Source organism: Xenia sp. Carnegie-2017, unplaced genomic scaffold (assembly GCF_021976095.1).
Source record: "Xenia sp. Carnegie-2017 unplaced genomic scaffold, XeniaSp_v1 HiC_scaffold_19, whole genome shotgun sequence".
Classification (NCBI taxonomy): domain Eukaryota; kingdom Metazoa; phylum Cnidaria; class Anthozoa; order Malacalcyonacea; family Xeniidae; genus Xenia; species Xenia sp. Carnegie-2017.
Genome location: NW_025813481.1, coordinates 129,571 through 201,659, shown reverse-complemented (window position 1 = coordinate 201,659; position 72,089 = coordinate 129,571). Strand labels below are relative to the sequence as shown.

Genomic DNA, 72,089 nt, shown 5'->3' with positions numbered 1-72,089 from the left:
TCAATGATTATTTCATGCACATTTCTTTCGCCATTATTTTCTGTTTTTCTTTTAAAAGTGGAAATGAAATAAAATTTGTGCTTTTTAGATTATATTTTCATTCAAAATAATTTTCAAAAATACAGTCCATATTCTAAAACAAATACTTCATATCGCTTTTCATTTTAACGATATCGAAGTTTATGTAATTTCCGCTTTCCAAACTGGTGATGTCACATAGCTTTACGAGAATTTGAAGTAGCAGGTATAATTGTTAATATTTTACATCAACTTAGAAGAGTTCCTTTTATTGTGATTAGTTAATAGTATTAAAAACTGTTTTAAAAAGTAGCTACACCGCCATTTTAAAAATACTGTTGAATGAAAAAATGAAAATATAATTTAAATAGTGAAATTTTCATGTCAAATGGACTTTCAATGGCATTTGTAAAAACCTTCAACAATAATATTCATATGAAAGAATGTTTTATGCAATGGTGTTTGAAATTAAATGAAGATATGATATTCGCACTTTGCTGGATCGCACTTTATTGTCCAGCAAAGTGCAAAGATCATATTTTCATTTAATTTCAAACACCGCAATGCATAAAACATTCTTTCATATGACATTCCTTTCACAAGAAAACATGAGCCCGACAAAATTGACCTGCTCGCCACTGTGCGACTTCATAGCTCAGTTGGTCACAGCACTGCACCGACACCGCAGAGGTAATGGGTTTGAATCCCGTTGAGACACCTGAATTTTTCAGGTTCATGAGACAATTGCTTAAATTGTCCAGCAAAATGCGAAGATCATATCATGATTTAATAATATTCATGTTAACGTTAATTTAATACATACGATTTAAAATAGTTCGCAAGATTTTAAGCTGAAGGAATGCTTATGGCTTTATCGATATGTTGGCCAACATTGGTGCAATCAACTAAGACTGCAACCAGAAATATTGAAAAAGATTGTCGATCAAAGAAGTATTTTTTCAAAACTTTTACGAATCTTCCTGTTTGAGTGCATGCGGCTGTCAGGTCAAACGATGAATGGAAAAACAAACCAGAACTTAAGAATTTTTCGTTTTCAATTAAGTTGACACGAGTCAATGAACATTTAATAGACATTTCATTCGCCGATTTATTTGTGTTTTTCTTTTTTAAAGCCATTATATTAAAACCTTCGCAGCTGAAGCCAAGCTCCTTGAAACTTTGTTAGCTTAAACAACATGCGTCATGTTTAAACCCATGTTCTACAATTTCTTTTTTGGCTGTGTCATTTTCTTGCTGACGCTATTTCAAAAGAGCTTCTTGGCAACACATAATTCCCAAAACAAAATGGATATAATTTGCAACAATTTTAGCTACTGTCAAATAAACTATCGGAAGTATAACTCCTACTCACTATTCAAACCAATTTTTTTACAAATCTCGAGCGTTGATGAATTATGCAACTTTTTTTAACTGTCCAGTTGTTTTTTATATATATCCTGTATAAATGTGTGAAGAATGTTGAAAATGACATTTGTCGTCATTTTTGGTTTTGATTTTACTCAACCTAGCCAATTTCATTGGAACAGAATTACACAGATGTGCACCTTAGTACAAACAGCTATTTGTCATGTAATTTGTTTGGCGAAATGGCAAAGAAAGACAGTTGATGTTAAAAATATTTTAAAGACCGCGACTTACACTTTAGCTTTTGAGTGAAATGATCTTTAAACGTTTCAAGACCATTTTCATCCCGAAATTTGTTCATTCATTTTGCTTTTACTTTCTCTCTTCTTTCTCCAAGTGGTTCCAAGCCAAATGTTTGAATCGTACTAGAACGTTCTGCATCGTTACTTAAGTTCAACATAATTCTAACAGCTCGCTATGAAGTTTTTCAAGTCGCTCTTTTTGTGTTTTAACTACGTAGACTGTTTCACACCAAACCTCACATCAATAGTCAAAGTGTAGAAACAAGCATATTATTTTGTTTGTTCACTAAAACTACACAAGTAAAATGATATTCTCCTTTTCAATTATGACATTGCAGTGCTACAAATTTCACTTCATCAGTTATGTTGAATATAAATGGATGTACCAATGAAAAATGCACTTTTTCATGAAAAAATAGAACAGACGTCAACACATACGAGGGACGAAAGACACATTATTAAACACGAGCTCAGTGTCAGGTCTGTTTCAAATGCCGCATTTTAAATGAGTCGTATGCATTTAAAACAAAACATAACGAGGAATTTGTTCTTATTTTCTTTTGTTTTAATTGCATTCGACGCATCTAAAATGCGACGTTTGAAATGAGCACGACTGTCTCGAATTAAAATGAAATAATTACCTGTGACGAAATGGCTGTGAAGACCAACACAATATGTTATAAAATCAAAGAATATATACTGAAGTGTTTTATGATCTGTCTCCATAAAATATTTTACAGCGATGAATGCCTTTCGAATGTCAAGTTTTCGAACGTTAGTGCACATCATCAACAACAGTCGTTCTAAGGATTCTACCAACCTGGACTATCTACATCCACAATCATGTAACGATACTACCGCGTTCAAACCATTTACCTTGCCAAAGAGTTTGCTATCATAAAAGAATATTAAAATTAAAACACGAGAGCGGAAACAGTTAAATGGTACATGTATATTAATTATTTACTTACCTCTAAAGCTTCTTTAAGTTGATACTCGACGGCTCTTTCTTTTGAATTTTTCTTGGAGGGATTTAAAACCTTGACAATAAGTTGATTTCCTTAAACATCAGTATGTATAACCAGGGAACACATAAAATCACAACAATTTTCTATAGTCAGGTCCACATGTATAGTTGTATAGTAATGCTTTAGACATTGTAGTTTTTTAATCTAAATCTGTTCAATAATCCATCGCCTAAAACGTACAAAACGTCTTGTAAAACACAAACGGCAGGCTTTAACTCGGCCTTAAAAGCAAGAGAACGATTTAACTGCCATCTGTTAGTATTGCATATATACGGCTATTTCCATAATTCAACGCTCAACCCTGTCGTATATATAGCCCTTAATGATTCCCTTGAACGCAGTTTTGAAGAATACATAAGGATAATTTTAAGTATAGATGATTACCAAATTAGCAATAAGGATGGCGCAAAATCATTTATTGATGGAGGGGTATTCATGTATGTATAATAGGCCGTATTATGTTCCCTTGGAATCCATTAGTTTCAAAGGATTACAAAATGCAAATATGAATATTAGCCTCCCTCTAAATTATCGATCATCCGCGGTCCATGGCATTGAACGTATCGTGTGTTCTTTGTTATGCAGTTTAAGGCAGAATGAGTTTGACTGGCTCTATACAAAAGAAGTTTGAAACAATGCAGCAATCGCAACGTACATCTACGCTATCAAAGGGAGTGGGGGAGAGGGGAGATTTGATTGTTTGTGTATCTATGTTAAAATATAATATAAGAGAAATCAGTTGTAGATACAGAATAAAATTATGAACACATCAACCACATCCAAGTATTATATAATCCTTGTTTAGCAATTGCAGATTTTAGCTTACTTCCAGCTTTAAGGGTCGTCTAATAAAGACAAAATACATGATTGAGATGGATTCTATAAATCTTTGAGGAAGCTCGGCTACAAAAATGGCGATTTATAAACCCACGTGATGGTTTTTGGCGACAGCGAGCAATTTTAAAGGAGAATGGATGAATTACAAGGAATTTACAGGTACAATAAAGCCTTAGTGGGACACATGTCATTAAACGATTAAAAGCAGTCTTGCCATAAATCACGGAACAGAAATCAAATTTCAAAGTTTGGGCAAGTCTCTCATTGAAATTTAAAGTTATCCACAATGGTATAAAAAACTGGCAGTTAATTAGTTGTAATAAAATCGTCTCATTTTGACATGTTAATATATGAATTTTCGTGTGTGGGGGAAATATATTACAAAGTAATTTTCGATCAGCTGTTACCTACATGCTATTTAGAAAATAAATAGAGAGAAGGACTTGTTACTGCGCGAGAGCTACATGTAGTTAAACTGACTTAACAAGAGCTATTCTGGTGTTTCTTCAGCTTAAATAACAGGAAGCAGGCGTACACGCAAGCATGAACTGAACAGTAAAATCAGTACATTTCAAAGATGATTAGCAACTTATCTCAAACATATAAGTTTGTGCAAAATCGCTGGTTGTATGCTTTTATATAAATACATACTTGGAAATATAACAACTACAAACACAACACTAGAGCGACGAACTTTGAAATATAATATTGTACTTTACTTCTTGAACTTAAAGTTCACATAAAGGTTGATATATAGAATGATGGATTTATGGTATGAAATTGAATTGAACCAATTTAAATTTTCTCTAGACATTTCACTGCAGAGGTTATTTATCTTCACAAAATAGAAATTATGAAACACAATATTTGAGATTCCTCATTAAATGGTATATGCTGTAGTTTAAAAACAATCATGTTAAAGCAATGAAGAATTAACATTAATGACTCCATTCATTATTCACTCCGATCGACCTTAAACTTTTCATTTTTGGTATATTTTGTAAAAAATACTTCCAGCATGACTTTTTTCGGACAAATTTTGCCTGAGTTTTCATTCTATTCAATGAAAAATGTAACCTCTCTCGATTAATAGGACTGTATGCTTTTTGAAGCAACACGTCTATCGAACATGTGAAGAGCAAGTCACAATAAACACACGCATAATTGCAAAGTCATAGCAGGAGTAGCAATAGTAATCACAAGCTCGATTTCTGCACCAAAATAGCACGAAAACTATTTCATTTGAAAATACATAAATCATCGACCATAAAATTCAACTCCTGCAAAACAGAAAACTTGAAAAAGCTCATTTGCGTGCAATTCCTGATGCAACCGGTCTTCTAACAACGTTTCAAGCTCTTGGAATCAACAATAACATCAAAATAATTTTAATACTCAAAACAATTAAGTACTTTCTCGTATAAGGGTTGAATAAAGAAATTATTTCATTGCTACAATCACAACAGATATCAAGTACACAAATTTCTCCAAAATATCAAATTGACGACATAGGATTTAATTTTTGACCAAAACTGAACGACATGAATTGCAATAACTCATTTATTACTTTCGTTTCAAAATCCCAAAAGAAAACTTTATAGAAGCCCCGTTGCGTGCTATTTGAAATAAACTGCTAAGCCAGGAAAAAAATCAGATTCCTAGTATCGTCAATGATTTCAAAATAGTTTTATGAAATAGATCAGTTGAAGATGAAGTAATAAATTCTTTCAATATCACAACTGATATCAAATATAGTTAAACGTGGTTCTACCTGAAGGTATTAATTGATGTTGTAGAGCCCAAAGCCAGGTCACAAATTAAGTCCCACAATGCAAATAATTCTTCATTCATAGATCACAGAATAGGATAGACTGGAAAAAAAAGGTGATACGCCATTTTTACATTTAAATTTGCAAGAAAATGCAGTATAAAAAATAACATGGTTTTGCTAATGGTTGAAAGTTACAATTTGAGATAAAATGTACATTTTGCCTGCTAAAAGATAAACTACAGGCTATATAGTGTACTTTTTTGGAAAAAATATGGAGGAAGTTATTAATTACTATCTATGAAACGGATATACTTCATCCGATGAATGATTTGCATTGCACTAAGTTAAAACAACTTCATCCAGAACAATAAAAATCGCTATTCGCTTGATGAATTTATGTAAAGCTCAAAGGTATAAGGCCATCCCATTTGTGATTGATCAAATTGTACGACGTTGACAAATAATAAAAAAATCATGGAGTATCTTTTTAAAAAAATAGCAAAATATAAACATTATCTTTCTTTCAATATTAAAGTTAGGTTCAGTTAGCCTCATAAAAAAAGGATAATGGCTGAATCGCATGTTTTAATAAACCTTGGTGGTTGTTTCTTACTTTGAAACAGACCACGCATATTTGGTAAAGAAATTTGAATTTTGCAACACGTCTGCTTCAATTGCTTTACGACGGACCAAGGATATAGTTTAAATATATTATTCTGTATAGATGCACAAAATGAATCTCTGAAAAAAAAATTGCCCTCTATAGAATGCATGGTTTGGAGTTAATTGACACATAACAAATTCAGTTTTAAGATTAATAGGCAATATTTTTCAGCAGTGCATTGTACGGGCACGCTCAAATTGTGTGCATTAAAACATTAACTTTCTCATCTGTTGCAATTAACAAACTAATATTAATCATCTTAATCATATTAATCGTCAACTACGCAAGAACGATCATTCTCTACCAATTCTACGAACTTCTTACAGTTATTATAATTCATTGTGGTTCAGTTACTGCAGGACGTAATCAAGGACGAGTACATTTGCCTAGATATCGGATCAGATACAGGTAAAATATACTTGCAAGTTCCTCAATAGCCTGAATTTTAGACGCTTGTAAATTCCTGATAGGTAATGGTAAGCGTCTCTTATTGGCGGCCGAATTCTTGTTTTCTCAGGTGATATTTCCCAATAAGATGGGGAAAGATTTTAATGTTAGCCAAATTTTAATCCATCGCTCACTTCAGCTAATGGGGAACGCATTAATTGCATTTATTGTAATGTGTTTAAAAATTTCGTGAATTACCTTCTGCTCAGAAACAATAAACACAGATAGACAAACGAGCTCCTAGCGTGGGTAACAATTTAACAATATTTTTTAATAAAATAACTGTTAAGCACACTTGCCATTAAACTTCGTTGTCCATATTTTACTACAAAAAAATTCTACCTCCAATTAGTAGCATTCCCTGTAAGGAATTTACAATCGTCAGCAAGAATGGTCCGGCTCTCAAGTGAACGAAAGTATATAATTAGATCAGTATGTCTTAATCAATACAATCGAATTATTTGCGTCACTCTTGTGGATGTTTTAACTCTTCAGCAGGCAAATTTTTTGTTCTCGTGTTTAAAATTGTTTTGTTTTTGCTGCCACATAACAACACTGCCTATAACAAGTAAATAAAGTCGACTATCAAACTGTATATTTTCCCATCAGTAATTCAAGACAACTGTTTTTACACAAAACAAAGGAAAAGTCGACATTAGGCTGCTTCAAGAAGTATGTCAATGGCTCTAGACAAGTTTCAAATCTCCTTTAACCAAGGAGAGCCACTGGCGGCAAACGTAGATAATTGGGGGGGCTATTTTCATATATTCGTATGTTATAATCCGTAAACACAATTGATTTCAATAGAAACTAATAAAGTAAAACATGCATTTATGAATATTAACACCCCCCCCCCAAAAAAAAAATTGTCAATGTTCCGCCGACCTTGAGGAGAACTTCAGATTTTTTCTGGAGATCATCAGATTCTTTTAAAATGTCAACAATCGATTGTGACAACTTCAAAGGTGGCGCACAAAAATTTGCAACATTTATGATTCACAATTTGAATGCATGACAGTTGATAACGATGGCGTGGTGTATATTCTTTCAGGTTATTGAAGAGAAACACTTGAAAATATCTATTGAAAGTTTTTTCAAAACATGGCAACTATATTGTCCAACAGTCTACTTTGTATTTCCTTAACACCAAATTTCGCACAAAATTTATTTATGGTTGCAACACAATATGAAAAGTTGTTGTTGCATTTGTTGAAGGTGACCAACGTAAATTCACTGTATGTGGATGTCTAAAATCCTACTCTGCACACCTTTCACAACTAATAATTTCTTTCATAGTGTTGTAGAAAATAATGCAATAGCAAATATTGTCAAAGTTGTCGCAAGCAATAGTGTGCCCAATAAGCAGTATTTACATTTTTCCACGATAATGTCAGCAATATTTATCAAAAGAAATAAAATTGCAAATGTAAAAAATTCTTAATACCATTAGATAGATTAGCATGAGATGAGTGAAAAAGTCTATTATACAGTTTACTTTTAGTGACTCGTTTATGAATCATCAATAACTATTTGCGACCATGATGTTGACACAGCATTTTAAGGTGTTTACTTAAACCATTGATCTGAAAAATTAGTACCTGGATAGAACTTCTACGTATGAAAACTGAAACGAGCTTAGATTTTACTCACCCGATTCTTGGGACCACTTTAATACAATATGGCGTAGAGTTGACTGAGCGATTGCGACGATGCTTCGTCCAAGATTATTGTACATGAATAGCAGCAGTTTTGAGAGTATCAATTGGTGTAGCATGAACAAAGCATCGTCGCAATCGTGTATAGCTATTTCTACATCATATTGTAATAGAGTGGTCCCAAGAATCGAGTGTGTAAATTCAAAACTGGCTTCAATTTTCATAGTGGTTTCATACGTAGAAGCTCTATACCGGTACTATTTTTTCAGATCAATGACTTATACCACAAGCAAATCCGCCAGCTTGCGCACCTTTATCGGCTGTCACCTAAATCTAGAAAGAAACTTCCAGAACAGCAGATTTTCCATCAATTTTCCCTTTTTTTATTGACATATAGTTAATGAAAAAATTTTGAACGAATCAGGTCGGAATGTCATATGAACAGCCCCAAAATCTGCAAAGTAATTGATGCTGTATATTCAATTGATTTCTGCGTGCATTTAGCAAACTTGGGCCAAGTTCAAACATCGAAATTTACGTGAACCGTAAGCATTTAAATCAAAAGATAATGAAGATGTTCATCTCATTTAATTTTGTTATTAATGCGACGGTGCATGTAAAGTTGGACGCTTGAAACAGGACTCAATGACGTAATTGGAGTTTGAGACGGAAGTGAGCTTTTGTCTCAAGACACAAATTAATATGTCAACACTTGATTGCATGATTGGCTCAGTTAAATGAATTTGCACATTTATTTGAGACAAATCCCGTTCGTCAAGGTTTACAATTTCAGTCAACATTAACTGATGAAGAAATATGAGTTCAAACACATCCGGAAAAGATTCTTCCAAAGAAGATATGCCAGAGGCGACAGCTACGGTTTCTGCAAGCAGTTTACGCTTTGAAACAGAGAATTACAGTGAATTCCGTTTCTCGTCATGCATTGTACCTACAGGTCAAGAACAATCAGCAGCATCCACAAGCCACACACCTTACCGTTATATTCAGTTTCTTAAAGAAATTATTGAGAATGCACCACGCAGACAGATAACTTTATCCAAAATCTACAAACTCATCAACGAAGAATTTTCTGTTTATGCAACTGCTGCACGCTGTTGGTATTCTCACGTTAAAGAAGTCTTAAGACACTTTGACTGTTTTGTTGAAATACATAGGATATCGAGGGATAAAGATAGCGAACGTTACTGGACAGTAGATCCGGAGTACCGTGAAAGTATCAGTTCCATCCACAGTGTTTCACAAGAAGCGGAGAATGCGCAACGGGTGCCATCTTATGAAAGACCAAATTGCAATAACATAGAACTAATACAGAAGGCAATCATGAGTTCACTACTTGAAAAAATGACATAGCATTAAATTTGTGAATTTGTGGATGATAACTTCCCTTACTTCATCGACTATCGAAGTGTTTGGCGTTTCGCGATAAACTTCATCTTATTACGCAGCGAAGAGTTTGTTACAATAGAATGAAAGCCAGGGTACTACAAACAGTTCTGTACCGTGTTCATCCGTCTCCATGCCTACACAACAATCTAAACCTTTTACATCCGTCTCCATGCCTACACAACAATCTAAACCTTTTACAAAGAATAGAGAAACATCAGATTACGAAGAAGACCCATTTTATACTAGATAGAGTTTCACGGTGGAAAAACTTCATGAAAATCTGTGACCTTAAACAGAAATAGAGAATACATAAAGATATTCGCACGACGATTTGTGATAAATCATTAAATCTTGATATTCAAGATATTACAAGAGTTTGATACAAAATAATGTGTAATATTTCGTCTTTATTCCAAAGACATTATCAGACTTATGGTTTACAATGCAGGCTGCGAAACATTTATATAGGTGCACAAAAGGAATCTCTTAAAAAAAATGGCCCTCTATAGAATGCATGGTTTGTAGTTAATTGACTCATAACAAATTCAGTTTTAAGGTTAATAGACAATATTTTTCAGCAGCACATTGTACGGGCACGCCAAACTTGTGTGCATTAAAACATTAACTTTCTCATCTGTTGCAATTAACTAACTAATATTAATGATCTCACTCCGCAAGTACGAAAATTCTCTACCAATTCAACAAACTTCTTACAGTTATTATAATTCATTGTTGGTCAGTTACTGCAGGACTTAATCAAGGATGAGCACAATTGCCGAGATATCGGATCAGATACAGATAAAATAAACTTGCAAGTTTCTCAATAGCCTGAATTGTAGACGCTGGTAAATTCCTGATAGGCAATGGTAAGCGTCTCTTATTGGCGGCTACTTTTTTCAAAACATGGTAAATATATTGTCCAACAGTTTACTTTACACTTCCTTAACACCAAATACGCACAAAATTTATTTATAGTCGCAACACAATATGAAAAATTGTTGTTGCAATTTTTGAAGGTGACCAACGTAATGTCACTGTATGTGGATGTCTAAAATCCTACTCTGCACACCTTTCACAACTAATAATTTCTTTTATAGTGTTGTAGAAAATAATGCAATAGAAAGTATTGTCAAAGTTGTCGCAAGCAATAGTGTGCCCAATAAGCAGATATCTACATTTTTCCACGATAATATCAGCAATCACTAGGTTAAATAGTTGGAATGTTATTAAACAAAAAGAATGATACCCTAGCGCTATAACCAACAACTACAAACAATAACGACCTTATCTAACAACATTTGAGAAATTAAACTTCCACTCCTCTTCCTTGTAAACCAGACAAGTCTACTCAAACGCAGAGAGCCTTATACGCTACAAGTCCTGGAATATGGAATTCGAGCTTTGTCCATATGAGCTGTTCAACATGCTTCCAAACAAAAATGAGCAGGAATATTCAGTTAATTAAAGTTAATTAATCTATGATAAACCGTTAATCTTTAACTCTGCTATACGGGTCACAAGCCCTGGACTTAAAGCCTATAAGGCTCTCTGCTTTTGAGTAGACTTGTCTGGTTTACAAGGAAGAGAAGAGAAGGCTCATTCTCAAATGTTGTTAGATAAGGTCGTTATTGTTTGTAGTTGTTGGTTGTGTGCTATCATTCTTTTGTTTAATGTCAGCAATATTTATCAAAAGAAAAAAATTGCAAATATAAAAAATTCTCAGTACCATTAGATAGATTAGCATGAGATGAGAAGTATATTATACAGTTTACTTTTACTCACTCGTTTATGAAACATCAATAAGTATTTGGTACCATGATGCTGATACAGCATTTTAGGGTGTTTACATAAACCATTGATCTGAAAAATTAGTACCTGGATAGAGCTTCTACGTATGAAAATTGAAACGAGTTTAAATTTTACCCACCCGATTCTTGGGACCACTCAAATACAATATGGCGTAGAGTTGACTGAGCGATTGCGACGATGCTTTGTCCAAGATTACTTGTACATCAATAGCAGCAGTTTTGAGAGTAACAATTCGTGTAGCATGAACGAAGCATCGTCGCAAACGCTCAGCTATTTCTACACCATATTGTAATTGAGTTGTCCCAAGAATCGAGTGTGTAAATTCAAAACTGGCTTCAATTTTCATAATGGCTTCATACGTAGAAGCTCTATCCAGGTACTATTTTTTCCAGATCAATTAATTATACCACAAGCAGATTTGCCAGCTTGCACACCTTTATCGGCTGTTACCTAAATCTGAAAAGAAATTTCCAGAACAGCAGATTTTCCATCACTTTTACCTTTCTTTAATAACATATAGTTGGTGAAATAATTTTGAACGAATCAGGTCGGACTGACTATATGGCAAAAATATTGAGCTTTTATAGGAAATATGTTCAAATCTTTCATACAAATTGTATGAACAAGAAATTTACTTGGGTTTTCTTGGTTTTCTGTTCATACACAATTCTTTTTTATCAAGTTTTTCTGTTCGTCAATGTAATGTTGTATACAGTTTTCAATTAAACACTCTTTCAAACTTGATTCGTTCAAAATACACATTTACTAAATACAAGTTACTGCAAAAGTTTTAAACGGGTGAATATGATTGCCAATCTGGTGTTCAGGAGATTTGTGTTAGGATTTAGGTGAAAGCCGGTAAACCTGGGTGAGTAAGTATGTCTGTCTGTGGTATAAGACAAGATATATCAGTATCATGATAAAAATGAATGACCGAATTAAAACGGTTTAATGTATTTTTTTACCAAACTGAAGTTAGTCTATGTAATTTCACTTATAATTTTCTGAATTTGCAAATTTTTGATTTTGACGATCACTTGATGACGTCATCGTTAATAAAAAGTAAAGTTCTTGCTTATTGTGCACACTTAATGCTTTGCTCCACATTTAATACACGCTTTTATATGATTCACTATGGCACCATGAAATTAAACTAAAGTTGTTGGATGTGTGCAGCGAAATTGTAATTTTGAGCACATTGGTCAACGGTCTAAGTACTTTTTGCTTCGTGTGTCCCTCGAATTGCTTATTGTTGAAGATGAAGGGTGATCAATATTGTGAAGCATGTGAAATTAACAACACAATATGAACGTTTTTGCTCTAGTATTTTTGTTTGTAATCAAACGTTGCTAACAACTTGACAAAATACGAGCAACAAGCACTCAAACCACTACACGACACGTGACTGGGGTCATGGACAAGACTTATTACTTCGACAAAATGGACACACTTGTTAAAGACAGACAAACGTTTAAAAAAAACAAACAAACCCAACAACATCACTACTACGCAAACTTAACAGCGAGATCTTCTCTTTGAAAAAGTCTAACAGCATATCTAAACGTACTTACTATTGACTTAGTTATTCTGTACCACGACCACCTAAACTTTACACACCACAAATACCCTTGCAACCAATTGTATCATTCTGTGGGTCGCCTACTTACGAACTTTCACAGTAGTAGACCGACATACTGAAACCACTTACCAGCAAATCAAAACACAAGCTATAATCTACTGTGCATCTACTTGTGTTTTGCACATTTTTCACGGTGTAATTACGGAAAAACTGCATTGCAGTTAACCAATAACAGTAAAGAAATATCTCAGGGTAAATTATTGATTGAGTTAAGCGCAGGCCACACTATTGTTGAAATGCAACGAATTTCGTGATGATGTGCTCGTTAACGAAAAAATAAGACAACGCGGCCGAATTCGTCGACGATGAGCATGCACACCGAAATCATGGGCGGAAATCACTTCTTCCTACGTTGATTTTTTGTCCATGAATGTTTTGACAAAATTGTCACAGTGTGGTACCAAAGGCTCGTCACGAATTCTCGTTAAAGAGCAACTCGTCACAAAATTCGTTGCACTTCAACGATAGTGTGGCCCGCGCTTTAAAAGGGCTTCAAAAACGTTATCATATTTTCATAAGTTGGTACGAACATGGAAAAAAAAACGTTCTTGAGCAATTCTTTATATTCTCTGATTTTGCAAAATCACAAAACCTTTAAAATGGAAAAAAATAATTTGCCTGAATGCAAAATTTCAAGTAAATGATTTATGACGCTTAAGTAACGGTTTAAGTTTTGAGCTTGAAGTTTTTATTCCTTTCATTTAACTGGGCTCATGTAAACAGCCCCTAAATCTGCAAAGGAATTGATGCTGTATATTCAATTGGTTTCTGCGTGCATTTAGCAAACTTGCGCCTTGTTCAAACATCGAAATTTACGTGATCCGTTAGCATTCAAAACAAAAGATAATGAGGAAATTCATTTCATTTTCTTTTGTTATTAATGCGTTTGGTGCATGTAAATTTCGACGTTTGAAATAGGACTCAGTGACGTAATTGGAGTTTGAGACGGAAGTGAGTTTTTGTCTCAAATCACAAGCCATGTCTATACTTGGTTGAATGATTGGCTCAGTTAAATAAATTTGCACATGTATTTGAGTAAATTCCGTCCGTCAAGGTTTACAATTTCATTCAACATTAACTGATGAAGAAATATGAGTTCAAATACATCCGGAAAAGACTCTTCCAAAGAAGATATGCCAGAGGCAACAGCTACGGTTTCTGCAAGCAGTTTACGCTTTGAAACAGAGAATTACAGTGAATTCCGTTTCTCGCCATGCATTGTACCAACAGATCAAGAACAATCAGCAGCATCCACAAGCCACACACCTTACTGCTATATTCAGTTTCTAAAAGAAATAATTGAGAATGCACCACACAAACAGATAACGTTATCCAAAATCTATAAATCTGTTTATTCAACTGTTCCACCGTGTTGGTATGCTCACGTTAAAGAGGTCTTAAGATACTTTGACTGTTTTGTTGAATTACATCGGATATCGAGAGATAAAGATAGCGAACGCTACTGGACAGTAGATCCGGAGTACCGTGAAAGTATCAGTTCCATCCACAGTGTTTCACAAGAAGCGGAGAATGCGCACCGTGTGATATCTTATGAAAGACCAAATTGCAATTACATTGTACTAATCCAGATGGCAATCATGAGTTCATCACGTAGTAAAATGACATGCCATCAAATTTATGAATATGTGGAGGACAACTTCCCTTACTTCATTGACTGTCGAATTGATTGGCGTATAGCGATTAACGTCGTCTTATCACGCAGCAAAGAGTTTGTTAAAATAGACCGGAAAGATAAAGTCAAATGGCATTTTTGGAAAATAAACCCGAGTTTAATTTATATCAGGGGCGAAACGTATGACAATTTTAATTTACCTAGGCCAAGGAGATTCATAAGAGGAAATGAAATAAGAGCGCCAGCTTCCATTGCACCGTCCGAGACAAACTTCCAGACATTTAATGAAGGAGCAATTAAAGTTAATCCGGTTTTTAACAAAGACATAGCTACTTCATCAGCCTCCACAAAATCAAATTCTTGCGCAAGAGCAACTCCCATTAAAGATATTCTTCCGACTTTATCGAATTCTTTATTAGCCTCTTCTCCCTCCATACCCTATATACAAAAACTAATTCCTTATATGTATGAAAGCCAGGATATAACAAACAGTTTTCTACAATTTTCATCCGTCTCTGTAGCTACACAACAATCTAAACCTTTTACAGCCCTTACATTTCGACCTACTACATGCATTCCTGAACTATATAAAAAGCCATCAGCAAAGAATAGAGAATCATCAGATGACGAAGAAGACACTTTTTACACAAGATAAAGTTTCACGATGGAAAAACCTCATGAAAATCGGTGACTTTAAACAGAAATAGAAAACACATTAAGACATGCGCACGACGACTTGTGAGAAATCCTAAAATCATATATTTGCACGTTAATTTTCCATAGGCTGATCTTCGCTCTTGCTTATTTGAAATAATTTTGTTTTTATAAAGTGTTGCTTTTCATTCTTAAAAAAGAACATTCTTCAAAACTAACCGTAATAGGTTGGTCCTTTAGTATAGTATTTTTATGCAAGTTCAATTCTGTGAGTATATACAATATTTATTAAAGTTACGATTGAACTTTTTTGTGACATAGACCTTGTAGAACACTTAAAAGCAAATGAAAGCATCCAGGTTACACGGAGCTACCATAAAACTATGAGAAATAGAAATAGTAAAAATTACTTTTAACGTGTTTGAGCCAATGGCGAAACTATCCCGTCCGTTTTAATCCTGCTCTATGCAAATTTATTTGTTTACTCTACTAAAACAATGAATTCATAAAGAAGTGAATATGGAATATTGTAAATTATACATTGTAAATTATACATTGCAAACTAGCTACATTTATCCTTACTACTTATGCAACACTTTTCATAAGAAGCATCTTAAATTATAATAAATATTTTAAATTCCCTGTTTTGGAAGTATAGATTTCATTAAAATTCGTCTTGCTAATTAAGATAGATTTTTAGGGAAAAAATGTTGCACAAAGCAATTGTCAATTCAAATGATAATCTTCAAGATGATAATACAATGTTAAAGCAATGATAATGGCTGTCTTCGTTTTAAATGTTTTTCTCTTTTATAAAGTAAGAAGGTTGCAAAATTGCTCAAAAAGATTTATCTGGTAATAAGTATTGAATCGTTTCCATTTGCCAAAATCTTTTAACGCTTCGCTGAATCCCAGCTACACGGGCTCATGTAATCAGTCCGTTAGCATCAGTTTAGCTTACTAATTATGTAGCTCTGTCTTAACAATTTACCATCCATAAGCCAATGACGTCTATATATGGTCTAATATTTCATATTATTACCTTGTACATTTGCACCACTCTACAAACTTATTCTTCTTCCAACAACAACTTAACACTTAATTTAATCGACCACCAGTAAAAACTAAAAGTGACAAAATTTCGGGCTACTGCTTCATCAAAAAAAGTTATCTTTCTAATGTACAAATGACAACGACCGCCATTATCATTTAATTTAACGATGTTCTAATACAGGTTACGGTTAACCTTGACAAATTTTTGAGAATACTCTATCATTCAGGTAATTTTCTTGTCCATCAAAAATGGATTTCAGTGAAGAAAATATTATATTTTTTCTTGTCAAGTAAAGACATGTATCTTTTTGTTCAATTTTTAATAACTTGCAGAATCAATTAAATATATTTAAGTGACAATCTTGTACACGGACGTAATAGCATTGCATTGGCAAAGCAAGTTAGATTTTGTACTATTGACTTTTTGCTCGTGCATAATAAAGAAAAAAATTTTCTTCAAGATTTAGTTACGATTTTTGAAAAACAAGATAATCAACTGTGAATCAGTAAACTTTCTATGGGATTATGTGAAAATAATGTTGTTTTTCTCTTTTTTGCAGAGCCTCACAAATCCTTTGATTATCCCATTAAAGGTGTACAAGAATATAGTAATGTCTTATGAAGAATGCAGAAACGATTTCAGTTTAATGAGAAGAAATATAAAATGCTCGTTCAGCAAGTAAATTTGACAATCTTTTTATCAAACAGCATCATCTTTCACAAATAATAATGCCGATTACCCAGTTTCTCTTATCTAACGATTTCAAACACATGTCTCCGTTAACGTTAACTATTTTATGAGAATACAATTTTGGCACGGCAATTTTATTGTTCTTAAAAAATATTTCAGTATATAAAACAATATCTTTTGTTTTCTTGATTGAATAAGTAATGACTTTTGCCCATTTAGCTACAGCATAAATTATTTTACTGTAACTCACAATCATATACGCGGACGTTATTGCTTTATGTTGGCAAAGATCAAAGGATTTTTTCTCCTGTTTCATAAGTTTACACAATTCAAAAGAGATTTTTCGTTAGTATTTAGTTCTAGATTTAAAAACATATAATTTACTGCAAATTAGTACAACGGTCATGCATCAATTGTAAATAGCTTCAATCTTTTGTTTTGTTGTATCTACTACCATCAACACCTTCCCGTAATAGTTCGATCATTATTTAAATGTTTTATAAGCAAAATGTGAACATTAGACTTACTAGTAGCAGTAACAGATTAAAAAGAAGAAATTGCAGTTCCATTAATGCCACACTTTTCTTTTAATTTAAGGCATACTGTCTGAACCTTGGACGTGCATTGACATATCAACAATGCATCGGAAAAAGTTTAAAACGATGGTGGAATATCGTAAATAACATCCAACAAGGGTTAAATATGTTAATGATGTACTTGTTCTTTTCTAGAAAGAGCATCCACTTGGCAAATGAAGTGATGAGCCCGTGTTTATCTTGTATTGAGAAAAGATGGTTATGGAAAAGCAGTAAAACGAATTAATCGAGATAGTTACACAGAGGAAGCTAAGCAAGAAAAATATGTTTTGAATGAATTTAATGCAAAGCATTCAAAACATATTGTGAATTATTAGTATTCCGAAAAAGAACCAAACGCTGAATATTTATATTTGGTAATAGACTTATGTGAAGAATGGTTGGGGAGTTTTGTGAAACCTTCTACTTTAGATGCAATTCAAATAGCGCTTTCAAAAGTCATAAACAACATCTTAAAATGTTTAGCAGATCTTCACAGTGGCTCAAACCTATTATTCATAGGGATTTAAGACTCTCAAACGTTCTTCGAGATGTACAAGGAAATTTTTTAATCGCTGACTTCGCTATAAGTCGAAGATTATTAAATAAAACTTCGACGTATGAGAGCCCACAGAGAGGAGCTAAAAATTAGATAGCTCCAGAATCATATGATGAAGTGAATGCATCGATTAACTCATCCCGCCATAAGAAACAGTCTGATCTTATGGTAGTTATTTGTTGTGGAATTTTAAATAGCATTGAATTTTGTATCTAACAAATAACTCGCTTTTTTAACGTTTCCCTATCAAACTCTGGTTGTGACTGTTATGATACCTTTTTTATTAAAAATGGAACGCAGGAATAGTGGCTTATTTTGTTGCGACAAATGGGAAGCATCGTTTTGGACGTGAACGGTTTTTATTAGACAACCTTTTGGAAGGGAACCCTCTTGGCTTGGACGAAATCAAGGATGCCACGCTCGAAGATCTTCTTCCGTGGATGTTTAAGCGACATCCTGAAGACAGACCATCAGCCAACGAAGCGTTGAAACACCCATATTTATTTTCAGATGATGAGAAGTTTGAAATGTTGTGTAAAGTTGGAAACCAGCATCCAATTAAGACAAATGATGCCCTTTCAAGTGTACTTTAACAATTGAATAGTGAACCCTGTAATTGGAAATGTCAAATAGATAGTGATGTCAATGATTATCTTTGCACATATGAGAAAAATGGGAAAATTAATAAGGTCCACTACAGATCTTCCTGGACGGAATGCTGAAGACTTATTCCAAATGTTGGCCAACATTGGTACGATAAACCAAGACTGCATCTTGAATTATTGAAAAATATTGGTGATCCAAAGGAATACTTTCTCAAAACTTTTACCAATCTTCTCGTTCGGATGCATGCCGGTGTCAGGTCGAATGATGTGATGAACAGTTGATTTTCTTTGTTATTGTTGTTGCAGATCGCGTCCATTTCTTGTGATTGACACTTTGGGATTATTACAGAAGGGAGAGTTGTTGTTAACATTATAGATTCGAGATGTTGTTGAAGTGTGAAGTAGTTTTCTTTAAGACGACTTCATTTTACAATGAAAGTTCAAAAATAAATCATTTAAACTAACAACAATTCCAAAATTATGTCCTCGAGAATAAAAATAACTATTTTATCGTTCAACGTGTATCATATGGCGCCCAACATGTGGCGGCTTTAACGGAAGAAAGTCACCCATATTCGTTTCTTACGAAAATTTCTACTGAGGAGAAGCAAAAACTGGAAAGGCTTCGTGCTAGAAGAAGAGGACATCGCGGAGTGTGTACTAAACTCGAGAAAGAGTCAGTTGAATTGTTATCACAGCCACCACATGATGATCTTGTGAATCATAGCGAAATCATCGCACAACATCTCCAAGGGAACCAAAAAATATTAGTGAACTCGATGAAGAGATACTGAACACGTGTGATGTTAATGACATACAAGGTGAAATCGAGGACTCGGCCGAAATTTCTGATAGAGTTATGAGTATAAAACGAAAAATTGAAAGGTATATTAAATGCGCTAAGAATGACAGAGACGTTGATACAAATGTCAACGATACCATATGGAACTCAAATTTGACGAACATGTCAAACCCTGGCCAAAACGAAAGTATCTAACGAAATTCTAACAAAAATTTGGCAAGTGTGACGGAAAACTATTGTTTAATCGAAGGTTCAAGTAATCAAGCGACGATCGAAATTGTAAACGAAGGAAAAGTAACGAGTGACAACAGTACGACGACTGTTCAATTTAAGTCAAATATGCCGAAGCTTCCTAAGCTGGAGCTTCCGAAATATGGTGGCAAGGTTACGGAGTGGAGTTCGTTTTGGGATCTGTATGATTCTGCGATTCACAGTAATCCAAACATTTCGCATGTAAAGAAATTCAACTATCTGAAATCGCTTCTCGAGGGAAGCGCAGCGAGGGCCATTAAAGGTCTAACACTAACTAATGCCAATTACGACTCTGCTGTAAAAATCTTGAACGATCGCTTCGGGAAAACCCAGAAAACCATAGCAGCTCACATGGATGAAATTTTAAAGATTCAATCTTGTGCCACCGGTAGAACTAGGCAAGTAAGATATATATACGATAAAGTAAGCGTTCATGTACGAGGATTATCGAGTCATGGCGTTTCTTCTGAACAATATGGCAGTATGCTTATCCCGATTATTATGACTAAATTACCTAGTGACATACGTCTACAAACTGCTCGAAAATCGTCGGAAGACGTTTGGAAAATTGATGAGTTGCTGGATACAATAAAAACTGAGATCGAGGCACGGAAGATAAGTAATGGAGTGCAATCAAGTCCACAGCCACAGCATGGAAAAAATTCAGGAGGTCAGCACCAAACACCCAGAATACCTACGGCGAACGCCTTTTCGACTCAAAATACTTTAGGTAAACATATTCAATGTGTTCATTGTAAAGAGCCACACTTTTCGGCATCGTGTGATAAAGTAACTGATGTGAATGATCGCAAGAGTATATTGAGGAGAGACAGTCATTGTTTTTTATGTTTGCGAATCGGGCATCTCAGTAAAAATTGCGAGTCAAAGAAGAATTGTAGACGTTGTCATGGGGCTCATCATCAATTGATATCTAGCAAAACAAACCAGAATTTAAGAACTGTTTCATTTTTAATTAAATCGACACGAATCAATGAACATTTCATGCACATTTCATTCGCCATTATTTTGTGTTTTTCTTTTAAAAGTGCAAATGAAGCAAAATTTGTGCTATTTAGACTATATTTTCATTCAAAATAATTTTCAAAGGACGGTCTAAATTCTAAAACAAATAATTCATATCGCATTTCATTTTAAAGATATCGAAGTTTATGTAATGTCCGCTTTACAAAACTTGTGATGTCACATAGCATTCCGAAGATTTGAAATAGCAGGTATAATTGTTAAAATTTTACATCAACAGAGAAGATTTCCTTTTATTATGATTAGTTAATAGTATTGAAAACTGTTTTAAAATATAGCTACAGTGCCATTTTAAAAATACTGTTGAATGAAAAAATGAAAATATAATTTAAATAGTGAAATTTTCGTGTCAAATGCACTTTCAATGGCATTTTTAAAAACCTTCAAAATAATATTCATATGAAAAAATGTTTTATGCAGTGTGGTGTTTGAAATTAAATGAAGATATGATCTTCGCACTTTGCTGGATCGCACTTTATTGTCCAGCAAAGTGCGAGGATCATATCTTCATTTAATTTCAAACACACGCAAACATTCTTTCATATGACATTCCTTTCACGAGAAAACATGAGCCAAACAAAATTGACCTGCTCACCACGTGTGACTTCATAGCTCAGTTGGTCACAGCACAGCACCGACACCGCAGAAGTAATGGGTTCGAATCCCGTTGAGTCACTTGAATTTTCAGGTTCATGAGACAATTGCCTAAATTGTCCAGCAAAGTATGAAGATCATATCTTCATTTAATAATAATCATGTTAACGTTAATTTATTACATATGATTTAAAACATTTTGCAAGATTTTAAGCTGAACGAATGCTTAAGGCTTATTCGATATGTTGGCCACATTGGTGCAATCAACCAAGACTGCAACCAGAAATATTTTTTCAGATCAATGACTTATACCTCAAGCAGTCCTGCCAGCTTGCACAACTTTATCGGTTGTCACCTAAATCTAAAAACACTATTCCAGAACAGCAGATTTTCCATCACATTTACCTTACTTTAATGACATATAGTTAGTGAAATAATTTTGAACGAATCTGGTTGGACTGACTATGTGGCAAAAATATTGAGCTTTTATAAGTTATGCGTTCAAATCTTTCACAATTTGTATGAACAAGAAATCTACTTGGGTTTTCTTGGCTTTCTGTTCATACACAATTCCTTTTTATCAAGTTCTTCTGTTCGTTAATGTAATGTTGTATACAGTTTTCAATTAAACACTCACTCAAACTTGATTCGTTCAAAATACACATTCACTAAATACATGTTACTGCAAAAGTTTTAAAAGAGTGAATTTGATTGCGAATCTGGTGCTCAGGTGATTTGTGTTAGGATTTAGGTGACAGCCGGTAAAACGGGGTGAGTAAGTATGTCTGTTTGTGGTATAAAACAAGACATATCAGCATCATGATAAAACATGAATGACCGAAATAAAACGGTTTAATGTGTTTTTTTACAAACTGAAGTCAGTCTATCTAATGGCACTTATAATTCTCAGAATTTGCAAATTTTTGATTTGACCATCATTTGATGACGTCATCGTGAATAAAGCGTAAATTTCTTGCTTAATTTGCACACTTAATACTTTCGGCCACATTAATTACTTGCTTTTATATGATTTAATATGGCACCATGAAATGAATCAATAGTTGTTGGATGTGTACAGCGAAATCGTAATTTTTATCACATTGGTTAACGGTCTAAATACGTTTTGCTTCGTGTGTCCCTCGAATTGCTTACTTTAAAAGATGAAGGGTGATCAATCTTGTGAAGAATGTGAAATTAACAACAAATAATGATTGTTTTTGCTGCAGTACTTTTGTTTGTAATCGACCGTTGCTAACAACTTGACAAAGGACGAGCAATAAGCACTCAAATACTAAACGACGCGTGATTAGGGTCATGGACAAGACTTATTATTTCGACAAAATGGACCACACTTGTTAATGACAGACAAACGTACAAAAAACACAAACGAAACCCAACAACGTCACTACTACGCAAACTTAACAGCAAGATCTTTTCTTTGAGAAAGTCTTACATCATACTTGAACGTACTTACTATCGATTTAGTTGTTCAGTACCACGACCACCCTGACTATACTGACTACCAAAACTTTACAAACAACAAAAAACTTATCTGAGGAACTTCTTTATATTATCTGACTTTGCAAAATCACAATCGTTAACGAAAAATATGACGACACAGCCGAATTCGTAGACGATGAGCATGCACACTGAAATCATCATCAAGTAACGAGTGATCTCTTTGATCTGATTGGATAAAAACAGCACATGACTAATGGTGTGCCCACTGTTGTACATGCAACATGGCAGATTGGCAAGATATTTTTATTTTTATACTTACCCTGTCGTCTTGAATTTATTGGATGCGTGCAAAGCCTCCTTTTGGATAGCCATTGTCGTTTGGACGGTAAAAGCAGTAATATTTTCTTCTTTAATATTACTAGCAACCTCTTCCTACGTTGATTTTTTGTCCATGAATGTGTTGACAAAATTGTCACAGTGTGACACTAAAGGCTCATCACGAATTTTTGTTAAAGAGCAACTCTTCACAAAATTCGTTGCATTTCAACGATAGTTGACCCGCGCTTTAAAAGGACTTCAAAAACGTTATCATATTTGTTATAAGTTTGTACGAACATGGACCGGCGTGCATATTAAAAACAGCGGAATAATTAGCTAATGAAGACCAAATTAACTAATGCAGATTCATTAAATGTCACTTAGGGGCTGTTCACATGAGCAAGGTTAGCTGGGATTGGACAATGCGTTAAATCATTTAGGCAAATAGAAAAGATTAAATACTTCACAACAAAAAAAAATTTACATGAGCAATTCTTTAAATTCTCTGACTTTGCAAAATCACAAAACCTTTAAAATGGAAACAAATAATTTAGCCTGAACGGAAAGTATAACGTAAAATGATTTATGATGCTTAAGACACGGTTAAGTTTCGAGCTTGAAGTTTTGACTCCTTTCTTTTACTCAAAATCAATTCAAGCCTCGCTGACAATGAGGAAGTTTATCTCATTTTCTTTTGTTATTAATGCTTCGGTGCATGTAAAGTTCGATGTTTGAAGCAGGCCTCAGTGACGTAATTGGAGTTTGAGACGGAAGTTAGTTTTTGTCTCAAATCACAAGCCATGTCAATACTTGATTGAATGATTGGCTTAGTTAAATAAATTTGAACATGTATTTGAGTCAAATTCCGTTCGTCAAGGTTTACAATTTCAGTCAACATTAACTGATGAAGAAGTATGAGTTCAAACACATACGGAAAAGACTCTTCCAAAGAAGATATGCCGGAGGCAACCGCTACGGGTTCTGCAAGCAGTTTACGCTTTGAAACAGAGAATTACAGTGAATTCCGTTTCTCGTCATGCAGTGTACCACCAGGTCAGAAACAATCAGCAGCATCCATAAGCCACACACCTTACCGTTATATTCAGTTTGTTAAAGAAATAATTGAGAATGCACCACACAAACAGATAACGTTATCCAAAATCTATGAAGTAATCATCAAAGAATTTCCTGTTTATGCAACTGCTCCACGCTGTTGGTTTGCTCACGTTAAAGAAGTGTTAAGACACTTTGACTGTTTTGTTGAATTACATCGGATATCGAGGGAAAAAGATAGCGAACGTTACTGGACAATAGATCCGGAGTATCGTGAAAGTATCAGTTCCATCCACAGTGTTTCACAAGAAGCGGAGAATGCGCAACGTGTGCCATCTTATGAAAGACCAAATTTCAATGAAATAGAACTAATCCAGATGGCAATCATGAGTTCACCACGTGAAAAAATGACATGGGATCAAATTTGTGAATTTGTGGAGGAAAACTTTCCTTATTTCATCGACTCTCATAGTATTTGGCGTGTAGCGATTATCGTCATCTTGTCAAGCAGCGACGAATTTGTTAAAATAGATCGGAAAGATAAAGTCACTTGGCATTTCTGGAAAATAAACCCGAGTTTAATTTATATCAGTGGCGAAACGTATGACAGTGTTAATTTACGTAGGCCAAGCAGATTCGTTAGAGCAAATGAAATAAGATCGCCACCTTCCATTGCACCGTCGGAAACAAACTTCCAGACATTAAATGAAGCACCAATTGAAGTTAATCCGGTTCTTAACAAAGACATAGCTACTTCATCAGCCTCCACAAAATCAAATACTTGCACAAGAGCAAATCCCATTAATGATACTTATCCGATTTTATCGAAATCTTTATTAGACTCTATACCCTCCATACCCTATATACCAAAACTAATTCCTTCTACGTATGAAAGCCAGGATACTACAAACAATTCTGTACAGTGTTCATCCGTCTCTGTAGCTACACAACAATCTAAACCTTTTACAGCCCCTATATATAAGCCTACCTCATTCATTCCTAAACAGTATAAAAAGCCATTTGCAAAGAATAGGGAATCATCAGATGACGAAGAAGACCAAATTTACACTAGATAAACATTCACGGTGGAAAAACCTCGTGAAAATTTATGACTTTAAACAGAAATAGAAAACACATAAAGACATTTGCCCGACGATTTGTGATAAATCCTTAAATCATATATTTTTACGTTAATTTTCCATAGGCTGATCTTCGCTCTTGCTTATTTGAATTAAATTTGTTTTTATAAAGTGTCACTTTTCATTCTTAAAAAGAACATTCCAAAAACTAACCGTATTAGGTTGGTCCTTTAGTATAATATTTTTATGCTAGTCGAATTCTGTGAGCATTTACAGTATTCATATAAGCTACGATTGAATTTTTTGGTGACATAAACCTTGTAGAAGACTTAAAAGCTTCTATAAAAATATGAGAAATAGTTAAAAACAGCAAAAAATACTTTTAACGTGTTTGAACCGATGTCGAAGCTATCCCGTCCGTTTTAATCTTGCAATATGCAAATTTATTTGTTTACTCTACTAAAACTATGAATTCATAAAGAAGTGAATGATGGAATATTGTAAAAGATATATTGCAAACTATCTACATTTATCCTTACTATTTATGCAACACTTTTCATAAGTAGCATCTTAAATTATAATAAAGATTTTAAATTCCCTGTTTTGGAAGTATGGATTTCATTAAAATTCATCTTTCCAACTAAGAAAGATTGTTAGGGAAAATAAGTTGCACAAAGCAATTGTCAATTCGAACGATATTCATCGAGATGATAGTACATTGGTAAAGCAATGATAATGGCTGCTTTTGTCTTAAATGTGTTTCGCTTTTATAAAGTAAGAAGATTGCAAAATTGCTCAAAAATATTTCTGTGATAATAAGTATTGAATCGTTTCCATTTGCCAAAATCTTTTAATTCTTCACTGAATCCCGGCTACACGGGCTCATGCAATCAGTCCGTTGGCTTCAGTTTAGCTTACTACTTATGTAGCTCTGTCTTAACAATTTACCATCCATAAGCCAATGACGTCTATATATGGTCTAATATTTCATATTATTTCCTTGTACATTTGCACCACTCTACAAACATATTCTTGAAACTTTCCAACATCAACTTAACACTTAATTTGCTCGACCACCAGTAAAGAAGAACAGAGACAAAATTTTGGGCTACTGTTTCATCAAAAAAAATTCTTTCTAATGTGCAAATGAAAACGACCGCCATTATCCTCTAGTTTAACGATGTTCTAATACAGGTCACCGTTAACCTTGACAAATTTTTGAGAATACTCTATCATTCAAGAAATTTTCTTGTCCTTTAAACTGGATTTCAGTGAAGAAAATAAATATATTTTTTCTTGTCTTGAAAAGACATGTATCGTATTGTTCACTTTTTATTAACTTGCCGAATCAATTAAATAATCTTTCACAAATAATAATGCCGATAATCCAGTTACTCTTATCTAACGATTTCTAACACAGTTCTCCGTTAACGTTAACTATTTTATGAGAATACAATTTTGTCATGGCAATTTTATTGTTCTTAAAATATTGATTTCAGTGTGAAAAACAACATTTTTGTTTATCTTGATCGAATAAGTAATGACTTTTGCTTATTTAGCTACAGCATCAATTATTTACTGTAACTGACAATCATGTACACGGACGTTATTACTTTACGTTGGCAAAGATAACAGGATTTTTTACTACTGCTTTATACGTGTGCACAATTCAAAAGAGATTTTTCGTTAATATTTAGTTCTAGATTTAAAAACATAATTTACTGAAATAAGTACAACGGTGATGCATCAATTGTAAACAGCTTCAATCTTTTGTTTTATTGTATCCACAACCATCAACACCTTCCCGTAATACTTCGATCATTATTTAAATGTTTGAAAAGAAAAATGTGAACATTGGAATTACTAGTAGCTGTAACAGAATAAATATAAGAATTGCTGTTCCATTATTGCCACACTTTTTCTATTAATTTAAGGCATACTTTCTGAACCTTAGACGTGCATTGATAAATCATCAATTCATCCGAAAAAGTTTAAAACGATGGAGGAATATCTTAAGGAACATCCAACAAAAATTAAATATCTTAATTATGTACTTGTAACTATCTCGAAAGAGAAGAAGTGAGTGGAACCCGTGTTTATCTTTGATTGGGAAAAGATGGTTATGGAAAAGCAGTAAAACCACTTAATCGAGATAGTTACACAGAGGAAGCTAAGCAAGAAAAACATATTTTGAATGAATTAAATGCAAAGCATTCAAAACATTTTGTGAATTATTTGTATTCCGAAAATGAACCAAACGCTGAATATCTATATTTGTTAATATATACATAAAAGATAAACGTTTCTCCGGATTTTTAAATGATTTTTATTGAGCTTTCGACTCGTTGCTTCGAGCCTTCATCAGAATGAGGATATTTATTAATATAAAAAAGGATATACTGAGAATATTATAATGAGGATTTATAATAAGGATATTTATTTATTTATATGAGGATATTTATTTATTTGTTAATATATTTATGTGAGGAATCGTTAGAGAGTTTTGTGAAATCTTCTACTTTAGATGCACTTCAAATAGCGCTTCCCAAAATCACTTGGCAGATCTTAAAAGGTTTAGCAGATCTTCACAGTTGCTCAAGTCCTATTCTTCATTTAAGACTCTCAAAAGTTCTTCGAGATGTACAAGGAAATTTTTTAATCACTGACTTTGGTATAAGTCGAAAATTTGTTAAATGAAACTTCGAAATATGAGAGCGTACAGAAAAGAGCTAAAAATTAGATAGCTCCAGAATTATATGATGAAGTGAAAGCATCAATTAACTCATCCCGCCATAAGAAACAGTCTGATGTTATGGTAGGTGTTTGTTGCTGAATTTTATATATTGTTGAATTCTGCCTCTAATAAATAACTCGCTTTTTTAACGTTTCCGTATCAACCACTCACGTTGTGACTGTTATGATATATTTTTTATAAATAATAGAACACAGGATTGGTGGCTTATTATGTTGCGATAAAGGGGAAACATACTTTTGGACCAAAACGGTTTTTATTGGACAACCTTTTTGAAGAAAACCCTGTTGGCTTAGACGAAATCAAGGATGCCACGCTCCAAGATCGTCTTTCGTGGATGTTAAAGCGACAACCTGAAGACACACCATCAGATCAGCCAACGAAGCGTTGAAGCACCCATATTTTCTTTCAGATTAGGAGAAGATGGAAATGTTGTGCAAAGTTGGAAACTAAAAGCAAATTAAAACAAATAATGCCCTTTCAAAATTGTAGTTTAAAAATTGAATAGTAAACCCTGTAATTGGAAATGCCAAATAGATAGTGTTGTTAATGATTATCTTAGGAAAGTATGAGAAAAATGGGAAGGTTAATAAAGTCCACTACAGATCATCATGGACGGAATGCTTAAAACTTATTCGAAATGTTTGCCAACATTAGGAAGATCATCCAGAATTATTAAAAATGATCGGCGATCCATAGGAATACTTTCTCAAAACTTTTCTTAATCTTCTCGTTCGGATGCATGCCGCTGTCAGGTCGAATGATGAATGGAAAGACAAACCAGAATTTAATTACTTTTTCATTTTTAATTAAATCGACGCGAATCAATGAACCTTTTATTCACATTTCATTCGCCATTATTTTGTGTTTTTCGTTTAAAAGTGCAAATGAAACAAAATTTGTGCTATTTAGATTATATTTTCATTCATAATAATTTTCAAAAGGACGGTCTATATTCTAAATCAAATATTTCATATCGCTTTTCATTTTAAAGATATCGAAGTTTATGTAATGTCCGCTTTACAAAACTTGTGATGTCACATAGCATTCCGAGAATTTGAAATAGCAGGTATAATTGTAATATTTTACATCAACAGAGAAGAGTTCCTTTTATTGTGATTAGTTAATAGTATTAAAAACTGTTTTAAAAAGTAGCTACAGTGCCATTTTAAAAATTCTGTTGAAAGAAGAAATAAAAGTATAATTTAAATAGTAAGAATTTCGTGTCAAATGCACTTTCAACGGCATTTTTAAAAACCTTCAACTATAATGTTCATGTTAACGTTAAGTTAATACATATGATTTAAAATAATCCACACGATTTAGAAGCTCAACGTTTGCTTAAGGCTTACTTGATATGTTGGCCAACATTGTTACGATCAACCAAAATTGCACCCAGAATTATTGAAAAAGATTGGCGATCCAAAGAAGTATTTTCTCAAAACTTTCACAAATCTTCCTGTTCGAGTGCGTGCAGCTGTCAGGTCAAACGATGGAAAAACAAACCGGAACTTAAAAAATTTTTCATTTTCAATTAAATCGATACGATTCAATTAACATTTAAAAGACATTTCATTCGTGGATTTATTTGTATTTTTCTTTTTTAAAGCCATTATTTTAAACCTTCGCAGCTAAAACCAAGCTTCGTTAGATTAAACACAAATCTTCCTGGTCGAGTGCGTGCGGCTGTCAGATCAAACGATGGAAAAACAAACCAGAACTTAAAAAATTTTTCATTTTCAATTAAATCGATACGATTCAATTAACATTTAAAAGACATTTCATTCGTGGATTTATTTGTATTTTTCTTTTTTAAAGCCATTATTTTAAACCTTCGCAGCTGAAGCCAAGCTTTGTTAGCTTAAACAACATGCGTCATATTTAAACCTATGCCCTACAATTTCTTTTTAGCTGTGTCATTTTCTTGCTGACGCTATTTCAAAATAGCTTCTTGGTAAAACATAATTCCCAAATCAAAATGGAGATTATTTGCAACAATTTTAGCTACTGTCAGATAAACTATGGGAAGTATAACTCCTATTCACTATTCAAACCAAATTTTTTTACAAATCTCGAGCGTTGATGAATTAAGCAACCTTTTTTACTGTCCAGTTGTTTCTTATACATCCTGTATAAATGTGTAAAGAATGTTGAAAATGACATTTGTCGTCATTTTTGGTTTTGATTTTACTCAACCTAGCCAATTTCATTGGAGCAGAATTACAGAGATGTGCACCTTTGTAAAAAGAGCTATTTGTCATGTAATTTGTTTGGAGATATGGCAAAGAAAGTCAGTTGATGTTGAAAATATTTAAAGACCGCGACTTACACTTTAGCTTTTGAGTAAAATGATCTTTAAACGTCTCAAGACCAATTTCATTCAGAAATTTGCTCATTCATGTTGCTTTTACTTTCTTTCTTCTTTCTCCAAGTGGCTCCCAGCCAAATGTTTGAATCGTACTATAACGACTTGCATCGTTACTTGAGTTCAAGATAATTCTAACAGCTCGCTATGAAGTTTTTGAAGTCGCTCTTTTTGTGTTTTAACTACGTAGAATGTTTCACACCAAACCTCACATCAATAATCTAGGTGTAGAAACAAGCATATTGTTTTGTTCGTTCACAAAAACTACACAAGTAAAATGAAATTCTCCTTTTCAATTATGACATTGCAGTGCTACAAATTTCACTTCATCAGTTATGTTGAATGTAAATGGATTTGCCAATGCAAAATGCACTTTTTCATAAAAAAATAGAACAGACGTCAACACAAGCGAGGGACGAAAGACACATTATTAAACACGAGCTCAGTGTCAGGTCTGTTTATAATGTCGCATTTTAAATGAGTCGTATGCATCTAAAACAAAACATAACGAGGAATTTGTTCTTATTTTCTTTTGTTTTAATTGCATTCGACGCATCTAAAATGCGACATTTGATTCCCTTTAATAAATTTATCCAAGGCTCAAAGGTAGTAAGGCCTTCCAATTTGTGATTGACCAAATTTTGCGACTTTGACAAATAATAAAAAAGTCATGGAGTTTTTTTGTAAAGAAATAATATAATATAAACATTATCATTCTTCCAATATTAAAGTTAGGTTCAGTAAAAAAAAGGTAATGTCTGAATCTTATGTATCGATTACCCATGTGGTTGTTTCTTATGAGAAACGGACCACGCCCAATTTGTAAAGACATTTGAATTTTGCACCACGTCTGCATCAATCGCTTTACGACGGACCGAGGATGTAGTTTAAATATATCATCCTATATAGATGCATAAATTGAATCTCTGAAAAGAAAAACGGCCTTCTATAGAATGCATGGTTTGGAGTTAATTGACACATAACAAATTCAGTTTTAAGATTAAAAGGCAATATTTTTCAGCCTTGCATTGTACGGGAACGTAAAACTTGTATTCATTAAAATATTAATTTCCTCATCTGTTGCAATTAACAAACTATTATTAATGATCTCACTCTGCAAGAAAGATCATTCTCTACCAATTCTTCGAACTTCTTAAAGTTATTATAATTCATTGTTGGTAAGTTACTGCATGACTTAATCAAGGACGAGTACAATTGCCCAGAAACCAAATCAGATACAGGTAAAATATACTTGAAAGGTTCTCAATAGCCTGAACTGAAGACGCTTGTAAATTCCTGATAGGAATAGTAAGCGTCTCCTAATTTGTGGCCGAATTCTAGCTTTTGCTGGTGATATTTCCCAATAAGACGGGAAAGAATTTTAATTTCAGCAAAATTTTAATCCATCGCTCACTTCAGCTGTTGGGAAACGCATTCACAGCATTTTTTGTAATGTTTTTAAAAGTTTGATGTGTTATCTTCTGCTCAGAACCAATAAACACAGATATACAAACGAGCTCCTAGCGGCGGTAAAAAATCAATAAATTTTTTTAATGAAATAACTGTTAAGCACACTTGCCAATCAAATTTGTTGCCCATATGTTACTACAAAAAGAATTCCACCTCTAATTAGTAGCTTACAATACTCTGTAAGGAATTTACAATCGTCAGAAAGACAGGCTAGTCTCTCAAGTGAACAAAAGTATGCAATTAGGTAAGTATGTCTTAATCAATACAATCGAATTATTTGCGTCACTCGTGGGGGTGTTTTAACTCTTTAACGGGCAAATTTCTCATTCTTGTGTTTAAAATTGTTTTGTTATTGCTGTCACATGTCAACACTGCCCGTAAAAAGTAAATAAAGTCAACTAAAAAACTGTATATTTTTCATTAGTAATTCAAGACAACTGTTTGAAGAATAAACAAAGGAAAAGTCGAAATTGGGCTGCTTCAAGAGGCTTTCAACGGCTATCAATTTCTCTAGACGTATTAACGACAGTATAAGCATAGTCTCGGGTGCACCAGCTCGTATTTTTAATGTACTGGATATTGAATGTTTTTATGCAGTGCGGTAATTGAAATTAAATGAAGATATAATCTTCGCACTTAGCTGGACAATTTAAGGAATCCCGTTGAGTCAACTGACTTTTTCAGGTCCTGAGACGATTGCTTAAATTGTCCATCTAAGTGCGAAGATCATATCTTCATTTAGTACTGGATATTATTGGTTTATATAAATACAAAACGACAAGACTAAAATGACCTTTAAAAAACCGATCTTCTTTTCAAAATCTATCGATGAATTCGATAAAGGACTTGAATATTTGAGCTTCATCGAGTTAACTGAAAAAGAACAATGGGAGTTAAAAAAGCAAGAGCGTCTGAATTCGGCCCAAGGCAAATTTAAAGTGGGAAATAACCAAGCTGATTTGGTATTTAATGATGAGATATTGAAAATTGAAGAAAAAGTAACCGCAGGTAAGAGTTGCATCGCAAGTTCTATTCTTTGACAAATTAATCACAGCGAGGCTGGAGAACGTGAATCGATGTTTACTTAGAAAAACTAAACTTCTTGCTCGAAGTTTGAAAAAGTATTTTGAAAAAATGATCCATTATTTAAAAATACTAGTTAGTTGAAAATGTTGACGTTGTACTGACGATCAATTAAAATTGGTTGACTTCATTTCCAAGCACACCTCTCAAAGGTACGATGTTCTTGATTAGCCATTGATTAAAAGCAGTCAGCATGGGTTTCATCCTTTGTATTTTATGAAAATTGATAATTTTGAGGAAATTTCACCACCTTGAAAGGCATTTGAATTTCGTAACGAAAAACCTTACCTTTAACCAAGGAGAACCACTGGTGACAGAACGTAGATAATTGGGTGTGTTATTTTCGTATATTCATGTTATATTCCGTAAACACCATTGATTTCAATAGAAACAAATAAAGTGAAACATGCATATATGAATAATACCCCTCCCCAATCATCAATTTTTCGCCGACCTTGTGGAGAACATCTGATATTTTCTGGAGATCATCAGATTCTTTTAAAAGCAAGAACAATCAATTGGGACAATTTCAAACGTGGCGCACAAAAATTCGCAACAATGTTGATTCACAATTTTAATGTATGACAGTTGATAACGATGGTGTGGCGTATATTCTTTCCGGTTATAGATAAGAAACACTTGAAAATATCGATTGAAAGTTTTTTAAAAACATGGTAACTATATTTTCCAACAGTCTACTTTGGATTTCCTTAACACCAGAAACGCATAAAATATATTTATGGTTGCAACACAATACGAAAAATTGTTATTGCATTTGTTGAAAGTGACCAACGTAATGTCACTGTATGTGGATGTCTAAAATTCTACGCTGCACACCTTTCACGACTAATAATTTGTGCTCTATACGAGTGTAAGTAGGATGGAATAGTTCATGTAGACCATTTTCAATAAACACAATTGCATCTTGTTCGACGTTATTCTTATGTTGAATACTTCCATAGAATAGAGAGTAGAAATGAAGAAATACGACAGTCTACTTTGCACTTCGTTAACACCAAATACGCACAAAATATATTTATGGTTGCAACACAATGTAAAATATTGTTGTTGCATTTTTTAAAGGGGACCAACGTAATGTCACTGTATGTGGATAACTAAAATCCTACTCTGCACACCTCTCACAACTAATAATTTCTTCCATAGTGCTGTAGAAAATAATGCAATAGTAAGTATTGTCAATGTTGTCGCAAGCAATAGTGTGCCCAATAAAAAAGCAGATGCTTACATTTTTCACGATAATGTCAGAAATATTTATCAAAAGAAAAAAAATTGCAAATGTAAAAAATTCTTAATACCATTAGATAGATTAGCATGAGATGATTGAAAAAGTCTAATAAACAGTTTACTTTTAGTCACTCGTTTATGAAGCATCAATAACTATTTGTTACCATGATGCTGACACAGCATTATAAGGTGTTTACTTAAACCATTGATTTGAAAAATTAGTACCTGGATAGAGCTTCTACATATGAAAATTGACACCAGTTTAGATTTTACTCATCCAATTCTTAGGACCACTCAAATACAATATGGCGTAGAGTTGACAGAGCGATTGCAACGATGCTTAGTGCAAGATTACTTGTACATAAATAGCCGCAGTTTTGAGAGTAACAATTGTTGTAGCAGGAACAAAGCATCGCCGCAATCGCTCAGCAAACTCTACACCATATTGTAATTGAGTGGTCCCAAGAATTGGGTGTGTAAAATCAAAACTGGCTTCAATTTTCATAATGGTTTCATATGTAGAAGCTCTATCCAGGTACTATTTTTTTAAATCAATGACTTATACCTCAAGCAGACCTGCCAGCTTGCACAACTTTATCGGCTGTCACCTAAATCTAAAAACGAATTTCCAGAACAGCAGATTTTCCATCACATTTACCTTTCTTTAAAGACATATAATTGGTGAAATAATTTTGAACGAATCAGGTCGGACTGACTATATGGCAAAAATATTGAGCTTTTATAGGTTTTGCGTTCAAATCTTTCACACAATTTGTATGAACAAGAAATTTACTTGGGTTTTCCCGGTTTTCTGTTTATACACAAATTTTTTTTTTTAACGGTGTAATTACAGAAAAACTGCATTGCAGTCAACCAATAACAGTCGAAAAATATCTCAGGGTAAATTATTAATTGAGTTAAGCAAAAGTCACACTATCGTTGAAATGCAACGAATTTCGTTATGATTTGGTCGTTAACGAAAAAATATGACGACACGGACACCGCCGAATTCATCGACGATGAGCATGCACACCGAAATCATCATCGAGTGACGAGTGATCTTCTCCGATTGGACGTAAAGCCCGGCGCACACGAGAGCTATGTGTTTAGCCAATTGTCATTCGTGTCAAGTAGCGCGAGCAAGTTGCTATCGTGTGCGCGTACTGTTTCCGACGACTTTTGCCTTTCCTGGCAGAACTGGCAAATATCAAACATGTTTGATATTTTTTGCCACGCGTGGCGAAATGCTTTGTCGATTTGTCCGTGTGCGGCGTCTTGAAGCAAATTGCTTTTGTGTTTTCATCACAGCGAATGCTTAATAAATCTCATATCAAACAAAAATGGCGGCTTCCTCAAATGAGTTAAATTCTGTGTCATTTTCTGATTCCGAAGAACAAGACGAAATAGCACTTTTATGCCTGTCATAATCCACCGCTTCGTCCATGTTTTACGACAAGAAGCTGGTAAACGCCTGCGTCTACGGCGAATTAGCAACAGGCATAAAAGTGCTATTTCGTCTTGTTCTTCGGAATCAGAAAATGAAACAGAATTTAACTCATTTGAGTTTGATATGAGATTTTTTGAGCATGCGCTGTGATGAAAACACAAAAGCAATTTGCTTCAAGACGCCGCACCAAAGCATTTCGCCACGCAAAATATCAAACATGTTTGATATTTGCCAGTTCTGCCAGGAAGTCGTCAAAGTCACGAGCAACGCTCGCACCCTGACACGAATGACATAAACATAGCTCTCGTGCGCCAGCTTCACATGAGTAATGGTGTGCTCACTGTTTTACAGGCAACATGGCTGACTGGCAAGAAATGCGTATCCTTATACTTATCATGTCGCCTTCAATTTATTGGATGCACCCAAAGCCTCCTTTCTGATAGCCATTGTCGTTTAGAAGATAAAAGCAGTAATATTTCCCTCTTTAGAATTATTAGCAACTTCTTCCTACGTTGATTTTTTGTCCAGGAATGTTTTGCGAAAATTGACACAGTGTGACACTAAAAGTTCGTCACGAACTCTTGATAAAGAACAACTCATCGCAAAATTAGTTGCATTTCAACGATAGTGTGGCCCGCGCTTTAAAAGGACTTCAAAAACGTTGCTACGAACATGGACGCCGTGTATATTAAAACAAGCGGAACAATAAGCTATTGCAGACTAAATTATGTAATGCAGATTTCATTAAATGTCACTTAGGGGCTGTTCACATGAGCAAGGGTAGCTGGGATTCAATGATGCGTTAAATCATTTAGGCAAATAGAAAAGATTAAATACTTCACAAGAAAAAAAATTATTCCAGCAATTTCTTTATATTTTCTGACTTTGAAAATCACAAAACCTTTAAAATGAAAACAAATAATTTAGCCTCATTGGAAAATTACAACTGAAATGATTTATGACGCTTAAGTAACGGTTTAAGTTTTGCGCTTGAAGTTTGACTCCTTTCATTTACTCAAAATCATTTCAAACCTCGCTGAATCACTGTTACCCGGGCTCATGTAAACAGCCCTAAATCTGCAAAGCAATTGATGCTGTATATTAAATTAATTTCTGCGTGCATTTAGCAAACTTAGGCCAAGTTCAAACATTGAAAATTACGTAAACCGAAAGCATTTAAAACAAAAGACAATGAGGAAGTTCATCTCATTTTCTTTTGTGACGTAATTGGAGTTTGAGACGGAAGTAAGCTTTTGTTTCAAATCACAAGTCATGTCAATACTTGGTTGCATAATTGGCACAGTTAAATAAATTTGCACATGTATTTGACTCAAATTCCGTTCATCAAGATTTACAACTTCAGTCGACATTAACTGTAGAAGAAATATGAGTTCAAACACATCTGGAAAAGATTCTTCCAAAGAAGATAAGCCAGAGGCAACAGCTACGGTTTCTGCAAGCAGTTTACGCTTTGAAACAGAGAATTACAGTGAATTCCGTTTCTCGTCATGCAGTGTACCAACAGGTCAAGAACAATCAGCAGCGTCCACAAGCCACACACCTTATCGTTACATTCAGTTTCTTAAAGAAATAATTGAGAATGCACCATACAAAAAGGTAACGTTATCCAAAATCTATAAAGTCATCATCGAAAAGTTTCCTGTTTATGCAACTTCTCCAACCTGTTGGTATGCTCACGTTAAAGAAGTCTTAAGACACTTTGACTGTTTTGCTGAATTACATCGGATATCGAGGGATAAAGATAGCGAACGTTACTGGACAATAGATCCGGACTACCGTGAAAGTGTCAGTTCCATCCACAATGTTTCACATGAAGCGGAGAATGCGCAACGGGTGCCATATTATGAAAGACCATATTGCACTTACATTGAACTAATCCAGATGGCAATCATGAGTTCACCACGTGAAAAAATGATATGGCATGAAATTTGCGAATTTGTGGGGGACAACTTCCCTTACTTCATCGACTGTCCAAGTGATTGGCGTAAAACGATTATCAACGTCTTATCCGATAGCGTCGAGTTTGTTAAAATAGATCGGAAAGATAAAGTCAATTGGCATTTCTGGAAAATAAGAACGAATTTCTGTTATATCACTGGCGAAACGTTCGACAGATTTAATTTACGTAGGCCAAGGAGATTCATTAGAGGGAATGAAATAAGAGCGCCAGCTTCCAATGCACCGTCCGAGACAAACTTCCAGAATTAAATGAAGGACAAATTGAAGTTAATCCGGTTCTTAACGAAGACATAACTACTTTATCAGCCTCCACAAAATCTAATACTTGCACAAGAGCATATTCCATTAATGATAGTCTTTCAACTTCATCGAATTCTTCATCAGCCTCTATACCCTTTAAACCCCCTATACCAAAACCAATTCATTCTACGTATGAAAGCCAGGACACTACGAACAGTTCTGTACAGTGTCCATCCGTCTCTGTAGCTACACAACAATCTGAACCTTTTACAGCCCGTATATCTCAACCTACTACATGCATTCCTGAACAGTATAAAAAGCCATAAGCAAAGAATAAAGAATCATCAGATGACGAAGAAAACCCCTTTGACACTGGATAAAGTTTTCAGTGGAAAAACCTCATGAAAATTTGTAACCTTACACAGAAATAGAGAACACATAAAGACATGCGTATGAAGATTTGTGAAAAATCTTTAAGTCATATATTGCACGTTAATTTTCCTTATGCTGATAATCGCTCTTGCTTGTTTGAAATAAATTTGTTTTTATAAAGTGTTGCTCTTCATTCTTACAAAAGAATATTTGTTTAGATAGAAATAAACTTACAAATGTTGTGTGCTAAAAAAAAGCTATATTTGATGAGATCTGCCAAAAATCAAATATATTTTATTTAATTACATAGACTTCTCAAGTTGCACGTAATAGGTTGGTCCTTTAGTATAGTATTTTTATGCTAGTTGAATTTTGTGAGTATTTACAGTTCTCATATAAGTTACGAATAAATTTTTAGTGACAAAGACATTGTAGAAGACCTAAAAGCAAATGAAAACATCCAAGTTACACGGAGCTTCTATAAAACTATGAGAAATCGTTAGAAACAGCAAAAAAATACTTTTAACATGTTTGAACAATTGGCGAAGCTATCCCGGACTTGTCACAAGCGGAAGTGAATGATGGAATACTGTAAATATATACATTGCAAACTAGCTACATTTATCCTTACTGTTTATACAACTTTTTTCAGAAGAAGCATCTTAAACTTTAATAAAGATTTTAAATTCCCTGTTTTGGAAGTAAGGATTTCATTAAAATTCGTCTTGCCTTGGAAACGATTCAAAGTTAGCGGATATAACAAAGAAATTTTATCATTATTTTTGGTCTCTGCTTTCAATAGGACAGGTGTTTTTAACCTGAAAAATGCACTTCAGTGGACACCACGTGTCACTGAGTAGCAGAAATTCTTGCATACTCAATTAAAGGGAAAGTGAAAAAATGGTCATAAAGTCATCTTCAAGCCACTTTTTAATTAAGAAGATAGATTTTTAGGGAGAAAAAGTTACACAAAGCAATTGTCATTTCAAATGATAATCTTTAAGATGATAATACAATGATAATGCAATGACAATATGCTGCGATCAAGCATGATAATCCTTACGTAGAGTATTTCCTTCTAACACTCTCAACATGATGACCGAACATGCTCGTCAACAATGTTTTGTCTATATATGTGATGTTACGAAATGTGTGTAAATGCTCTCAACATGTGTTAGTCCTTAAAATGATAACACGCAGGATCCTGGGACAAAATATTACACGACAGCAAGCAGCTGCATCTATACAGCAACACATAAGATTCAGTGAGCAGCTAAATTATAATAATATAAGTTACAAAATGCGCATGCTTATGGTCATCATTGTTGAATGTGCTGTTTAAATGCACTAAACAACCGTGGAGCAACGAAAATGTTAAGTGCAGTTGTTTGGAAAGTTTGAGTAAGTTCAAACTTTTATCAACAACGCTCAACTCCACTCAATACTCCTCAATTGCCTGTGCAAATACTCTGACGTCTTCTTTCCGGAGTCCACAATGTAGAGCTTATGTTGAATCAAAGCGTTTGCAAATACCCCAATCATGGATGTATTGCTATCACTAATTGTGGGGGGGGGCTCTTATTCATATATGCATGTTATAACTCCATAGATAACAATACTTATCAAAAGAACTCATCATGCTGCATATCATGCAGCATATCATGAATATATGAATAAGAGCCCCCCCCCCAACCCAACTAGCGATAGCAATACATCCCTGACCCCAATATTAAAAGTAAATAGAGTATCCATTAACACAGGGTGTATAAAAACTAAAGGCTTTTAGAAATATAACATAATTTGAAATTTCATTGCCAGATCACCATGCTAATCTCACTGGAACATTACTTGACATATTCTGCTGTCACAAGGGGTTGGAAGTTATATTAAATTCCGTGGAGCAGGAAAGATTTTGAATAACACCATATGACAATCCTTTTATCAAACAACACCATCTTTCACAAATATTAACGCTGATTACCCAGTAACTCTTATCTAACGATTTCTAACACAGGTCTCCGTTAACGTTGACTATTCTGAGAATGCAATTTTAGCACGGCAATTTTATTGTTCTTAAAAAATTGATTTCAGAGTGAAAAACAATATTTTTTGTTGTATTGATTGAATAAGAAATGACTTTTGCTCATTTAGCTACAGCATAGATTATTTTACTGTAACTGACAATCATGTACACGGACGTTATTGCTTTACGTTGGCAAAGATAACAGGATTTTTTACTCCTGATTTATTCGTTTGCACAATTCAAAGAGATTTTTCGTTAGTATTTAGTTAAGTTTAAAAAACATATAATTTACTGCAAATGAGTACAACGGTCATGCATCAATTGTAAATAGCTTAAATCTTTTGTTTTATTGTATCTACTACCATCAACCAGTGGCGTAGCTAGAGGTCATGCTTGTCATGCTGAGTATGACTTACTTTTTCGGCAATTTTGATTTTTTTCGATAATTAATTCTTTGATTTGTCTGTAAGACGTAGCTTTTGGTTTGCAGGCTTTTACAATAAAGTGCATGGAAGAAATGCGCTTGAGTTTTTGGACTACGCGTTGTATTACGCAAAAAAGCCCGCAATTAGGGAAAACCTTAGCCACCTGAGCGCTGGATACGTTGCTTATTGATGACGTTTGAAATTCCTGCTTTCCACTTGAGAGCATGACTTCCTTCGAAAATACGCTTCTTTGATTGGCCAAATTAGGCTAAGTTCTTGCATACTTCCGCCAAAAGTCATGCGGAAGTCATGCCATGAACTCATCGCAGGAGTTTGATTGTTTTGACGATACGCTTTATAGGAAGGCACACTCGGACATCTAGCAAAAGTAGGCGCATTCGGAAACTTCTTACGAAGATGATTTCCGACACCCGAGGCTTATTTTTCGAATTGCGTGGATTCTGCGTGATAAATTTGCGTGTAAAGCCTTAATTCGCGGCAATTTGAAACTTATCGCGGGAAAATGAAATAATTTAAATTAGTAAACAGTCTCCGCATATTGTACATCACCACACAATACAAACGAAGTTAAATTTCTGTTTATATTTCCGCTGGTAAACTGTTCTTATAAGAACAAGCACATATTTTTATACATATGGAAAGTATTGACATTTCAGCAGCGACTTCTTTATTTAAAATCAAACTGTCTGAACGCTCTGGACTTGTGCAAAATGTAGAGGAAGCAGATAGTCTCCTTGACAGAGGCCGCGGAACCGGGGGGGCATTGGGGGCAAGTGCCCCCCCACTTTTTGCAACAGGGAAAAATGTGCCCTTTTTGTGGAATGAAAGTGCCCTTTTTCATGGTGTAGAAATGCCCTTGTTTTAGGTAAAATTGGACTGAAGAAGTTTTTCTTAGATACAAGTAGCCCCGAGAGTAGAACAAAGTCTGTCGGCATCATGCGAAATCAGCTATAGCTTAGTTTTTGATCTTGATTACCCAGATGGATCAAAAATCGCGTTTGTCGATTGGGGTTGTCTTCGCAGACGTTCGCCCAGTAACTTAATTAACCAATGAGAACTCGCAATTCATGATCCACATGAGACTATATATTCTACGGCAACGCATTGCTCCCGTCGTATTGTCTTTCAGGCCATTGGTCCTACAAAACTGTTGACAATTCATAATCATAATAATTGAAAATTTTGCGGTTTAAATCACTTCTAATCAAAATCATCATGCCTAGAGCTGCTAGGCGAAAACGAGAAAAGGAAAAAGAGCTTGTAGAAAAAGCTAAAAGGATGCGAAAACTGACGAGTTTTTTTAGTAGTGCTCCAGCAGAGAACGTTGTTGACCAAAACATCGACTCTAGGTCTAATTTCACACTGCCGTCAGCTACAGAAACTCCATCAACGTGTTTATCTCCTTATTCTCATTCCAAACCAAAATTCGGCGAATCTGACTCTACAAGAAGTGCCGAGAACAACTTAAAAAACACTCTCACTCTAAATTTCACGCAGAGGCGACTGAGAAAGTTTTATTATCTGATGATTCGAGAAGAGATATTGGAGCGATATTGGTCAGTGAATTGAAGAAAACCCAGGAAACTCGAAGAAGAATGTTGCTAAAACAACTAAGTAGTATAAGGTATTTGGCACGCCAAGCCCAAAGTTTGCAAGGTAAAACTGAACTTGAGAGTAACTTGCAACAGTTTTAGCAATTAAGAGCGGAGGATGTACCTGATTTGTTGTAGTGGATTGACAACGGAAGATATCTCAGTCACGACATCATAAACGAGTTGATTAATATGATGGGCAATGCAGTCCTGAGATCTATAGTGGCAGACATCCGTAAGGAATCACAATTATTTAGCCTAACTGCAAGAGACATAAGCAACAAGGAACAACTAACATGTATTTTGCGCTGGATACCTAGAACCGACTTGTCCGTCCATGAAGATTTCCTCGGAATGTACGAGCTAGAGAAAACCGATGCTGAAACAATCACCACTTCGCTGAAGGACATTTTGTTGCGATGAAGTTTGACGATAGACGACTGTCGATGGCAAACATATGATGGAGCAGCAAATATGGCTGGAGGCAGAAGTGGGGTTGCTGCCCGAATATCTTCTGAGAATCCTCACGCCTTGTACATTCATTGCGGTAACCAAGTCTTGACTTGGCTTTGCGTGATTGTGTAAAGGAGAGCTGGATTATCAGCGATACGTTGAAGGAGGTGCAAGAGTTGGTGTATGTGAACAAGTAGCAACTACCTTGCAGAAGCCTTCAATAACGTCACAAACAACTGTTACTTGCATAAATGCCTTGAAAACAAACTTGCAGCGTCAACGAGAAAACTTTTTGTTTTACGACCAAGTAGTTGCTTCAAGCAAGGCTATCAACTTTGTAGGCGATCCAACACAACCAAGACCGAAAAAAGTTCCGTGGCGACTTCAACACGGAGATGGCGAGCAACATCATTTCCAAACTGCTAAAGACGCCCACCGTGCCCAGTATGTTAAAGCAATTGATGCGTGCTTGGCTTCACTTCAGGAGCGCTTCGATCGAAAAACATATTCTGTATTGATGAACATCGAAACCGTGCTCATTAATGCAGCAAACGGGTGTAAGTTTGAGTTGAATGATGAGGTTGAACACCTTTACGAAAATGACCTCGACTTTGACCAGCTGAAGGTGGAGTTAAAGCTTCTTGAAGAAATTATATCGCAGCGACTTCCAGAAGTAAAGAAAGCGACATCAATTGACACCATAACATCAATATTCTCAACCGAAGAAAATAACTCATCGCAGATTGTCATGGCAATGTCTAATGTTGTCCGACTCTTGCAGATTTACCTTCTTGCTCCAATGAGCGCAGCCTCTGGAGAACGATCTTTTTCATGCCAGCGGCTTGTCAAGACACATCTTAGGAGCGCAATGCGGCAGCACGCTACAATAATCCTATTGTTATGCATGTAAACAAGGCCAGAACTGACGAAATGGACTTACGTTTAATAGCTAAGGACTTTGTTCTCAAAAACGAACGTAGGGTTAGATTTTTGGGGAAATTTTAATGAGATCGCATTACTTAATAAAATTGTTCATGTAGTCATCTTAGTTCAATTTGTTAGCACGCACGCCGAGCAGTAGAGAATACGCATAGCATTCTAAGAATGTCTACCAATATTTTGCAGACTTTGAAACTTAATCATGATTCATGAAACAATGCATATCTGTAATATACTAAAACAGTAAGCTGCAAACTCACATGCCCTTTTCGGTCAGTGCCCCCCCACTTTTGAGATACTTCCGCGGACCCTGCTCCTTAGAGAGTACGAGTTGGCAAGCGCAACTATTTTTTGTGGAAATAAAGCAAAAAAAGGAAATGGGAACACAGGTTTGTATTCTTTTTCTCAAAATATAACTAATCTATATTAATGTATACGCTTTCCTTATTTCTGTTGTCCAGATCAAATTGTTATATGAAACCTGAATGTTGTCATATTCTTTAATATAAGAAGTACTATAATAATGTCCATGCACATTTGAGTCTTACTATCCTCAGTCTGTCGTTGTGTGTCGAACGAGCAAGGAATAGGGAAACTACACTCATCGTAAAAAGGTGAAAACCAACTCATAGGTAGTACTTTAGTCTAAAAAAGGGCAAGAGGCAAAGCACAGTTTTTTGTTAAAAAGGGTTTCGTTTAATGTGTACAGAATACAACCACGTAAATCACACAGTAATGTTGAATATAATGGTTCAATTTGAACTAAATGAAATCACTTATTCTATTTTTAATCGAAAAAATGTTAGATCGCACAAGTGCCAATCACAAGGTTTGGTGGGAAGATGGCCAGCTTCCATTTGACCATATACCGTTCGTTCAAGTGAACCATAGGGTCTACGATTGTCGTCATGGGGTAGATAGGCATTCAAGCCAAAAGAAGAAAAACAGAACGGTAATAGATATTATTCATCTGCTAATGCAATACTACAGATTTAATAAAAGTAAATAAAAGTGAAACGACGTTGCTAACCTTATAGTACGTTGTAATTAAACTTCCAGTGTGAAGAGCTTTGAAGGAAACTTTGAGTTTTATTGTATTTTAACATTGTCATGTAATCTTGGTTTCTTTCTTCTTCATGAATTTCTTCAGCTACCTTTCCTTTTAGGTGTAATTATTTACCAACATGTTTATATATTTTAGTCAAATTCTAGCGACCATTCGTTTAAGAAGCACAGAAACATGGTTCAAGGAACAAGAAAATTGAACTGTTCAGCACAAGTTCACATGAGAGAATACATCAGATTTCCAGACTTTAGGGTGATTTTAAATAACAGTGATTATTCGTATGCATTACTCGATCTGACAGGTGTAAACAACAAAAATGTCTCGAGGTGTCCAAATCAATTTGCCTTGAAACTTTACTCACACAGGTTTTTTGATAAATTTACGCGCCTTTAGATTAAAGAGCAAACGGTTTGGCGACAAAAATCGATGTCGAAAAAACTTAGGGAATGCTTACAAAAAGGTGGAAATGCCAATGGAGAAAGGTGGATCCATATCCAGTTGCCTTGCCTATCTGAGCACAAAACTCACCCTATAGGAAGCGTAAGAATATATTTAGTCCTAGTTTTTGTACGGTGCAAGTCAATGTCTTGCTATATTGTTTTTAAACCTTACGTTTTATAATCATCGTGGGAGCGATGGCTTTCAAAAAGCAGCAACGGACTGCTCCCGTTAAAAAATATGATTCTTGCAATACTTCGATTAATTGCCAGAGCGAGGACGGAGGCTGATTACGAGGAAAATGTTAAAAATTTTAAGTCATCAGAAGAATGGAAGACAAACCCAAAACTGCGCAACTGGTTTGGCAATACATGGTTATCCCAATACAAGGCAAGAGAATTTTATAATTTGCAAATAATATCATTCTTACAGTGCTCATCAATAATTACAATACATGTTGATTTCGTTAATTTTCTTGCGTGGACAAAATTTAGAGAAATGGGTGTGGACCTTTCGAAAAGATCGACTGCTAACAGTCATAAACACAAATAATGGCGTGGAAAGGCAAACAAAGCTTTCAAGCATGAATATTTGGATGGTTACAAGAATTCAACGTTGAGCGTCATGCTGACAGTGCTAATTGAAGACTTTTTGCCCGACCTTTACTTCAAGTACTTATTTTTTTTTTATTTACTTGAACAAGTCTCTTAGGCGATGGCGAAGCCAGCCCGATCTTTTCCTCCAACAAATCAGATTTCTCAGCAAAATTATTGTTCATTTCTTTAGAAATTCGATATCATTCATTGTCTTTCCATTGATTAAACACAAAAATAGATGATTTGTAGAGGTACAAAAAACGGGCTGGGGAATTCGCTGCTGCTGTTAAATACGAAATTGCAGAGCAATTACAGGCAGTACAATTATGATGTCCAGTCATACCTTCACGAAAGACCACACTCTATGATTAGGCATTGTATGGAAAGACGTGCATCGTCAGAAGATACCCTTGCATCACACATCATGGTTGTTGACGAAGTGCATGGAATTTTCAAAGTTCGTAGTCAAGACGACATATGCAAGTTTTATACATTGTCGTTTGGAAGTGATCCAGGTGATCTTCCAAGCTGTGATTGTTATGACTGGGAAAGACACAGGTTGCCATGTAAGCACTTCTTTGCGATTTTCAAGAACTTTCCACTTTGGTCATTTGATAAACTACCGAAGTCGTACACGGAATCTCCATTTTTAACAGTTGATCGAATAGGTTGCACGTCTGCAATGGAAACAAAGCCATTTGAGGTAAGCCAATGTCACTCTGATTATTCTTCACAAACCGTCGAAGCACCAGAGGAAAACGAAATCCACGTAACTAGGGACAAGAACATTTTCCCCACCATTGTAGCTGAGCTAAAACGAGTTGCTACGAACATGGACGCGCGTGCATATTAAAACCAGTGGAATAATTAGCCATTGCAGACTAAATTATCTAATGCAGATATCATTAAATGTCACTTAGGGGCTGTTCACATGAGCAAGGGTAGCTGGGATTCAACAATGCGTTAAATCATTTAGGTAAATAGAAAAGATTAAATACTTCACAACAAAAAAGACTTATTTGGGCAATTCTTTATATTCTCTGACTTTGCAAAATCACAAAAACTTTAAAATGGAGACAAATAATTTAGCCTGAATGGAAAATATCAAGTAAAATGATTTATGATGCTTAAGACACGGTTTAAGTTTTGAGCTTGAAGTTTTGACTCCTTTCATTTACACAAAACCAATTCAAGCCTCGCTGACAATGAGGAAGCTTATCTCATTTTCTTTTGTTATTAATGCTTCGGTGCATGTAAATTTTGACGCTTGAAGCAGGCCTCAGTGACGTATTTGGAGTTTGAGACGGAAGTGAGATTTTGTCTCAAATCACAAGCCATGTCAATACTTGATTGCATGATTGGCTCAGTTAAATAAATTTGCACATGTATTTGAGTCAAATTCCGTTCGCCAAGGTTTACACTTTCAGTCGAAATTAACTGATGAAAAAGTATGAGTTCAAACACATCCGGAAAATACTCTTCCAAAGAAGATATGCCAGAGACAACAGCTACGGTTTCTGCTAGCAGTTTACGCTTTGAAACAGAGAAATACAGTGAATTCCGTTTCTCGTCATGCCGTGTACCAACAGGTCAAGAACAATCAGGAGCATCCACAAGCCACACACCTTACCGTTATATTCAGTTTCTTAAAGAAATAATTGAGAATGCACCACACAAACAGATAACGTTATCCAAAATCTATAAAGTCATCATCGAAGAATTTCCTGTTTATACAACTGCTCCACGCTTTCGCTATGCTCACGTTAAAGAAGTGTTAAGACACTTTGACTGTTTTGTTGAATTACATCGGATATCGAGGGAAAAAGATAGCGAACGTTACTGGACAATAGATCCGGAGTATCGTGAAAGTATCAGTTCCATCCACAGTGTTTCACAAGAAGCGGAGAATGCGCAACGTGTGCCATCTTATGAAAGACCAAATTTCAATGAAATAGAACTAATCCAGATGGCAATCATGAGTTCACCACGTGAAAAAATGACATGGGATCAAATTTGTGAATTTGTGGAGGATAACTTCCCTTACTTCATCGACTCTTATAGTATATGGCGTTTCGCGATTATCTTCATCTTATCAAGCAGCGATGAGTTTGTTAAAATAGTTCGGAAAGATAAAGTCACTTGGCATTTCTGGAAAGTAAACCCGAGTTTATGTTATATCAGTGGCGAAACGTATGACAGTGTTAATTTACGCAGGCCAAGCAGATTCATGAAAGCAAATGAAATAAGAGCGCCAGCTTCCATTGCACCGTCGCAGACAAACTTCCAGACATTAAATGAAGCACCAATTGAAGTTAATCCTGTTCTTAACAAAGACATAACTACTTCATCAGCCTCCACAAAATCAATTTCTTGCGCAAGAGCAAATCCCATTAATGATATTTATCCGACTTTATCGAATTCTTTATTAGCCTCTATACCCTCCATACCCTATATACCAAAACTAATTCCTTCTACGCATGAAAGCCTGGGCACTACAAACAATTCTGTACAGTGATCATCCGTCTCTGTAGCTACACAACAATCTAAACCTTTTACCCCTATATATCAGCCTACTACATTCATTCCTGAACAATATAGAAAGCCATTAGCAAAGAATAGGGAATCATCAGATGACGAAGAAGACCCATTTTACACTAGATAAACATTCACGGTGGAAAAACATCGTGAAAATCTGTGACTTTAAACAGAAATAGAAAACACATAAAGACATTCGCACGACGATTTGTGATAAATTCTTAAATCGTATATTTGTACGTTAATTTTCCTTAGGCTGATCTTCGCTCTTGCTTATTTGAATAAAATTCGTTTTTATAAAGTGTTACTTTTCATTCTTAAAAAGAACATTCCTAAGAACTAACCGTAATACGTTGGTCCTTTAGTATAGTATTTTTATGCAAGTTCAATTCTGTGAGTATTTACAATATTCATATTAGTTACGATAGAACTTTTTTGTGACATAGACCTTGTACAAAACTTAAAAGCAAATGAAAGCATCCACGTTACGCGGAGCTTCTATAAAACTATGAGAAATAGCTAAAAACAACAAAAAATAATTTTAAGGTGTTTGAACCGATGTCTAAGCTATCCCGTCCGTTTTAATCTTTTTTGTTTACTCAACTGAAGCAACGAATTCCAAAAGAAGTGAATGATGGAATAATGTAAAATATACATTGCAAACTATCTACATTCATCCTTACTATTTATGCAACACTATTCATAAGAAGCATCTTAAAATATAATAAAGATTTAAATTCCCTGTTTTGGAAGTATCTATTTCATTAAAATTCGTCTTGCCAATTAAGACAGATTTTTAGGGAAAAAAAGTTGCACAAAGCAATTGTCAATTCGAACGATATTCTTCAAGATGATAGAACATTGGTAAAGCAATGATAATGGCTGCTTTCGTTTTAAATGTTTTTCGATTTATAAAGTAAGAAGATTGCAAAATTGCTCAAAAAGATTTATGTTGTAATAATTATTGGATCGTTTCCATTTGCCAAAATCTTTTTATGCTTCGCTGAATCCCGGCTACACGGGCTCATGTAATCAGTCCGTTAGCTTCAGTTTACCTTACTATTTATTTAGCTCTGTCTTAACCGTTTACCATCCATACACCAATGAAGTCTATATATAGTCTAATATTTCATATTACTTCCTTGTATATTTGCACCATTCTACAAACTTATTTATGAAACTTTCCAACAACAACTTAACACTTAATTTGCTCGACCACCAGTGAAAAAGAACAGTGACAAAATTTTGGGCTACTGTTTCATAAAAAAAAAATTCTTTCTAATGTACAAATAAAAATATGACCGCCACTATCCTCTAATTTAGCGATGTTCTAGTACAGGTCGCCGTTAACCTTGACAAATTTTTGAGAATACTCTATCATTTAGGAAATTTTGTTGTCCATCAAACTGGATTTCAGTGAAGAAAATAAATACATTTTTTCGTGTCTTGAAAAGACATGTATCGTATTGTTCACTTTTTATTAACTTACTGAATCAGTTAAGTAACCTTTCACAAATAATAACGCCGATTATCCAGTAACTCTTATCTAACGATTTCTAACACAGGTCTCCGTTAACGTTAACTATTTTATGAGAATACAATTTTCTCATGGCAATTTTATTGTTCTTGAAATACTGATTTCAGGGTGAAAAAAAATTTTCTTATCAGATTTTGTACTATTGACTTTTTGCTCGTTCATGACAAAGAAAGAATTTTCGTTTAGATTTAGTTACGATTTTTTGAAAAACAAGATAGTCAACTGCGAATTAGTAAACTTTCTATGCAATTATGTGAAAACAATGTTGTTTTTTCCTTTATTGCAGAGCTTGGCGAATCTTTTGATTATCCCATTAAAAGTGTACAACAATATAATAATGTTTTATGAATAATGCATAAACGTCTTCAGTTTAATGAGAAGAAATATAAAATGACCTTTAACTAGTTAATTTACATATTACACAATATGACAATCCTTTTATCAGGGCGGATCTAGACTATGTCAAGTCCGTCGCGCGACTGATGTTTGAAATTCAAAATTACCTATTCATATTAATTAAAAATCATTAATTATTCTTACTTTATTATCGCATTTACTTCGTGATAAAAATCTAGCTTTATTTATTATTGAAAACTAATGACTAATCCAATAAATATCTCGTTGGTAACCAGATCAGTTGAATTTTAATTGACCTGGAATAACCGACTGTTAAACGGGGTGGCTTGACTGGTTCGACCGATAAAGGAGTCTATGAACGCCAGAAACGCTATTTTATTGGTCAATGGCCAGATCAGTGGACGATCTGGAATAATCTCAACCGATAAGCGGGGTGGCCGGACCTATAAGGGAGTCCACTTGCTATCGTGTAATTGGTTCGTTTAAATTTTTGTCTTACTGTGATTGGTTTGACCGATTTCGACTGATAGCCAACTGAACTAACATAGTCAAGCTCACTGTCTGAATTGAATGATTGATCGTTTTATAGTAATTTTCTAAAGCATGATAGAACCTAAACTACAATCAGATAGAATTTATGGAAATCTTTTACAAATTCATATATTGACATGAATGCTGCTTTCTAAACTGGTTTTCAAGAGGGTGAAAAATTTATGGATGAATTGTAAATGCTTGGCAAAGACGATCTCGCGAGCTACATTTCAGTTATTGATGTTCAAAAGCAAGCCAACATTGTTTTGAGAAATTTACATCCAAAATCGTAAGTAAAGGGCAACTGAAGTGTATGCATGAATGTATTATATCAAATCAATTTATGCGAGTGTGTGATGCGATTTATGTTAATATGGCGTATGGTAAGCAGATTGATGCTTCTAAAATTGTTGTTGCCGAAGGACTTTTAGCTATGATCTCTTTAGTGCTTGGGTAATCGTGACTGTTATATGGCAGCGAAATCCTACATTCCTGCAAATATATTTCAATGGACAAAAAATCTGTAGACATAAGGCGCCATACTTATATTTACATTATCATAAACAAATGTTTGGGGCTTTTTAGTTTATGATCATTGATCGTTCAATCATTGGACAGTTATACTACATATTGTTTAAGATTTGAGAAAACTAACATTGATTACATGAGAAGCTGTTTTCTATAACTTGTGATTTTGAGTCTTCTGATCCATGAAGCTTTTTATTTTGACAATTTGACTGGAATGGTATTAAACCTTTAGTATTTCACATACATGAAATGCTGTCCCATGTCACATATTGTCCCCTTTTCTAACTGAACACCTCATGTAGAGATGTAAAGTTGGGTTAATCTACGGCTCATACCAGATTGTTTGCCATAAATTACAAAGGGCTATTGACGTATGAAAAGCATTTTCGATAAAGTAAAAATGACCTCCTATGCATGCAGCTAAACCTTGAAATTTGGCAAAACAGCAAAGTATTTTCATGATCACTAAGTAATTTTTCTGATGATCATTATAATTTCTAAACTAAATTATTTCAGATTTACATTTAAACGAGCTTTGATCATATGAAAAGATATTTATCATAACCAGTAAGCATGACACATGAACCAATTTTAACATTCATGTAATTATATAATTAAAGACATGTTGGTTACATTCTGTTTGTATTTGATAATACAATGCTACTAGTGATTGCTATATAGCACACCTTGCAGAAGATAATAGTCAAGTGAAATGCCTAATAAACATTTACGGTATTAAGCTGTCCTTAACTGCAAATTTTCACTCTGATAATTTTTGCTTAATATTTGGCAGAAAAAAATTTTGAGTTTTTTCTCAAAAGGGGAATTTGCTGGCACTGATGTGGAGATGGGTAAAGAGTTACAATAAACTTGCATGGTTTTAAGTCTGAGCTTTTCTACATCTATGAACTGTCACTTGTAGTACCAAATTTCTAACTTAACTCATTACATAGAGGTTTGAATGGGGGTCTCTAGGGGTCTATGCCTGACAACTTGGTAGAAATTTTTAAAGATTATATCTGTTTTTGAATAGCATTATCATAAAATAAATTTTACGTTCCTAGACATGCTAAGGAGTCATATATTTGGCATCATAATGAGCCTAAATGCTTGGCAAAACATTCAAGTATAGTTTACTTCATTTTTTTTTTGAAAAAAACGTAAGCAAAATGTGTTGTTTTACGCAAAAACGATGCCCACAAAATACATTTTGTAATGCTCTAAAATGCTGAAAATGGCATTTTTAAGGCTCTGAAATTCAAAATTTCTCAGAGGAGAATTCCTCAGACCCCCCCCCCCAGATGTGGAGCGCCTCCGACGTTTTATGACTGATGTTTGAAAAATCCTAGATCCGCCCCTGTTTGTAATATACATGAAGTTACTTTATAAACCTCAATGCTCCCACGTTTCAGGTGTAATTGTCGATGCTGTCATACCGATTTGTTGGAAGGCACATTAGAGTACAGATGCTGTAAGGAAATTGGACCAGCTTTGCAATAGTAGAACAAAGCATGGCTTATAGTAAATTCTAGATATCAAACAATTTATCGTATTGAACATTTAGAAATTCTATGTATTCTATTGATCTAGTCCTTGTGCACAGATTCGAGATGTTCTTTGAATCACACACACAATACCACAAAACAGAAATTTTATTTTTATAAAATTTAAAAGGTTGTATTTAAATATTCAAACTCTTTCCCACGTACTGATGCAAATTTAGGCAACGCATTCATTAAAATGTTACATTTCACACTTTTTATCTTGATAAACAGGACTAAGTGCACAACAGTATAGGATAGTAATCATTTTATAAATTTTAACGCAAAAGAATATGAAAAATTAAAACTTCTCTCTCAAATTTGAGATTAAGCAACAAGAATATACTTTTTTCCAAAAAGAATATATTAGAGAAAAGTAACAAAACAACAAACTCGCGCGCACGAGTTTACCAAAATTGTAATACATATAAAAGTCGTATGTTTGTACATCAAGACAACATATCAATCAGTTAAGTCAACAACATCTTATACCTGTCAAAAACTTTTGAAAAAAAAAGTTATTGATGATTTACTATCTAAAACAAAACTAGTTTCTTGTCAAAACAATAATAGCTAAATTGATCGCTAACATTCGTCAGAGTGTTAATGACTTAACTTTGTATTATGCAAGCACGTGGTCAAATTATGATATTATGTGAGCTATGTTCATTTATTTAAACTACTTCATAAATGTAGGCAATGCGTTGAAGAAATAAAAAAACACCTAAATCTTTAATTATGACAACGTGATGAAAAATTTTGTAAAATTTGTATTTTTGTATGTAAAGTGAAGGAAATTTCCTTCATCGTCATGTTAACATCGTTACTTTTTAGAAAGCAACATAGGGAGGGTCAAGTCATTCATCCCGTTGAAAATTTGAGAAAATTACAATGCACTAACTCTGGTCAAAGCTCAATTTTGCATAAACCAGCAATATTCCTTGCAGAGATTAAATTGTCATATTTTCAAAGAAAAAATCACATGAGACGAAAAAGAACACTTAACTCACTCGAATCATGCCTTATTTGAAAGCAATCGACATTATTTTGTTGACACACGCTAGACTTCATTTTATCTACCTTCCTGCGAAGCACGTTTTTAGCCATATTTTGCCGTCTCGTACGCTTTTTTTGTCGAGTTTTTCAAGGCTTCAAACATTCGTTGAGTACATGCTTATGAATATTGATGAAATTTATCCCATTTATGAACAACATTTTATCTCATTTTATTTCGTCATGTTTGGATGCACTGCAGTGTTTTTTGTATTGGATATTTGGCACACGGACATTCTGTCGAGATTGCCGCCATTACGACGTGTCGTCGCTTCTCTGCTTGATAAATTACGTTTTTTGTACTTCATATATCTTTTGAATATAGTAACGTTGAGCAATACATTGTAGTAAAGTCCACATCAAAAATTTGAAAAGATTAGCGGTTAATGAAACGGAAAATCTCACAAAGCACATATAGGAAGGAAATTCAAACACAACAGTAAAAATAATATGTACGTCACACGTAATTTTCGAGAAATACTTGCGCGGGGAACATGTATTTCAAAAAGGTTTGTTCCATCGCCACAAAAATGAATTCATTACAAACGTTTGCGAGTGTAAAACGTGCTTTTTCAGAAACTTCGATTTTATTTTTTATGTTTGATAAACATTGAACATTGCTACAACATATGCTTTGATTTACGTTTGCATGAAAGAAAGCGCTTCGTAAAAATGAATCCCCCTGTAAAGTAGCTCAACCTCATTCCTGACATATTCTTTTTAACTTTTGTGCTTTGAATAGAGGTCACAGTGGATTTGGACCCCATGTTCTAATATGTTGTTTATTTCGAAAACTTTTAGATAGCTGAAAAACAAGGAAAAAGGTCAGAATTAGGTTTTGTGGCCTCATCTTACACTTGTGGTGGATCCAATATCAATAGTTGCAGAAAAAATAAAAGTAGGGAAGTTTATTCTGGAAAGGCAAGGTGTAATTGAGAGCGAATTTAAAATGTTAAAATCAATGTGTACAACAGATCTCCACAGTAGTGTCAATAACTTCAGTGAAGGTGTTCAACGACTTAAACTGAAATCTGAAACTGAAGACAAGACACTACAAAAAGAGCGTCAACTGTTGGCCCAAGAGTCGCTTATAAACGAAAAGAGAGAAGCAATCAGAGCATTTAGTAATACATCATTAAAGATAGTGGAAAAAAAACAGCGTGCAGTATTTGCATGGTAACTTCCACCCTTCAAAGTTTCAATGATAGCGAGGCCGCAGAAAGACTGCGATGCATTACATATAAAAATTAAACTCAATAGCAGAAGTTGGAATGCCATTTACAAATTTCAAATCAAAATTAAAAACAAGATTAAGTCTAAGAACATTGATCGTGTAATAATGATCAATTTAAATTTCCTTTTCCAAAAACACATGCCAAGAACACGCAGTTCTTGATTGGCCATTGATTAAATGTGGTGAGAAAATATTTCATCCTTTAGCTATATTTTAAAAACGTTGAAAGAATAACGAGTTCTTCCACACATTTTGGTACAAATTTCAGTCATGCAAGTATGAAGGTTAAGAAGGTCAGCTTTTTCTCGACAAACAAATCACTTTAACCAATGAAGGAAAAATGGTGATTTTTTTCAGGAAACCATCTTCAAAAAGTCGACAGGAAGTAGGAAAGCTTCAACCGTGCATGGTGTGAAGAAAACTTTGCCATTGACGATTTGCAGGTTAAATGTATGACAGTTGACGACAACGGAGTGGTATATGTTCTTCCTGGATATAAAGGAAGAAATGTAGGGATTTATCAATTGAAATTTTTTTTTAAAAGATGGTACTGTGCAACAGTCTACTTTGAAATTCCTTGACAACAAAGACGCACAAAATCTGTTTATGGCCGTTACACAAGAAAGAGTAATTGCTATTCCATTTGTTGAAGGTAGCCAACGTAATGTCAACTTATATGTGTGCTACAGCAAAGGTGTACACTTTCTGGAGCCTTGTAGGATAATAGGCAATCGTAATCCAGTTGTTGATGAGTTGAAATGTTTGTTCATATCTGTAGATAGGGAAATATCCATGATAACTTATCGAAATAAATCTAAGAATTATAGACTCCGGAATTCTACACTTCGGAAGCAAATTTGTTAAAATGCATGAAATTCAAACCAAATCTTTGCTGAAATCCGAGTATATGATTAAGTTATTTACACACAAGTCTCCAAGTGCATTACAGGTTACAACATTAAACATAATGCTTCAAAGTTAGTGATTGAGACCTTCTCAGCAGACACCGAAAAAATCAGTCATCGCTCATACTGATGAACACAGGATACGATTTAGAAATGTTCAACCATTCAGTTTGCATTGTTCATCATATCAACGGAAAAGTGGCCTTGGTTACTGATGAACGTGTTGTTTATATGGCAAATATGTTTGTTGCGCAGAAATCTAGAAACGCCAAATTCTCACTGCCTTTGGGAGACACAGAACGCGTTTGACATCAATTCAAAAAAAGCTATTTATGATGAAGAAGTGAAAAAATATTTCTTACAGAAAGAATTCTCCAAAGTTATGCCTAAAGTTAAGAACTGCACCCGTATAAAGCTCATCGACAACGAAGCAATTTTAGAATCATCAGTAGAATTGTAGCTCATCATGAATCGCATTGTAGTTCTTTAGGTGGTTATTACTTGTCAACATTGAATTGTTGCTAAACCTCAAAATTGAACTTCAAAATTGTTGAAGGAATGACGACTTCTTTAACACCTTGGTGCATATCTCCTGTTGTTGAAGGATAACGACTTCTTCAACACCTTGATGCATATCTCATGTTGTTGAAGGAATAACGACTTCTTCAACGCCTTGGTGCATATCTCATTTACACAGATGAAAGTCATCTCTACGTTGAAAAAGAAATCACTAACGAAGGAGAACTGCTGACTTTTTTTTGGAGCAATCTCCAAAAAAAGTATGACAGTTGATAACAATGGCATGGTATATGTTCTTTCTGGTCATGGAGGTAAAATGGATTGGAAATATAATCGACAGTTTTTTGAAAAGATGATATTATCCAACATTGTACTTTAAATATCCTTGACAACAAAAAAGCACGAAATCTGTTCATGGCCGTAACACAGGATGAAAGAATTGTTGTTGCATTTGTTGAAGGTGACCTACGTAACGTGAACCTATGTGGATGTCACAAAAAAATAGAACTTTTGCTGGAGGGTTAAAAGGAAAAAGTGAAAATTAATCCCATCATTGGCGAGATAAAACCTTTGTCTATTTCTGATGATAACACCATAGTAATAATAATTGAGAATGAGGAAGAGCACTTGCGCAGATTTTATAAACTCCTGACCTAGAACATGGAAGGAAATCTATTAAAATTCATGAATACGATGAAGTAATTTACACACCAGTCTCTAAGTACATCATTGGCTACCACTTTAAAGATGATGCTTCAAAGATAGTGATGGAAACCTTCTCATGCAGTTGAAACTGAAACACATCAGTCGCTGCTCAGGAATTTTTAGTGGTTCAGTTTCTCTTGTTTACCATAAAAACGAAGGGGTGGCTTTGGTTATTGAAGACCGTATCTTTCATTTGAAAAAAAGTTAAATCCCAGATACAAGTCGATTATGAAGAACGTAGAATCGTCATCAAATCTCCATCGGATGAAATTTTTGTGTAATTCAAGCAGCATATTATTGTTTGTTTAAGTTGGTCTAACGCCACTCCATTGTAAAAAGTGCAGGCAACTTGATATTGAAATATGATGCGTTATCCAATGCTCCCAGTCAGCAGCGATACAAAAAGGTGTCTAGACTCAGTGTTTGGTAAAAGATAAGGCTAGACTTTTTCGTTTACAATAAATTACTAAAACTTTCCTCGAACCTGAGTACATTGGTATTTTTCTCTCAGATAAGATGGTGGACTGTGTTGACAGAGATTGAACAAACTCACTCAGTAGCACATGTTGTTAAGTTCTAACGTTGTCGTTTATGCAATAGTTCTAGTTTTTACGAGGCTGGTAAATGACACGACCCTGTTCATGAGTATTGAGACTAACATGGCTGTCGTGTAAAACACCCAATTATCGCAAGATATTTTATTGGCGTGATTTATATGTTGCATAGCATTTTCATTATTTCATACCATAAAACTATTTGAAGAAATATTGCATATTTCTGCCAGTTCTTGGAAAAATAACTAAACCGTTGTGCGTCGTAAATCTAAAACGACACAAATCAAATTGTTGTTATAGCTATACAGGTCAGAACCAATCAAGATCCTCTCACTTATGGAATCTCTACGTTACTTCATGAAGCTCACTACTATTATTCCTTATCGTCCAAATTTACTTTCTTCAATGCATAACTGCTAAAATTATTGAAGATAAACCATCAGTTTCTATTTTCAAACACGTCAATCTGTCTGACATTCTTCTTACGTCGAGAACATTCTTAATCAACTCATCTTCAAAGTAAACACTTTAACTCCATTCACAACAGTTTCAGTCCAGCTTCTAGCATGTTTCCAACGTGTTTCTTAGATACAAAAGCTGCACAGTGTTTTCCTATTGCGTCATGTGTCCACCAACTCGGCCAAAAATTGGCTTGTGCACTCTTGTAGCTAAACACACTGTACATACTATACAGGTTATACCTGCTATAGACACTATACACATTATACAGGTTATACAAACTATAACTACACACGACAAACACAATACACACCATAAACACTATGCAGGAAATGCTTATTATACAAACTACATATAAGCTATACACACTATAAACATTACGCACGTTATAAAGTTATAAAAGCCATACACTTTACAGATTCTACGTGCTGTACACAAGATTTAGTGAAGGCTGCTCTAGAATGTTAACAAAATTCAAAACCCTCGACATCAAAAAATATACTTGTGGCTTTCATTATTGTCGATTTTAGTTAACTTTTCAAATGGCGGTTGCCAAGTTACTTTCTAATGTTGCCAGTTACATTTCCAAATATGGAATATTCGATATGAACTAGTCAACTTGAGTTCACAAGTTGTGTACTTGAGTACTGAAGTTGTGTACTTGAGTACTGAAGTTGTGAACTAAAGTTGCGAAGTACTGGCAAACGCGAAAGGTCTTTGTACCCTGTAGACATTTGGCAATGAATCCGTTCAGTAAGCAAGGAAAAGCTTTACCAATAGAAAAAAGAAATGAAATATTGAAATGTGGTTAAATAACCAGTGTTTGACAAACATTTTGAAAGAACTAAATCTACCATATAAGACTATATCAAATATAATAGATCTATGGGTAGACACTGGCTCTATTGCACCTCGCCAGATCGAACGTGATGTTCGAGCCACGCGTACAGATGACGTTATTGCATACACTGAATATCTAAAAATTAATAAACCATCTATTTACGCAAAAGAGATTCGGCAACACCTAGAAAATAACAAAATTTGCCTTCCAGCAAACATACCTAGCAGGTCATCCATTAGTAGAATTTTGGATAAAGATCTTGGTTACTCTTACAAGATAATACGTCAAATTCTTCAAGAGACAGAACTGCCAGACGTTATGGAGAAGTTAGAAGCTTACGTAGCAAATATTTCATTGATTGATTGCAGCCGAGTGCATTTCTTTGATAAGTCTTCTGTAGTTGTTACGAGTGGCAACAGACGTCGAGGGCACAGTATGCAGGGTACTCCTGGCTTTAAAATCCCACGATACTCTTCTAGTGCCACATTTACTGTAAATTTATTACATAATGTAAACGGTGTATCGCATTATAACACTCTTAGAGGGCCGTCAAACGGATTAGAATTGCTAAAGCTTTTCCTTGCTTACTGAACGAATTCATTGCCAAATGTCTACAGTGTACAAAGACGTTTCGCGTTTGCTAGTACTTCGCAACTTTAGTTCAAAACTTCCGTAGTCAAGTACACAATTTCAGTACTCAAGTACACAACTTCAGTACTTAAGTACACAACTTCAGTACTCAAGTACACAACTTCAGTACTCAAGTTCACAACTTGTCAACTCAAGTTGACAAGTTCATACCGAATATTCCGTATTTGGAAATGCTACGGGCAACATTAGAAAGTAATTGGCAACCGCCATTTGAAAAGTTAACTGAAATCGACAATAAAGCATGACAACATTTCTAGAACGCTTTTTCACTATAAAAATTATCTGTATAGATTTAATAGTGTGTATTGATTTTATCAAGTGTATATCCTGTAGTACGTACAGTAAAATAGCTCAGGTGAAAGACCAGCAATAAATATGTGGCGATAAATCTGTGTTCTACTATCCCCTTAATCTTAACTCAGGACTGAATAGGATAGGGTCGACTCATCGTTTAAAAATTGGATTAGGGATTAATTTTGCATGTTTGTTGAACAGGAGATTATTGCCAAATGTGAAATTTCCCGCTGTGATCTGTGATACTCACAAAATTAGAATTCGTCTTAATTCATTTGCATGAACAAATGCACTCATTTTCTCATCTTTGGACTAAATCTGAGCTTCTAACTTTATTGCTTGAAGATGATGCAAAATAGGCATATTTCTGCCTACATCAGCTTCTAATTTGGTTACTGTCACAACATGAAATCAAATTAGTCTTGAATAGAAATTAAAATTACTTTATCTCAAAAGTCTATTTAACAAAATGATAATTCATGCGAACTATTTAAATTTCGCAGTGTAGACCTTGGGTGAAAAATATTACAAACTGCATGTATTTATTGGGCAAAAAAAGGAAGAGTGTTGAACGAGGTACAACGAAATAAACCTTGTCCACACATTGTTAAGGCATTTAGAGGCACGCGCATGACAAAAATTACGAGTTTAAGTTCATCTAAAAGCAAATAATTCACGTAAAATACAACAAAACATGAGAAATGCAAAATTCATGAAGTATTTTATCCAAGCTATATAAATTTATGGTAGTTTTGTCATTGTACAAACCGTATACATTCAAATTTCTTTGACAATGAACTTCATCGTCGATATTCAAGTCACCGACGCGAATCAAGAGTTAATTATTAACCCCGTATGACGTCTTGACTAAGAATATTGCAAATATTTGTGTTCTTTATTTAGGCCCTTTTACACTATACCGGATTGCTATCGTAGCTGGCTAAATATTCTTTGTATTAAAAGGCAATGAAATTGTTCAACGTCAGAAACACAATCAAATAGACTACTTCTATCAGCTTAATAAGCTTTTACTCCAAACAGTTAACCCTTTAAAGCAAATGAAGATGTCGTGATGAGCGAATCCGATGTAGTGTAAACGCAGCCTTAGAAAGTAACGATTAACGTTGTCACGACAAATCTTGAAAAACGTAAGATGAGAAATATATTACAGACGTTGAATGTGGAGGTAACATGTGTGGAAGATTGCATGTCAATAAATTCTTCTTCAGTCCTCCTCCTCTCCCACGCAATGATTCCCTACGGGTCAGTTTAAAGTGGACATTAGGCGAGAGAAAATTCTGGTGAAAAGACTTTTATAAAAAGAAATAACATATGCTCATATATGAGCTACTTTACTTTATATTTACCAAAAGTAATACATGACTATTCATTTTACCTTTTAATATAACTAAGTTTTTAGATTCACAAGCATGTTGAAAGTATGTAGGGGAATTGAATTAAACATACACAATATTCTTCCAAATTCATCCCCCCCCCCCAAAGCGAATGAATTTTTTTATAAAATTCCATTCCCGCATGGATATTTTGAAATTGTTTACATTATTAAATGCATAACTGTCCACGTTGCAAAACATTACTCAATTTACTTCTGAACGTAACGGAGACGAAAATTGTGACGAAGAGACAATTTGTAAAATTAACGGTAAGTCTTATGAAATTAATATGTTGTTCTTGTCTTACATTGCAAAAACTAAACATTTCAGAGCAGGTAATTATGGTGATAATATTGAATTGGGTTGAAATATTTTTTTCAACAGTCAAAAGCCTCTCTCGTCATAACCAAATCTTATGACTGCATGCCTAACAGTTTGGTAAAATAATGCTAAGAAAAGGCATCAATTTAAATTTTCCAAGAGCTTGTCTGTACATGTTTTATCGTCTTACGATTGCTTAAATCTTTAATTGTGTGGATAGTTTGTAACACTGTAAAATGTACAAAAATCGAAGGAGGCGTTAGCTACATTGAAACAACTTAACATAAATTGAGTTTCTATTCGCTGCAATGTTTTATATCATTATGTTAAAGATCCACGTAAACATTAGAGCAGAACTATCTTGCAGGTTATAACATTAAAATTTCTTGTGCAAAAGTGAATACTTATATGAATTTTAGTAACAAAAAATATTCTTAAAAAGACTAATCATACAATTACTTATATATATAAATGGTTGACTCGGTTTTAATCTTTGACTAATCTATTTTATGTTTTTCTTGTATTGATGAATTTAGTGGGGTAATTACTAGTTTAAGAACACAGCCCACCGGAAAGAGCATAAATTTACGAAAAAATAGTAAAACGGCAGAAAGTGCAAAATAAGAAGTGATGCAGCCAGTACTCCACGTAAACATGGCTACCACATCACATACGCGTTAAGGCTCCAATATTTCTTAGTAACTCCACTAAATAAATTTCTTCTCATAAACAAACACCAGCTTTTTTTGATCATGCGATGAGTAACAGACAACATGTCTCATATTGAATATACTTCAAATTGATGTACATCTTTAACAAATGTTAAGAGTTAGGACTATATGAAATAAAGCTCTTCTTTATAATAAAGAACGGCTGACTATTAAATAAAGCTCTTTTTAATAAAGAACGGGGAGTTGATCATCATTGCATGACAATAGTTACAGGTGTTGGTGATGATAAAGAAGTCTTGTTTAGGTCAAGTAGCTTTATGTGGAGCTTTTGTAGCATTTGCTAAAAGGTTGAGACGTATTACGTTTTTTACAGTATACTAGGGAAACATAATAAATGATATCAAAGCTACTTAGCTACAATGTTTTTTTCTTTGGAATTAATTATTATTATTATTACACCAGTATCATTAATACTATTATCATTTTTGACGTTTTTTACAAAGACAACGCATTCCAATGTGCGAGAAACTCATTGCAAGCTGTCTACAACCAGTAAGCTTCTTTTTCCTAATTGATGCATCGATCGTCAGATATAGTTACATATATTATCTTAATTTCCTTTATTACTTGATCGTAATTTCTAGTCTCGGATCATTAAAGGGGAACTCCACCCAAAAATAATGTTGGTCTTAAAACTTTGTCTGTCCCGTGAAAATAAATATGCGGCAATTTTTTTGTTTGTTTGATTCAATATTTTCACAAAAAATGAGTTGAAATGCTGCAGCTAGGGCATCCGGTGCGTGGGAGCAGAAATATGTCAGCGGCTTGTATTGACGTCATATCGTCAATTGCTTCTCAAAGCTTTATGTAAAGTCATTGCACAGTCATAATAAACTTGCGTCAAAATGCTTCTCCAAATCACAAAATGTTTCTTTTCGAAACGTCAGAATTTTTTATTCGTAGGTATATACACAAGCAACCTTTATAGCTTACATGCAAGTATTGAGCTGGTTATTTGTATTCTGTTTTAATAGAACGGTTTCACATAAAGGCCATTACGCACAGTTTCCGCACCATATAGAACTTGAATGTCGATTAATATTATTTTTAAAAATACGAAGGTTTCTTTGTGTGGAAACTGTGCGTAATGCCGTTTGCTTGTCCTCCGAATTCAACCTTAACAACAGTTTCCACTGATGTGAAACCAATCTATTGCCCTTAATAAACATTGAATAGTAATAAACATGGTTGTGTAACTCATTACGGTTAGAAAATAATCCTACATGAAACCATTGTAAAAATAGCCTTTCGTGCATAGAATTAAGTTGTAGTTTCCTTGACGTAAAGTATGAACTTATAGTTTCCTAATTATTGTACATAATTGTATAATAATGGATTGCTAGAATACGGAGAGAAAATCTACCTCCTCTCCAATACTGTTACGTTTGCAGTGAGCACTTTGCTCCCGATTGTTTTGAATCGGACCTAAGACAGAAACTTACACCATGGCAACCTTTAAAAAGGCGACTGAAGCGGGATGCAGTACCATCGATTTTTCATTTGGCCCTCAACCCAGTAAAAGCGTCTGTCTAGCGAGCATCGTACAGAAAACGTCAGACTGATCAAGACAAGGAGGAAGTTAGTAAAGCATTTCTTGTTAAATTTTAATCAAGAAAAAGTTATAGCCTAAAGTATATTCTAAATATTTCTATTTTTTCTATTTTCAGCTTTCAAATATTTTAGAACAATGTTCCTCCACAAGTACAAATGTTTTCTCATTGTTTGAGCAAATAACAGTTGTGATTTGGGTGCGTCTGACAGTCCTGAAGCATTGCCAACTAATTATTGCAAGCCAGAAACCAAAGATGCATCAACACAGTGTTCATTTGTTGTGAGGAGTTTACATGCCATGGAAGTCCAAACTACACTGTTGATGCTGAATACTGTGGATGCAGAAGTTGAAAAACAAACACCCTCATATTGATCACCAATATGATGTGTGGCATTTGTCTAAATCTGTCACAAAAAAACTAACAAAGAAGGCTAACATTAAGGGAAATGATGACTTGACCCATTGGATTAAGTCCATTTCTAATCATCTTTGGTGGTGCTCTGCAAGTTGTAACAAGAATGCAGAAGAATTGGTGGAAAAATGGAAGTCTGTCCTTAACCACATTTCCAACAAGCATTTCTGGAAGGGGAACACATATTTTCATCAATGTTGCCACCAACAATTAACAGAAAAAGAAACAAAGCAGAAGAAGTGGTTATCTCCTACTTCACAAGCATATATCGCTGCAGAGAAGGTGATATGTGACAAGAGGCTTCTAAAAGACCTGCCCAAAGCGAGAGCATTTTTCATTTCCTGGAATGGTAGCCCGCACTCAGTTAGCAGCATTAGATCACAACAACAATATTAAACATGATAAAGCATTCATTAAGTCAGGGACAAACAAAGGGCAAGACCGTTACAAAATGTTTTTTGCTAAAACACAGAAGCAATGGGTTGTAAAAGCAATGAAAGAAAAGAAAGAGTACCAGTACATTGATAAACTACTTGCGGAGGTTGTGAATGTATGCAAAACTGAGGAGATTGAACTTGTACATCATGGCAAGAATCTTCCAAAGAACATTTCTAAATCATGTCCACCCAGGAAAGAAGTACTTGTAAAGGAACATCAGTCTAGATTTGCATAAAATGTCAGTGGTGATGTTAGCTATGGCAATAGGTTTTGCCATACCCATATAATATGACGTTGAATCAGTGAAGACAACTTTGTACTACTTAAAAATGTTCATTCTTAAATATTAACATAGCAAAACCTTTTGCTATAGCTAGTTTCACCACTGCATTACACAAACTATTCATGTAATTAATTATAGTTATATTATAACCAGTGTAATAGCCAAGCCACATTTATAATCATTTCTTTGTAAATCTGTTTTTTTTGTAATAAATTAATAATAATAAATGTGCATAGCATGACCTATAAATGAGCTGGCTATGCCACTTTAATATTGACATACAAAGTAATTGTAATGAGTATACCTATATCATAATAAAATACTTCATTCATCAACATAGTGAAAGCCTTCAAATTGAAATTCCTCTGCAAGGCCAGGTGGAGGAAATGTTTCTCTAATGCGAGTAACTGCACATGATGGCAAGATGACTCTCACTTCTCTACCCAAGACACCCCAGCACCATCTTGCCAACTGTCTATATGCAATATGGCGGTACAGTTTGTCCTCGGGCCCATCATATGCTACCTCATATTGCTGCTTTTACTGGTACCAAACTGTTTGTAAAACCCACCTGTTAAGACAAACAGGCTCAAAACCAGGATGTTGTGTAATGCACAAAGGGACTTCGGTGGTCTCATTCGTTTCTACTGCCTCTAAATTTTGTCACAAATATTGGAAATCTCTTTGCAGCATAAACATTTCTCGTTATTATCCATTATTTGGCAGTTACCACATTGACACCTGAATATGTTAAAAGAAAGGATCTTGAAAAGTAAATGTCAAAACTTCAATAAAAATTGTATCTTACAATAAAAACTTTAAAATCTAAAGTATTATGTGTGTGTGGACGTGGTCAACTTCAAAAACTGAAAACGTACTTTTAAGATAGAAACAATGGTCTAGAATAATATAACATTTTACTACCCACCATTCAAGATTGTCGCACCGAGATTCATCGTCAATATACAAAAATTTCTGTTCGTTATCCTCAAACTGGTGAGCTTCTTCGTGTTCATCAGCCGGCCATTCGGGCTCAAACTGATATGGCCGAATATTGTTTGTTGGATTGTCTTCCATTTCACTATCGATTGGTGAGTTAGGCCGAGGTTCTTCCAAAAAAGCCATTATAAGCGATTGTTTTGTTTTTTGTGCAAGGCTGTGCGTTATTATTTTACTTTGTTGTAAACTCAACTCCAAATCGGTTTGACGATATGACGTCAAAATAATTTCCGCTGACGCTTTCTGTGCCCACGCTGCTAAGCCTCAAAACAGCTCAAATAGCGCACTTGAAGACGCGATTTTGTCAAAAATAAAATAGCTGATGTAAAAATTTCAAAAATATAGTAACCTTTGCATAAAAATGGAACTTTTAAGACCAACATTATTTTTGGGTGGAGTTCCCCTTTAACATATTGATTCACACTGCCATGTTAAATCCCAAGGGCTCTCTAATAATCTTTCTCGCTAATCCTCATGCCTCCTTTGGTATTCTCTTTGAGCCAACTTACAACACTCTCATGTAGTAAGTGAGTCTCATTTCATGTTTTTCTCATTCTACAGAGGAGGCAATTCAACACATTCATTGTCGAAATTGATATAAATTTCGCTCTCAAGGCATGGTTGCCTTCAGATCAATGCCTCAGTACATTCTTTCAAATAACATTTTATATAACTACTTCCAGATGTTTGCTGTATCTGTTCCACTTATCTCTCTCATGTATAGCCCGTGAAGTAATCAAGTCTTTGTTTTCAACTTTTTTCCAAATTCTTTTGAATCTGTCGCACATTCATTTGATAAAATGTTATCATTTTTAATAATAACAACCATAGGTTCATCTGGATGTGGTCACAGAGCATTATAGAATAACTCTTCGTTAACAGCACACATTGCACATCCTATGAGGTATCTTCATGGATACATAAAACGTGTTTCTTTGTTCTATTCACAGCATCTCTGATATATTTAGAACGCTAGCCGATCGCAGTAGCATTTTCAAGACTTTTTTAACTTTCCATAGAATCTGTGTGAGGAATTATACAGTTCAACAACATTGGCGATAAGATCTTCTTGACATATTACTCGTTTTTTCTTTCTCTCTCCCGTCCTTATTTCATCCAACTTTGTCGTTCTGTAATATGGTTCTTGAAAACACAATTCTTTTACCTAAAGTAACTCTTTTTTGATCCTTTCGCAGTCTTTAACTGTTCCTTTCTTTCTTTTTTTCTTCTGGTTTCAATTTTCTAAACTTTCTTCCCACAAATATCGTTTGACAACCATTCGCCTTGATTCTTTCACGTGTTTTTTTTTAGGTTTTTTGTCTTTGTTTGATCGTCTTTCTCTCATTTTGTTTTCCTTAAATGAACAAATGATTTTATTTTTAATCTCTTGATCGTTCTGCCTGTTTGTTACCCATGCAATGTTTTTAAGCATTAAGTCTATCTAGCGTTGCTTAGGCCTGGTTTTTGATAGGATTGAGATGTCTCTCAAATTTTGTGATTAATTAATTCATGTAATAGCAACTATTCACCCATACAAGCACGATACCTTTAAGATACCCACAAAATTGATAATCTCTACTAACTGCATTGTAAATCAAGACTTGACCTCCTGTTCTTGATCACACCATTTTTCAAAGGATTACTAGTTGGGCTGCCAGCTATGAATAAAAAGACCTCAACTGCTCTGGCCATGAAATCAGAAATTCACCCTCTCTAGGGTAACTGCTGGTAACCTTGAATGGTCGTTTCAAGGAGCCAGTCACTGGCTTTTTCCCCTTTCTGTTACTCGCAAGCAGTTCCACGACTCGGACTTGGACTGTCAGAAGCTAAATCTTGACCTGCCACCCACTTCATTTTTTGGCGTTGGACACCAATTTTCTTTGAGCAACCCGTCTTTAACAATCCTTTACAACTTTACTAAAGCTGTCATTTTTTCATTAAAACACAATTTAAAAAAAATAAACATTATCCATTAAAAAATTAACCAATTCATAAAGGATCACAAATGAGCTAAACTATGTCATGCACATTGCTTAGATGCCATAATAAAATTTTAAACAAAAATACGGATTGTGTATCATAGTAACGACGAGACAAGCCTGCTCGATTCTAACTCCTTTCACACAAATATTTTTGCGTTTAGCAGCTGTAAAATCAATGAATAAGTTAAATGAGTTTCGAAAGAGCTTATTGATTGTTAAGCTTAAAATCATAGCTGGAATAGAAATTTGGTAAGGTTTCACCTCTTGTGATCAACTTTTAAAATCACTGTTGTAAAACTCATTTTAGATTGCTAAAACGAAACAAAAACAGAAGGAAACACGAGATGGATCCAATAACAATAGGTTTGGGCTTAATGACGGGTTTCGCAAAAGGAGGAAAAGCACTACTGGGATTATCAGGTTTAATTGAAAGCGAATTAAAGTCACTAAAAGCAATATGTAAAAAGGATCTACTAAGTAGCTTCACTCATTTCGAAAAAGGCATTGAAAAACTGAACCTCGCGGAGTCTGAAGAAGAAGAATTGGAGTTAAAAGAAGATAGAAAGAAGTTGGCTCAAGAATCTTTTGTAGAGGCAGACAAAGATGCAAATAAGGCATTTCATACTGAATCATTAAAAATTGAAGAAAAAATAATAGCGTGCTGGATTTGCATCGCAAGTTCTATCCTACGACATTATAATGATAGCAAGGCAGCAGAAACGGATTCTATGGTATACTTAAAAAAATTACACTCTTTTCCCGAAGTTAAAAAGATGTTTTCAAATATGAAACCAGCACATTTCAAAGACCAGAGGGCTAAAAACGTTGACAATGTAATAAGGATCAACGTATTATTGGCCAATTTCATTTCCAACAATCCATCTTCACGAAAGAGAGCTGTTCTTGATTGGCCAATGATTCAATCTGATGAGCATAAGTTTCATCCTTTATATTGTAAAGATGTTGAAGGAATCACGTGTTCTTCCACTCCTTGGCACGAATATCATTTTTGCAAAGAGCAAAGTGACTTGTTTGTCGACAAAGAAATGACTCTAACTAGTCAAGGAGAGATGCTGATTTTTCTGAAAACAATCTCCAAAACTTGACGCTGAAACAGGAACATTTCAACCGTGGTGTAAAGAAAAGTGTGAAATTGAGGATTGGCAGGTAAGATGTATGACAGTTGATAACAATGATGTGGTATATGTTCTTTCTGGATGTGGAAGAAAACACACTTGGAATTATGTATTGACCATTTTTTCCATTGATGGTACTGTCCAACAATCGCCTTTAAAGTTCATAGAGAACAAAGACGCACGAAGCTTGTGTATGGCCGTAACACAAGATGAAAGAATTGTTGTTGCATTTGTTGAAGGTGACCAGAGCAATATCACCGTGTGTGGATGTCACAAAGATGGTGAACTCTTTTTGAAAGAGTTGAAAGAAAAAGGTAAACCTACTGTAATCGTTGGTGATATCAAATCATTGACTGTTTCTGTTAACACCATAGCAATTATACTTTTTCGAGAGGAACTTTTTCGCAAATCTCATAAACTCCTCACCTACAACATGGAAGGTGATCAAAAAAAAGCCTTGAGGTTCGATCCAAACTTAAAAGGAATCATCAGAGTGTATGATGAAGTTATTTACACACCTGCCGTAAACGCCATTACAGGATACTATTTCAATGTAACTAATGCAAACTTAGTGATTGAGATTATCTCTTCTGAAACTGCAAAACATAAGTTGTCGCTCGTGCTGATGAAAACAGAATATGATCCAGTGTTTATTGATTCCATTCGTCTTGTTCACCATGTTAACGGACAGGTGGCTTTGGTTACTAAAGAGCGCACACTTCACTTGAAAAAAGATTTCGCCCTAGAGGAGTCATGCATGTCGAACGAAAATAGAAGGAGGAAGTCCATAGTAAAAAAGAATTTCCACTCGTATTTTTCACTTGAAAAACTTCCTGAGAACATAATTAGGATGAAAAAAAACTTTACAGCGAAAAAAGCCCAAAAAACGGCTGACAACTCGGAATCGAAGGGAGAGTCCAAAAGTGCGGGCTCCGAAGGGAGTTCCGAGAATCCCAATATCGAGGAACCAAAACAACGTCCAGTTTCTAACATCATTGCTCAATTTGAAAAAAACGAGTGACCAAAATTCTCCAATGAAAATACATTTTCATCTCACAATTTAAGGCTTGAAGGATTTTATGCCAACTCGCATATGCCCTTTAAGAGGCAAAAACACTAGAATTACAAAAATACGAAAAAATTCTCTCAACTTCCTTGCACTTTTCATTTTTATAAAATTCACTATATTAACATGTATCAATCAAAGCGCACATTATATATACTCAGGTCAAACTTCAAATGCATGCATCACATAAAATTATTAGATCTACTACTGATATGGCACTCTAGCACATGTATTAAACATTCCTTTCAACTTGAATTTTGTTAATAGTTGTCAAGTTTCCATAGACTACATGCAACTTATAATGATTCCTATTGAAGTTCTTTTGTGTAATGCTTTTTTTAAATTAAATAAACGCCACATGGTTTGATCACAGTGACGGTTACAAGAGAATCAAGAGGGATGAAGCACCTTAGCTATAACGATGATGAAGAAATTATACCAAACTTCACAGAACAAACCATTTCATAGCACGGTAAGTCCTAGTAGATGTTGTCAAGTGAAACAAGTGATTATTCAGAGAATTTTTATTTCATTCAATTTGTTTATGTGTGGACTAACTGTCGGCAATTTTCACATTTTTAAACTAAAATGTAAAGAACTATTTTATGCTTTATCTCCATGACTGAGTATGAACGATACACATCGTTACAACATTAAGTTATTCATAAATTTTCGTGGCGAGAGCTAGTCATTTAAAATGGTCATTTACCAATAGTGTTAGAATAACCAGCTTTTTTGTCTAACTTTTAAGTCCTGAGTTTACAAATTGAAATTCATGCCTATATTTATAGCTATTGCGTAGGTGTTTCCTTATTTATTCCAAGTTGCATCAATACCTATTTGGTATAGAGCCCGATGGCGATCGTTCAAGACCCCTATAATTAGCTTGGCTAAGTTTTTCCGACGGATGTTCTTCCTGAGAAAACACTCAGCATTTCTCCGCGCCAAGAACTGGCAGAAGGGAAAGACTGGTTTGTGTCGTCTGAAGTTATATACCATGCTAAACCTTACACAGACACGATTTATTGAAGAATGTTCTGGAATCTTAGTACATTCAAAAAACCTAAATTAACATACGAAAACGATATTATTGACTTTCATTTGCGTTAGAAAAAGTGCTGGAGAAATACTGCTTGTTTTTTCCTACTGTGACCTGTGATTGTCATAAAATTAGAATTTATAATAATTCTTTCGCAATGAAGGGAATTTACTAATTTTTCTACCGATGATCCAACCGAATTTTAGAGTTTGGTTGAAAAGTTGAAAAGAGCACATTTTTGCCGACAACGACCGTCAATTTCGTCATGGTCATTACAGATTAATCCATGGACCTCGAAGTTATTGGCCTGACTTACATAATGATACTTGATGTAAAATATTAAAATTTTTAAGTGCGAGCCAATCAGTGTGGTGGAAGGTAGAACCAAACAATTTGTCTTTAATTGGTGGAATTTGGAAGAATAATAAACAGAAAAGAACAAGAAAAACATTGTAAACAGTTTGCTTGGACGCCCACGTGAAATTGCGTTTTTACATTCATTTAAAGACGAATACTTTGCTTTCACTGCAATTTCATACGCATGAAGTTTCATAGACATGAAAAGCTCATCCAAACTATAAATTGTTGGTAGGTTTGTCATAGTACACGCATTGTAAAATCTTTCAATGACAATGTATTTCATTAAAAGCATAGTCAATGATATTCAAGTCAT

At 34.5% G+C, this 72,089-nt stretch overlaps 3 protein-coding genes across 3 annotated transcripts; all 3 read left to right on the top strand.

The window, feature by feature from the left end:
• Positions 1–8,903: 8,903 nt before the first annotated feature.
• Positions 8,904–9,458, top strand: LOC124438639 (fork head domain-containing protein crocodile-like). Its single transcript, XM_046988813.1, has one exon. The coding sequence runs from the start codon at positions 8,904–8,906 to the stop codon at positions 9,456–9,458; it is 555 nt and encodes a 184-aa protein (XP_046844769.1).
• A 37,838-nt stretch (positions 9,459–47,296) lies between these two features.
• On the top strand, positions 47,297–48,595 carry LOC124438914 (forkhead box protein D3-like). Its single transcript, XM_046989106.1, has one exon. The coding sequence runs from the start codon at positions 47,312–47,314 to the stop codon at positions 48,332–48,334; it is 1,023 nt and encodes a 340-aa protein (XP_046845062.1). The 5' UTR covers positions 47,297–47,311; the 3' UTR covers positions 48,335–48,595.
• A 13,042-nt stretch (positions 48,596–61,637) lies between these two features.
• On the top strand, positions 61,638–70,764 carry LOC124438931. Its single transcript, XM_046989122.1, has 2 exons — positions 61,638–61,726; positions 68,483–70,764. Exon 2 carries the CDS (start codon positions 69,352–69,354, stop codon positions 70,330–70,332), a length of 981 nt encoding a protein of 326 aa, XP_046845078.1. The 5' UTR covers positions 61,638–61,726; positions 68,483–69,351; the 3' UTR covers positions 70,333–70,764.
• The last annotated feature ends 1,325 nt before the right edge of the window (positions 70,765–72,089 follow it).

Bases quoted from the DNA above. Each gene is read 5' to 3' on its own strand.
- LOC124438639 (XM_046988813.1), top strand. From the start codon at position 8,904: ATGAGTTCAAACACATCCGGAAAAGATTCTTCCAAAGAAGATATGCCA.
- LOC124438914 (XM_046989106.1), top strand. From the start codon at position 47,312: ATGCCAGAGACAACAGCTACGGTTTCTGCTAGCAGTTTACGCTTTGAA.
- LOC124438931 (XM_046989122.1), top strand. From the start codon at position 69,352: ATGACAGTTGATAACAATGATGTGGTATATGTTCTTTCTGGATGTGGA.